This window comes from Gossypium arboreum, chromosome 1 (assembly GCF_025698485.1).
Source record: "Gossypium arboreum isolate Shixiya-1 chromosome 1, ASM2569848v2, whole genome shotgun sequence".
Classification (NCBI taxonomy): domain Eukaryota; kingdom Viridiplantae; phylum Streptophyta; class Magnoliopsida; order Malvales; family Malvaceae; genus Gossypium; species Gossypium arboreum.
The window spans coordinates 15,127,146-15,199,234 of NC_069070.1; the positions used below are offsets into that span (position 1 = coordinate 15,127,146).

At 34.0% G+C, this 72,089-nt stretch overlaps 2 protein-coding genes across 8 annotated transcripts; one reads left to right on the forward strand and one right to left on the reverse strand.

The window, feature by feature from the left end:
• Positions 1-9,959: 9,959 nt before the first annotated feature.
• LOC108483019 (putative glycine-rich cell wall structural protein 1) lies at positions 9,960-53,972 on the reverse strand. 4 transcript variants are annotated; one of them, XR_008282611.1, is made up of 6 exons: positions 53,553-53,972; positions 52,935-53,023; positions 51,623-51,698; positions 50,911-51,138; positions 48,845-50,703; positions 48,328-48,708 (listed from the first exon to the last, which is right to left on the reverse strand). XR_008282611.1 is itself a non-coding variant. In XM_017786188.2 (5 exons), the coding sequence occupies exons 3-5, from the start codon at positions 51,681-51,683 to the stop codon at positions 10,120-10,122; spliced, it is 684 nt and encodes a 227-aa protein (XP_017641677.1). In that variant the 5' UTR covers positions 51,684-51,698; positions 52,935-53,023; positions 53,553-53,813; the 3' UTR covers positions 9,960-10,119. The 4 variants fall into 4 exon arrangements, 2 of the variants coding, with proteins under 2 accessions (XP_017641677.1, XP_017641679.1); XM_017786188.2 differs by lacking the exons at positions 48,328-48,708; positions 48,845-50,703 and adding an exon at positions 9,960-10,514 and having other exon boundaries at positions 53,553-53,813; XR_008282609.1 differs by having other exon boundaries at positions 48,328-50,703; positions 53,553-53,836.
• On the forward strand, positions 12,321-15,179 carry LOC108483021 (uncharacterized). Of its 4 annotated transcripts, XM_017786194.2 has the most exons (7): positions 12,321-12,529; positions 12,973-13,013; positions 13,106-13,169; positions 13,360-13,493; positions 13,795-13,866; positions 14,562-14,620; positions 14,855-15,179. In XM_017786194.2, the coding sequence occupies exons 1-7, from the start codon at positions 12,325-12,327 to the stop codon at positions 14,895-14,897; spliced, it is 618 nt and encodes a 205-aa protein (XP_017641683.2). In that variant the 5' UTR covers positions 12,321-12,324; the 3' UTR covers positions 14,898-15,179. The 4 variants fall into 4 exon arrangements, 2 of the variants coding, with proteins under 2 accessions (XP_017641683.2, XP_052883492.1); XM_053027532.1 differs by lacking the exon at positions 14,562-14,620 and having other exon boundaries at positions 12,322-12,529; XR_008282613.1 differs by lacking the exons at positions 13,795-13,866; positions 14,562-14,620; positions 14,855-15,179 and having other exon boundaries at positions 12,325-12,884; positions 13,106-13,174; positions 13,360-13,494.
• Positions 53,973-72,089: the final 18,117 nt, after the last annotated feature.

Consider the following 72,089-nt stretch of genomic DNA (forward strand, 5'->3'; position numbering starts at 1 on the left):
CATGGCATATTTATAAATTATAATACATATTGAATTTGTTATGTGATTGCCGAATGTGAATAATAAGTAAACAATATTGGTTAAGATATTAAACAAATCTATTTGCATTTATTAAGCTCAAGAGCAAGGAGGATCAAAGTTGGATAGGGGAAAAGAGAAAGCAATAGAGTAGCCAATCTACAACCGTTCAAATATACCAAGGTAAGTCTTTGAGTAATGAAACTTAGCTTATGATTTGATAAAATCATGGTATATAAGCATAATAAATAAATTGTGACCTATTGGTTCTACTTGAATTACGTAGTGGGATAAATAATTTGTGTATATGACTTGTAGTCGAATGGTTATAGAAATCATGTTGGATAGCGAAACGAAATCGTGTTCTTTGTATGTGGCTATTGAGCTTAAAGTGGAATGGTTGATAAGCATGTTGTGCTTGTGTTCAAGTAATGCAAATAAAAGGCTAATGTGTTATGATACATATATATATATATATATATATATGCATGATAATGGAGAATTATATCCGAGCTAAGTCCCAAAGGCATTCGTGCTTGTGTTATATCCGGGCTAAGTCTCGAAGGCATTCGTGCTGGTGTTATATCCGAGCTAAGTCTCAAGGCATTCGTCTTGGTGTTATATCCGGCTAAGTCCCAAGGCATTCGTCTTGGTGTTATATCCGCTAAGTCCCGAAGGCATTCGTGCTGGTGTTATATCCGGCTAAGTCCCGAAGGCATTCGTCTTGGTGTTATATCCGGCTAAGCCCCAAAGGCATTCGTCTTTGTGTTATATCCGCTAAGCCCCAAGGCATTCGTCTTTGGTGTTATATCTGGGCTAAAGTCCCGTAGGCTTTGTGCTGGTATTATATTCGGGCTTAAAGTCCCTCATGCTTTGTGGTGGTGATTGGATTTGGGTTTTAAACTTAGCAGACTTAATGCCGATGATTGGAGTAAGATTATGATTTTGAATGTTCGTAGCAAACTACCATTGAATATGTCAAATACATTAAGTTGGTCAGGTATGTATTATATACTTTTATATGTTAGATTGATCGGAATTGAATCATGATTGAGAAATGAGAAGTATATGTGAAAATCTCATATGTGTATGTGTGTATTCGGTTATGGTGAAAGGTTATATGAGATTGATTTGGTGATATACATGTTAAATAATATGAATGCAAGAATGGGTAATAAATCTGCTTGGGACAGCAGCAGTAATGTGATTTCGGAAAATCACCATAAATTGTGGGAGTTGAGTTAGAAGCTGAATAAATCATGTCATGAAATCTTAATGAGTCTAGTTTCTTATAAAAGAAACCGTGTGAGCAAAAGAATTTCCAATAATGAGATATTTGAAGTGGCGTGGAATAGAGTCAAAATGACTTCGAGGTCCCCTGTTCTGTTTTCAGAAAATCATTATAAATGGTAAAAAAATGGTTATAAGATAAAATTTATATCTTTAGACTCCTTAATGAGTCTAGTTTCAAATAAAATAAACGATAACATATTTCGAATTTTTTATAATGAGAAAATTGATTCGTAGTGAAGAGTGGTCAGAATAGTCAAATAGTGAAATAGGGAAACTTCAATAAAAATCTGGTATTGATTGGTCAGACCAAAAATTTTGAAAATTTTATGGATGGAAGATCTACGAGTCTATTTTCAGGGAAAATTAACGGCACTTGATTTGGAGTTTCTTATCTCTAGTTATAAATAATTTAGGACTATTGCTCAGGAAGACAGCTTGTAGTGAATTTGTGATTTTGCTGCAAACAGGGTTAAAACTTGTTAATGAGATGCTTTTCAAGTTCTTATGATCTTATTTGTGATTTCAATATTTGGTTTTAATTGAGTTCAGATTCAAGTGAGGTGAATTTGCTAAATATGCATTATGTTCATGGATACTTGGCCAAAATGGCAATTATCTAGGAATGATTTCTTGAAAATTTGAAATAATCGATCTATAAGTAAATTAATTGTTTGCATTGCTTAAAACTTACTAAGCATTGAAGCTTACTCCGTGTTCTCTTTTCCATTTCTTATAGGTTTATACTTTAGCTCGAGTTGGAAGGGCCGGAGATATCATCACACTATCGAGTCATTATGTGAGTTGAGAAGATTGTATATCATCATGGTTTAAGGCATGTATAGGATAGACTATAGGTAGAATGATATTTCGACTTTGTATACATTATAGCCATGCGAAGATGGCTTGCTCATTTTGTTTAGAGAAGCCTTATAATTGAACTAATGTGGTGAAATGTTTTAGTTATAACTTGACAGTAGTTAATTTGTTATTAGATATTCGGTTATGTTTTGATAGTAAGTATCTTTGACCTTATAGAAGTTTTGTTCAGTCAAGTAATACCTCATAACCTTATTCCGGCAACGGATATGGGTTAGGTGTGTTACAGTAGTGGGCTGGTTTGGAAGAAGGAAAAGGAAGAAAAGATGAAAAGGAAGGGTGATAGATTCGGCTAGGGAAGAAGAAAGAAGAAAAAGAAGACTAATCCTATGGTTACAAAGAAGAAAACGGCACAACAAGTACCCAAGTGCTGAAAATCCCTAACTAAAACCCCTCTGCCGAAATCCCCTCTCCATACCCCCCAAACCGGCTAAACTCTATCTTCTTCTCAATCCCTAAAATCTCTCCCCTTATCCCTCCTTAATCCATGCATTTGACTGATTCAAACTCCCTCCCACAGAGTTTCATTCGGCTACAACTCCTATATGCTCAAAGCATAAAAATTAGCATCACATTTGCCATCACAGGGAATCGAACCCAGGTCTTCCCCCAACCACTTACATGCCACCTTCTTAGCTCCCAAGTGGCGTCACTTAGCCACTCTACCAGAGGCTCATTTGTGATACATTTTACCCACAAATTTTAATAAGACCACCTATCCAAGGGCCCTAACTTCTTAAGTCCAAAATTCAAAAATTCTACCGGGTTTTGGCCAACACATGGGCCTTCCATAAGCCCATTTACATACTCAAATTATGAATTTCACAACCAAATACCAAATTTTAAAAACTTTACCAAAATATCGAGAATTGCAAAAAAACCCAAAAATCAAGATGTTACAACTCACTTGACTTGATTTGTAGAAATTCCTAAGTTATATTATTATCTCTCTTGAGACTAACAACATCTAACCCTAGGTTGATTAATTGAAATCTCTTTCTAAGTAAAACCCCTAGTGTTGCATTAACTCGATCTATGGATTCCCTTATTAGGTTTCACCCTAATCCGGCAAAATTATGTCACCCTATCTCTAGGCGTGTAATCAACTCCACTTAATTATGTTAGATCTACTCTTAGACAGGGACTTTTGCTCCTCTGAATAAGTACATCAATACTTGAATCAATATCCTGAAATATTAAAGCAAGAATTAAGAACCATAATTAAGAACAAATCAAATATTTATCATACAATTCAGATAATAATAACAAGATTCGTCTTAGGTTTCATTCCCCTTAGGTATCTAGGGGGTTTAGTTCATATTTATGAAAGAAAACATCTCAAAAGAATAATGATAACAAAACATAAAGAAAACCCAAGAACTCTTGAAGGGAATTGAAGGGAGATCTTCAGTCTTGAAGGTGAATCCAGCTTCTGAGACGGATCAAACGGCTTTCTTCAAGTAATTCCTTACCTCCTGCTTTGTGTGTCCCCTCTAATCCTCCTCTAGTGTGTTTAAATAGGCTTTAGAATGCCTAAAAGCCCTTAAGAGTGGCCTTTTCTGAATAGGACTAAACTTGGGCTCGACAGGGACACGCCCATGTTCGATTGCTTCAAACAGTGTTCGAGTCTGTTGAATGGACATGGGCGTGTTGTCAGCCCGTGTACAGAAGTCCAGGCCGTGTTGATTTCATATGTTGGTCTATTTTCTCCATTTTCAGCTCATTTCTCGCTCTTTTTACTCTCCTATGCTCATCTAAGTATAAAACATGAATTTAAAGGATTAGGAGCATCGAATTCACCAAATCTAAGGAGAAATCATCCATAAATGTGCTAAGCATGGGATAAAAATATGTATAAATTGCAGTTTATCAACCGTCAAGTCCTTCGCCGCACTGATCCGCCTAAGTTTAGGGATTACCTGAATAGATTAAACAGAAATGGGTGAGTTTTCACAAAATTAGTGTGTGATCCCCACAAAAAGTCATACATACAGTTATACATCAAAATACAGTCATTTATAGTCTGGGACTGAGCCCATTACAAAATCAATTTGGGCCTTAGCCCATTCAAATACAATCTCAGAATTATATGAGGGCCTTAGCCCATATCAGATACAGAATGCAAATACAGTAAATCAGAATCCTACCCACCAACCTTTACACACCATCTCTGTTTGGCCCTACACACCATGTGGGGATTAAATCAACTCACTCATCCCTACACACCATGCTGTACTGAAATGCGGCACACAATCAAAAGTTTACAGTTGAGCTGCCAGATAACAGGCTTAAGATCCTTTTAGATACTTCCTCTAAATATCGTCAACCCACCTCGATGCAATGCAACATACCATAAATGACATGCAAATATGCTAATAACAGAATATACATTCAGTTTAGTACAAATATCATGTTCAATCAGACACCATACAATAAGATCACATAATTAGGGGTTTAAGTAAAGCTTACCGACCCTACAGTAGGTCCACAGTCAACTAGGGCGACCCGTGCAACCTTACAGAATATTTCAAAAAAATAGGCTCACATGCCTATGTAGCCTGCCCGCGTGGGCTCACACGCCCGTGTGGCCCACACGATCCAAATTGGCCTTATCCGTGTGGATCACACGGCCTGCCCCAGAATCTTACACGCCCATGTGGTTTACCCATGTGGGCCCAAACACCTATGTGGCCCACACGGCCCAAATTGGTCCAGCCCGTGTGTCACACATGATCCACTTGGCTATCACACGGTTGTGTCATACGTGCACGGCCTGGCTCATCGATCATACGCCCATGTTCCATTACACAGGCTACCATACGGGTAACCACATGTCTGTTTGGCATCGACAGTTTACTTTTTTGGCTTTCCTCGAATCTCGTTTTCTGTATTTTCGAGTATATACCTAATTTCGTTTGAAGCTAAACCGAACTCCGAGCACTCCAGAACCTAAATATTGATCAATTCAACATCATAATTAGCCCTTAATCTACGATTAATCACGACCCTAATATCGAAGGCGATTCAAAAACTCAAGATCAACACTTGCCGATGAGAAACCAACGTCCCTAACGCTCTAATCTCAGTAGCAGTGCAAAACAATTACTATTCTTCGCCTGAAACGAGGGTAGTAAAACAACCCTTTTATTAATCATTTAGCCAAAAATGTTAAGAACTAGCAAAACAACACAACTCACCAAACGAACAGTCCATGTTGTACAAAAAGGGGTGGGTTCAGAAAGAAATCGAAAAGAAAAAGTGGAAAAAGGGAGGCAGAAATTCGGCAGAGGAAAGAAAAGAAGAACGACAATCAATTTTTTTTTGAAACAAGATAAATTTTGAAGAAAGAAAAAAATAAAATCAGGATATCCCAATCCCCCCTTTTTCTCCCACTTACCCACTAACACACACATTCTCAGAATTCTTGTTTAACCAAAACTCTTCCGGTCAACTGAGAAAAAATAAACTCTCACACTTGCACAGGGATTCGAACTCCAAACCTCCTACACTTCAACACACACCTTAACCACCAAACCAGTATGCCCATTCTAGTATGCTTTTACAAACAATTAAATAAAAGCCTACTGACAAGAGTGAAGCTTTGATTTAGAAGAAAAAAACAAAATTTTGCCAAAGACATGGCTTAAACTTGGGACCTCTCACACACACCCAGAACGCTTAACCACTGGAGTAGATACACATTTGTGTCACAATTCACAGATGCCAAAATTAAAAATTTGGGGTGTTACATTTCGGTTACTTGAGAACTTAGCTTAGACTTATGTTTTTAATTTATTAAGTTGAGTCCTTTGCTAATTTTTGAATGTATTATTGTGTGATTTGTTTTGTTAAAGCTTCAGATTCATTAAGACTATTTACGAGTTAAGAAAAGGCTAGTTTGGGCTTTCGGCTTTTCGACGAAAGTGTAATTGGTGAGTGTTTGGAATAATTGCTTGTGGACATGATTCAATGCGTTATTTGGAAATTTAGTTGTAGCCTAAACCCATACTCTAAATTTCGAGTGTAATCTTTCTCGTACTCATGTTTAACTTGTGAAATATGTGCTTGTGTTATTATAAAAATGTGAATTGAGATGAGATACAATTACATATGACATGTGCTCATGATTACTATTTTAGAAGTGCATATGTAGGCATGTCAATTATGCCAAGTGATAGTGATAACTATGTGCTTATGATGTAAATATGAAGCGATAGTGAATGGTAAATCGATAAGTAATATATGTGTGCTTAATAATAGATATTTTGGCCTTGTGATTCTTGAAATCATTGGATATAGTTGGCATGCCATACGATTGTGAGTATTCACTTATATGTTATATAATTTGGGGAGACCCTAGGACATGTTGGAGAGATTAGGGAACATGAGCTAAGCTCCATTCAATGGGACATGTTTGGTGTGTTGGAGAATGTTAGCTTTATGCTTCACTTTTAGGACATATTTGACTCTATTTTTCTATATGGTGTACTGAAGATTCGTGCATCCGATGAGTGGTAATAGTTTCCACTTTTACGTTTCATAGCTCAAGTGTCAATTTATCTATAAACATGTTTTTGAGTATTGTGATATATACTTAAAAGTAGTATGATTACCATATAAATGAGTTAGTAAATAATGCATGAGTAAGTATAATATGACACTAGAGTTGGAACCGTTGAGGTTGTGCTATATGGTTGTTTCGTTAATGCTTGATGAATTGTTTGCATGGTGGTTGTTCTAGGCATTCGCTGAGCTTGTTAAGCTCATTCACTCCTTTTAAACCCTTGCAGAAAAGTTAAATGTCAATGTGAGTAGTGTGGTTCCAAGAGGTGATCCAAGCAGGTCCAAGAACTTATTCTTGATGTTTCAAAACTGTTATTATAGCTATTTTGATGTTTATTTGATGATGATATGATAGCATGATGAATTGGTACAAGTTGGAATGACTTAAATGCTTAAAAATGTTGTATTTTTTTTTTGAATTAGAGGTATCAATATTCGTGTTGTAAAAAACGATACCTCTGTGATTTTGAAATGTGCAAAAAGTTAGAATCGTAAATTGTTATCCATATCCTATCATGAGTATCGATACTCAGGGTAATTTTATTGATACTTTTTCAATTGTACCGATAATTTCTTGTATTTTGATTTTTGAAAAGAAATAGAATGCTGATTTGGTACTTATTTTCCATACGTTATCAATACTGTGCATGGAAAATATCAATACCCATGTTCTAGTATCGATATCTACGTGATTGTCTTGGAACTTTTGCTAAGTAATCCTAAGGCATGTTCAATTACTACTATAAGTTTATTTAAAGTATGTTTGACATGTTCTAATGATGATTGATATATGTTTGATTAAAAATTTATAAGATCACTGATAAAGAGGATGATTTTTTAATAGTGTGACAATTTACTATGAGTATGACATGAGACGGTGGTGTGGTATCTTGAGATTCGGGCTTGGTGACCAGACCGGGTTTAGTGTGTTACAACCTTAATCTTGAGTGGATAATGGGCTATGTATACATTGCTCATATATTTTTATGTAAATGAAAGTCTGAGTTTAAAAAGATAAGAAACTGAAAGCTAGTATATTGGGTATACGACTTTTGTAATATGTAGCATCATTCCATAATAGTGGAATTCATAACCCAACTAAATTGTAAATGATATCCTCTCATTGACATTATATGATGGTATATAATAAGGGAGAGTTCAGTCACAATACTTTAGTAGAATGAATTTGTAATTGAATAAGTTTATAATTAATAGGTGAAAATTTGAAACTTAATTATAAATTATTTGAGCCCTAATTATATATGTCCAATCGATCCCTCCGCTAACTCATTGAAACCAGAAATGAATTGCATGTAAAACCAAATTAATAGAAATGAATGGAAACAATGAAGTAAGAGAAATAGATCGCATTTGCAATGAATGTGTTTTCTCACTAAGTATAGAAATAACTTGAGAATTAGTGAAAGGATTTTTGAATTATTATTGAATTATTTATAATTAAATAATTGAAGATTGAAAATAGAATTAAGAGAAATAGATCTTATGAGTCTGTTGAATAAGGAAATTAAATATATTTCCTCATAAATTCTATTAGAATAAAGTTGTTATTACTCTAACGAATTAAAATTGAGTTGAGCAAATTATTTTTGAGAATTAAATTAAATTAATTAATTGATTAACTAATATTTATTTCGGAAATAAAAATAAGTATTTTGTTGGATTACATTATAAAGTCCTAAGTCAAAAGTTTAGAAATAACATATAATTTGACCTAATACATGAGAAGTTCCACTAAACCTCGTACTTAGTATAAGGGAAGGCAACCATAGTAGAAAATACTAGGATGTGCTGCCCCCCTCTCTCACTTGGAGTGAGTTTGTATGTTCTATTTTAATAATATTATTTATCAAATATTTATTTAACCAAAACTCTTGTAATTCTCTCTATAAATAAAGAGCGTCAATTGACCTAAAAATACATTTCATACATTATTAATATATCGTTATTCTACCAGAAAGTAGTGGTATTTTATTTACTTAGAATAAATTCTATTTTTTGAGAATTACGAAATTTTCCGGCTATAGAGAGAAACTTACTTTCTGATCGAGAGTAAGTAAATTATTTTTTTCTGTATTTTGGTTCGTGTTGCTCGAGTCCACACTCGGTGCAATTCATGGAATGAGTATAGTGGAGAAGGTCGTTTAGTTGAAAGCCAGGATTTGCTTGAATTTGCCTCGCACAAAGCATAGGTGCAATTTCGGTTTAAGGTTTATCACTATAAATATCACAAGAGAGCTCGATTTTAGAAAATTTTTAAAATTCTGCTATAACTATAAGAAATAGTTTTCTTTACCTATTTTTCCAACATAACTGAGGTTTTGTCCCACTAGATTTTCCTGGTAAGATTTTTAATGAGACAACATGTTATGCATATTATAGATAAGCGTACTATTTTTCGTTCACTAAGAAAAAAATGGTTTTTATCTTAGTAAAGTTTTAGCGAGGCACATTATTTATCAACGAACATCCAAGGGAGAGTGTTATAAATATTTTATTATTATAAAGTGAATGCCCATTAGGATAAGAAGTTTGATATACATTAGGATCCCATTGTTCATTAAAAGTAGGGTTTTATATTATTTATTCTTGTTATGTCTATAAATATTAGACTTTGGAAGAGCATTGTAGATGACTCAAATGATCATTAAAAATACATTATTCTCTTGTGCTCTCCTATATCTCCTGTTTTCACTTTATTTATTCTTTTATTTTATAACAATAAATTAATATAAATGAATATATTTTATTAAAATATTTACTAAAATTAATTTGAATTAGTAAAGAGATTATTATTTGTTTTATGTATTTTTATATAAAGAAATAAATCAAATTTAAAATATTTTTTATAAATTAATGCACATAAATCACTTAAAAGAAATTTAATTATAACATAAATTATTATTTATAAAAAAAAAAAAAAAACTAACATGAGTTGCAACTAGACGAACGGAATTACTAATAGAAAAACTTGATTAGAAAAATTTGATAGTTTAGGAACTTATTTAGAATATTTTAAGATTAGGGACTAATTTAAAATATGACCATACTTATTATTGAACGCTATTCACTATATCTTTTGAAACCAACCACAAACTTGGTGAAACACACCCCTAATATTTTATTGGATGCTGAGAAATTGTAGCTCAGGTGGCTAAATATGAAACGAATTATCAAGACAATAAGGCAGATGTGAGAAAAACTAATAGTATATATTTATATAATCGGTACAAAATAAAGATGGCATTTAGCTTATAAAACTAACATTGTAATATTGTACTTAGCAGACTCGAAGCCATATAGACACCCTGTATTATATAATACATACTCCTCATACAATTACAAATTCCTTTAACCATGCCGGTCTTTTTTATTTGAGAACCAGCTTGTGCTTGAACCACCACTGGAGCCGCTGCCGCCAGAGTTGCCTTCTCCGCTTCCAGCTCCATAGCCACCACCATGAGCACCGTCATCTCCTGTCCCATAACCATACCCGGAACCCGACCCCGACCCTGACCCTGACCCTGACCCTGACCCAGACCCGAACCCAAATCCAAAACCCCTTCCAAACCCTGCAGGTGACCTAGCCGAGCCTGAACCATAACCCCATCCACTTCCAGGGCTTGATCCCCATCCCCAACTATAGTCCCAGTTAGGTCCATGGGCTGCGCCACTAGCACCGTTAGAGTCCTCGCTCTCGGAAGAGGTCAGCTGTTTCCTACCACCATGGGCACCACCCATACTAACTGCACCCAATAAGAAAAGAAGGAATAAAGTGAGTTCCATTGTTTTCAGCATGATTGATAAGATTTGAAAGCCTAGCGTAAGCAAAATTTGCAGTTGTGAATTGATGAGCATGAGGATTTAAGTGGGTATTTATAATGTGGGTTGAGGCCACTTGTGACATTATTTACCTTTTATATATGGCTGCAAGTGTCTCCAAGTGTGTGATTATTTTACCCGCAAAGCTTCTTTTTTATCACGCCTGAATCCCACTATCCCCCTCTCAACCAAATTAAATATGATTGTTTTGATTCAGTATGTGTCTTATTCTCTTCATCTTCATGGTTACCAAAACTGAAATATAGATTTCAGTCCACAGACTTTCTTTCTTTTTTTTTTTTTTTCCTTGGCTGTTCCGCCCTTCAACTATACCCATTTTCTCACATTGGTACCAAAATTATAATTCTATTATACTTTTTGGCTCCTACCATTAACAATGTTAAAAAAATAAATCATAACACACCATTTGTCCCCATTGACCGCTGACCAAATCAAAATATTGTAAAAATTTTCTTAAAAATCGTAAAAGAATATTAAAATATATATAAAATTGTAAATAATTATTAAATATTGTTAAAATATTTTAAAATTGTAAAAAGTTATTAATTTTTTAAAATGATTAAAAACTTAGAAATTATTAAAAAATTACAAATAATTATTAAAAATGTAGAATCATTTAAAAATTATGAACAGGTGGAATTTAATCAATAATTTCACAAATTTTCAATGATTTTACAATTTTAATCGAATAATATATTATTCTTGTTTCAAGACCGCGAATATGAAAACAGTAATACTAAAATAAATCAAGAAAAGAAGTAGATGATAGCCAAGAAAATCCCATTGTATTCTTTTGGAATTTGTAGAGAAAATTGAAGAAGAAGAAGAAGAATTTGATTTGTTAATTATTTACAACTTTTAATAATTATTTATGGTTTTGAATAATTTTTCTAAAAATTTAAATAATGTTTTATTATTTTTAATAATTTTTAATAACTTTTTACAATTTTAAAATATTTTTAACAATATTTAGTTTTTTACAATATTTATTATTTTTTGATAATTTAAAATCTTTACAATATATATTTATTATTTTTAATATTCTTTTATCATTTTATGGTCTGATTAACATAGTTAACGGCCACATTATCATACACTTTAATCGTCAATGAGAACATATGACATGTTTTGATTGACTATTATTTTTAAAACCATTAGCAATAGTGGTAGAAAGTATAATACAACTATAGTTCAAATATCATAATAAATAAATAAATAAATTTTAAAACTTTCCTTTTTTCGAAAGTAAAGTCCATAGACTTTCTTCTTTCGCATATATTAAATTTCATGATTTGTCAACGTTTTGTCTTATGCGATCCCTATTTTGGAAATCAGTGTCTTAAATTGATTTATATGTTTGGTTGAATGGATTTTTGTTATGTTATGATTTGAGATTTAATTATTATATTTTTTAATTTAATTTAATTTTTATATTTTTATAATATTATTAATTAGTTTAATAATTTTATAATATAATTAATTAGTTAAAATAGTTAATATCGTTAATTTTTCAATTAAAATGTTAATGATTATATATAATTTGAAAATAAATTTATAAATCCAAAACGTAGAGATTAAATTATTAAAAATAAAAGTAGGACTAAATTTTATTTATACAAAGTATAAAAACTTACAGCATGTTTGGTTCAATGTAATGGCATAGCCATTACAACCCTATTCCATGGGCCCACCCTAAACACTTGTTAGGTTTCAATGGAATGCCCTATTACGGGCTTATTTCATTACGCGCCTATGCAAAGAAGTTATCTTATTTCTATTCCGTTTCCTCAGCACCGATTACTGATTCAGTGTTTAAGGAAACGCTCCCTTTCAAAGACGCTCCCCACTTTGCCCTCTCCCCTTCTCCCACTTTCTCACCTGAAAAAAGCAGACGGACAATCCTTCATTGCAGGGTCAGGTAAAACATTTTCTCCTTTTGTTCCTTCCATATTCCTCTCTTCCAAATTTTCTGCCCCCTTTTTTCTGCTTTGTTTTTCTTTCTCTCAATAGAGTTTTTCTTTTCCTCTATTCCGTTTCTTTTTCTTGATCTATAAAATCCCATCTATTGTTGGAAAGAGCAAGAGGGTTCTGAGAGGGGGAATTGAAACCTAAATCGAAAACCGAAAATGTTGACGGTAAACTGAGTGATAAACCGGGCACCATCTTCGATTTCAAATTGTCAATACCTCCTAAGACATGACCCAAAGATTTCCCCTTAACCTCCTCAACATTTTGCTTCAAAATCATCCATTCGCTTCTTCGTTATTTACACGGTAATTCCTCCCTATCCCTCTTTTTAACTCTAAAATATTTGATTTTTTAAGTTATAGTTCTTTTTAACTTTTTGTCTTGTGTGTGCAGCTTGCAAGCAAGGAAAAAATCGAGAAAGAACGAGCAAGACTGTAAGTTTAAGCTTTGTTTGTTTATTGAAATTTTGTTACGTGCTCTTTTTTCCATTAAATTTAATATAAATAATTGTTTTAATTTGATTTAGGGCAGTGCTGATGAATTGAATAGAGGATATTTTGATGATATGTCTGAGCTAAAACAACATGGTGGTAAGGTATTAACTGATTTGTTCTTTTTATATACATATAGGCTATATCATTTGCAAATTTGTTCAAATTAGTTGAATAGCAACTGATTTCTGAGTAAAATTAATGTTACTTTCTGTAAACATTTTAATTGTTAGTTTTATTTCTTGGCAAATTGCACTGGTAAATAAGATTCTAATTCCCGGAATTGCAGCCAGGAAGTTTCATGCCGTGGATGTTATATATTCTGATGGTAGAAAATCAAAGCTGCTGATTGTTTTTGATGCTAGCAAGTTGGTTGTCCCTGAAGCATCTTTAGTCTGTCTATCATTTAGAGCAAACTCTCAGGTATGATTTCTTTTTTCTATGTTTGTTTTGGATTAAATTTATGTATTTCTTAATGAAGTTATAAATCCTTCATTTTTATCATGATAAGAGAATGTTGAATAGATAGTGCATTGCTTTAAAATTGTGATAAGAGGCATATCAGCGACTCCATGGCAATTGAGGGGTTAGCACTAAATTGCAATCATGAAAACAGCAAAAACATGATAAACAAAATATGTTGTTGGTTGCTAACTTTTCTTTTCTCTTGTTTCTGGTTATTGTTGTTGATGATGCATTTTAACTCCTTTTCCTGAATTGTCAGGCTATGGTCGATTCTTGGGGCAAGCCTTTTTATGACACCTTTAGTGAGTCCAAGAGCGTGCAACTATATGAGGTTCTATATTTTTGCTATTTAACTTTTCATTCCTTTTTGGCATGTGTGGTGAATCAATTATTATCAGTTTTCTGTTGCTAGAAAGAACATATAGTTACATGCATCTGTAGTCAATAATAATAACAAACAAATAAAATAGCGAACAAGAATAGAAGATAACCATGCTACTATGATAAACCATATTACTTGGGACACAAATATGTCTGAACCATTTTTAGAGGTTGATGTGAAGTTGAATCTATGTCTTGAGGTTGTTATCTTATTGGCTTTAAAGATCATGATAGTTACCTAGATATTTAACTTCAATTCTGCCTCGTGACAAAATATTGTTCTTTTGGGTTGTCTAGAATACCCATCTGTATATGTTTTTGCCTTCCAAAATAATATGAAATTGTTAAGTTTTGCAGTTCCTTTTAGGTTTATTGGATTTCAAAATTTTCAGGCTCTTGGAGCGTTACCTAAATTTGAAAGCCCCTTTGACTAGACAGTTCTGGCTCGTATGATTCGATTTATATTTTACTTCTATAGAATCTTGATTCTAGTTGTATTTTTTTAGAATGTCAGCAAGATAATGTGATTTTATTTCTATTCTAGTATGTTAACGTGTTTAATTATCTCATCTTTCTAGCTGTTTAAGCAATGGTTTTTTATTTTACTTTGGCAACATTTTGGATGAGGTTGATTTTTGTAAATAGATTTACACGCGACCTTTTATTTTACTGCCAACTTCAGCCGTTGAGGGCCCGGGAAATATGTAAGTATATCTTGTTTAATTGCAGCATACAAATGCTAGGGTTATGTTTATGTATCCTATCTTATCCATTTTCACATTTATCTTGGGGCTTGCAAGATTTAAGGAGCCTCTCTAACTATACTATTATTTCATTACTTTAGTATATTCATTTAATATATATTGAAGGATAATTAGTATGGTTGATTAAATTGCATTACATAGTGTCTGACACAAACTTAAAATTTGATATTTCAGCAGAGAAGGCATTGTTGAGATTCAGCAGAGAAGGCATTGTTGAGATTCGCAAACTCAATAAATTTTGACATCTTTGGTTAGAAAGAGTTGGAATCTTTATCGCAATATGGGTTAAGTTTTGACATCAGATTTCGGATTGTCCCCAATTGGTCTCTTTGGAAATAGAAAAGATATTGCAACTTCACAAGATTTCGAGTGTTGAATATATAGAAATAAAATGTTTGTGCCTTTTCTTTTGGATGCTTCAGTGATCCTAATACCAATGTATAAGTAGAAAAATAAAAATTTCAAACTATTTATATAATTTTATTATGTTGGTACCAAATTTCAGACTATTTATACAAATGTTTCAGCAATACTAATACCAATGGTGGACAAGTAGAAAAATAAAAAGATAACACTTTTTCTTTTCGGTGCTTTGTGCCTTTTCTTTTTAATAAAAAATTCATGTTTAATACAATTTATCAATTTTAGATAATAACACAGATAAAAAAATTATATAAAAATTATGTAAATAACAAATGAAACTTTAGTTGAAACCATAAATTTAGGATTAATTTATAGGAAGATAATGACATAAGTTATTATAGTCCAAATGAAACTTTAGATGATACCATAAAATAGGAAGATTAATTTATAGAAGATAATTAAATTATTTGTTTCGATAATGATATTCTAACACATTAAATATGCATTGTAGTTTAAAAATAATAAAATAGTTATATATTATTTTTAATATTATATATTATGATTTTATTCATTCATATTTTAATAATAATTATATTAAGAATGTTATTAAATTATATATTATTATCTTTATTAAATTATATTTAATAATAATCTTATTATAAATTAATAACAATAACAATAATCATTTACCTAAAAAATTCTACTAAGGGTATTCTAGTCATTTTAGTTTTTTTCCTTATGCTATTACAATATCATTCCATTCAATCAAACGCAAAAATACTATTACAGTTCTATTCCATTCCATTCAACCAAACAGTTGAATTACTGATTACAGCTCTATTCAATTACAGCCATATTCCATTACAGTCAACCAAACATACCCTTAGAGTCATAATTGTCTGAACCGGTCAGGGTATCGATTTGGAGAGAGACATTAAACCAGTTGACCCACAAATTAGTAAGGACAGGTTGAACCAAGCTCAATACCAATTGGACTATTTTTTAAAATATTTTTTTTCTTTTTCAATGATTTATTCAATTAAACTATATAAATCAATGATCTGGCTAGTTTAACCATCGATCTAGTTCAAAAAATCTTACTTAAAAGTATGTTTTAATTTTCAAAATTTTACTTTATAATTTACTATAAGCAAACAATTAACTCAACGCGAAATATGGATAAACCATACTAGCTACTGTATCTAAAATTTGATTTAAAACCTCTTAAATTGCTCCAAATATTTTATACTAGTGCTTTTCAATAGAGAAAATTAATTAAATAAATCTTTTGACTCATGTTATCATTAAATTTAATGATGCAGTAATTATTGGGCAATGACAGAGGAGAAGAAGTAAAATATATATATTTAAAATTAAATAATTGATGAATTCACCCTATCAAAATTTGAAAATTATTCATTAAATTTTTGAAAAATAATTATTTTATAAAAGATATTTTATATAAAAATGAATTTTTCTTATCTACTAAAATCTAAAAATATTTAATTCTTTTTTTTTAACACTCTTTACTCTTCTCTCAAATTTATCTTATTCTCTTCCATACTCTCTCTAGTATTTTTACAATAAAGATGATCAATCTTTCAATACTTTCAACGGTCTCCTTAATTGGTAATCGCTCTTCTTTTCTTTTCAAGCTTTATTGATTAATCTCTACAAATTACGATTGTAGTTTTTTTTGATAAATTAAGATTTTTATGCAAGATTTAGTTTTTCTATTGATTGAATGATTTTGGAATATTAATTTTATATGAGATTTCAAACATCTTAATTGGTACTAATTTTTAGAGGTTAACTCATATAAATTCTTGAAGGAATTAGTCTTGAATTTCTTGAATATTAATTAGAAATATAGTATTTTTAATTGGAAAACTATTATTGCTAGTGTGATTATTATTTAGAAATTGTTGGTTGGAGAGTTGAGATAAAGTATAAATTGTTGATTGGGAAGACAAAGCAAAATTAAAAATTATATGCTAAAAAGGTTAAATTGAATTGCTAGTTATTAAGAAGATCAAAAAATATAATATCACCTTTTTATTTGCATTCACCCTTGTTTCTTAATGGCTTTTAAGCACATAAAAATAAGGTGTTAGAATATATGCACATTAAAATGATTTCAATTATTATTAGGGTGTTTACTCACTAGTTTTAGGTAAGGAGTTGTGCTTATAAATACATGTCTGGTTGAATGGTTAAACATTGAGTTTTGATTAATAAAATCTTATTGCGAGACATTTCTTTTAGGCTTGAGGATTCACTTTGTATATTTTAGACATTCGTTTGCTTCTCAGCTTTCAAATTGTGTTTTAAAATCTCTTCGTCAATGTCAATTAAGTCTTAGATAGATTGATATGAGTATTGTTGTCAATATGGAAGGACGTGGGTTTGAGTGAGTCGAAGCGCATTATCCTCCTCAAGGATGGATCTAGGGGGCGCAGGGAGAGGACGCCTCCCTTGGAATTTTCAAAATTTTGAATTTTATGTATAAATTATTATGTATTTTAGATTTGGTGTCCACATTGTATAACATTCACCCCCTTGACCAAATTGTATTTCATGTATTTCGTCCCCTTAAGTCATAAGGTTATACTTTATATTAACAAAATATTTTTTAGTTTTTAACTATATAACTTTAATAATAATCAATTATTATTATTTTATTTAAATTCTACCATACACTAAAAAAATTTGAAATTGAGTCTGCCGCCTTGGCTAGAGTTTTTCTCTATCTGCTACCTTGGCAAGATATCTAGGGTTTCTAGTTTCTTTTATGTTTTTATCCTTTTTGCGATGTGTGCTTAAGATATGGGAGAGTGATAGGAGGGTAAATCAAAAGAAATATGGAAGACAAACTGGCTAGCCTTAATTTGTCAGATGATGAAGACGATTTGTTGCAAAATCAAGAAGAGATCGAGGAAGTGGAAGACGAGTACAAATTATGTTTGGTTGGAAGGGTTCTAATAGAAAGCATGGTTCACTTTCATTCAATGGAGAACACTTTAGCAAAACTTTGGCATCCATTGGGTGGTATTACTATCACAAACATCAGTGAAAAGAGAAGTTTGTTTCGATCTTATCATGAGTAAGACCTAAATAGGGTTCTTCAAGGAACACCATGGTTTTTCAATAGGCATCTTATTTTATTTCATTAGCTAAATCAAGGGGAAGATCTTTACAAGTTCCGTTGGTATTTTTAAAGTTCAGGGTTCAAGTACATAACTTACCGATGAGGCTTATGTCGAAAAGAATGGCACGCCAATTTGGAAATTTTATAGGACAATTTATGTAATACGACGCAGGGTCAGTTACAAGAAGTATTAAAATATATATGCGTATACAAGTAAGGTTGGATATTAGAAGGCCATTGAAAAGAAATAAACGAATAGCAATTTGCTCAAACCAATTAATATATGTGACTTTTCAGTACAAAAAACTGTCATTATTCTTTTTTTTCTAGGGCATGGAGAAGGTTTTTGTCCGATTAGTGATGATCATTTTATGAAACAATAAACTAGACTACGATCACGACTAAGGCAAGCGCAACTATCGAGTGGTAGTATAATTATGGTGAGTCCAGAATATCGTATCCACAAGGACTAAAAGTACTAGTATTAACTTTCTTTCTATTATTTAACCTAAAATATAAGGGATTCGTTTTAATCTAAAATTAACTAACTAATTAACTACTAAACACCACAGAGAGTGAAGAAAATAATCGAATAAACCAATAATAAAGACAATACCCAAAGAAGAATCCACCTAGACTTCACTTATTATTCAAACTCTGAATCAAACGATTTATTCACTTGCCTTGATCCGTAGAAATCCCTAAATTATGAAAATATCTCTTTCGAGATAAGAACAATTGACTCTAGGTTGATTAATTGAAAATTCTTTCTAATTAAAACCCCTATTGTCGCATTAACTCGATCTATGAATTCCCTCATTAGATTTGACTCTAATCTGGTAGATTTATGTCACCCTATTTCTAGGGTTGCATGCAACTCAGCTTAATTATGGTGGATGTACTCTTAAACAGGGACTTTTGCTCCACTGAATAAGCACATCAATTTGAATTAATATCCTGAAAATATTAAAACAAGAATTAAGAAAACATAATTAAGAACAAGAACAAGTATTTATCATTAAATTCAGAATATTAAATAATAAGATCTATCTTAGGTTTCATCCTCTCTAGTTATTTAGGGAGTTTAGTTTATAATATAGTAGGAAAACATCTCAAAAATAGGAAAATAACAAAACATAAAGAAACTCAAAAACTTCGAGAGAAATTGAAGGGAGATCTTCAGTCTTGAAGGAGATCCTGCTTCTGAGCTAAATTCGTTGGTTTTCTTCAAGTAATTCCTATGTTCTACTCTGTGTCCCCCATAGATCCTCCCCTCGTGTGTTTAAATAGACTTTGGAATGCCCAAAATAGCCCAAAATTAGCCTTTTCTGAGTAGAATTAAAATAGGTCTCGACAGGGACACAGTCGTGTAGCACACCCGTGTGATGGTGCTCAGGCTGTGTGCAATTATGATATGGTTTTAATTCGACACGACCATGACGCACGGGCGTGTGGTCTGCCCATGTGTCTTACACGGGCGTGTGGATTACCCGTGTGGATGTAACAGCCCGATTTAGACCCTATTCAGAACGGTGTTTTTAGGACCACGTATCCAAGTTAGAAAAATAGTTAAATATTATTTTTTTTCATGTTTATTATATGAGAATTTGCATGTGTTAAAGTTTCGTACGAAAATTCGATTGTTTGTGTGCTTAATTTAATAAAAATGGCTTAATCGCATAAATTGAAAACTTGATAGTTAATAGCATAAGGGCCAAATTGTTAATGGCTTTGTAAGTTGAAGCATTTAAGTGACAATTTAACCATATTTAAATGTTTTGAACGGTAGTGGCCTTATTATATTATGGTTTATTATTTTATTACAAAGGTTATTTAGGTAAAATGGTTAATATAATAAGTTATAATAAAACATAAAATTAAAAATAAGCTTTCATAATACATAGTTCTTGCCGAAATTAAAGAAAAGAAGAAGAAATAGACAAAGCTTAGGTTCGACCATTCTCAAGCTTGATTCAAGGTAAGTTCTAGCTCGGTTTTTGATAATTTTTACGTTTCTGAGATCGTTGCTTCGAATACTATCCGACCCATACTTGAATTTTTTATTTTGATGAATATTTTGAGTTATGCCATTGATGAATTTTTGTGTTTTGTGATGTTTGATGATGAAATATTAAAGATATGTTTTAGATTAATATGTTTTGTATTGGAGTTTTTTAATATTTTGAGTAATTAGGACTAAATTGAAAAAATAATAAATTGAGGGACTAAAATGAAAAATAAATGAAATGTGTGTATTTATATGTATTAGATGAAAATTCGGCCTTAGCATGTTGAATGAAGATTTTGTGTATTTTGTATTTTATGCAATTAGAACTAATATGTAAGAGTATGAAATATCAGGGGTAAAATAGTAATTTTCCTATTTAAGTTTTGTTGGATCAAATTGAGTGAAATTGTGTTTAAATGAGGTTAATTTGAAATTATATAGATCAAGAACAAAAGAAATCAGACTTGGATCGAGGAAAAGCAAAAATAGTCGAATAGCCGATTTATAACGTTCGTCGATATCCGAGGTATGTCTTTAAGTAATTAAACATCATTTATATTGAAAGCAACTTGGTTTAATATGCTTTTTTGGAATCTATAGATTTATAAAAGAGCTAGCCGAATGTGTTTGAGCATAGAAATATTGTATTGGAATTTAATTCGATTGAGTTATATCATTTGAAAGTCGTATGATCTATATGAAATATCTGAAGTTTTTGTTATATGAATTGTGTACGAAACAGCTTATAATAGTGATATTCGAGTTTTGAGCGTAGCAAGCCTTGTGCTGGTGAATGTAATCAGGCTTTATGCCTAACAGGCTTTATGCCTAACAGGCTTATTGCTGCTGAATAAAAATCAGGCTTTATGCCTAACAGGCTTATGCCTAGTAGGTTTTATGCCGGTGATTTACTTTCAAGCCTATGCCTATAAGATTTCAAGTTGATGTGGGAATTGAGCAAGTAAAATTGAGCTAAATGACCTTGTATATTCAGCCATGAAGGTATGCACAAATGTGATATTATATTTGAATTTGTATATTCGGCCATATAGGTAAGCACATATGTGATATTAAATTTGATCTTGCATATTCGATCTTATAGGTAAGCACATATGTGATATTGTATTTGATCTTGTATATTTGGCCAAATGAGTGATGTTGGTATACGAAGTTTAATTTTGTTTTGTGAGTTTGTGTAAATGTGTGGAAGTATATTTGGATATATAATGATGTTTGGTTTAGTTTAATTAAGTTGATATTATTAGTGAAATGTTTATTTTCTTATGACTTACTAAGCGAAGTTAGCTTACTCTGTGTATTGTGTTTATTCTGTTTTATAGATTTTGGATTCAAGTTATAATCTCGGGGATTGTCAGTGAAGTCATTCACACTATCGTCAACCTTCGGTACTTTTAAAAGTCTTATTTCGAACTTATGGCATGTATAGGCTAGTAGTTATGCAATTATGTTTTGTGATGTATATATATTTAGCCATGTAATTTGGCTATTTTATATTTGAACTTATAACTTAATAATGGTATATAATATGTGATGTTAAAATGCAATTGTGGTATGTTTTAGCTGGTAAGTTTTGGTAAGGTTAGCTTGAGATTGAATGAAGTATGGAAGGAAATGTTTTGGTATGATCTTATCTTATGTTTTGGCATAGAATTGGCTGAAATGGTAGTATACATATGTTTGTTTCTTTGCTTGTAGATTGATCCAAATTTAGGGTGGCAAATTGGTTATTCAAATAGCCTATTTTTATCCACACAGGAAGAGACACGGGCGTGTGTCTCAGTCGTGTGCGACACACGGTTATGTTGCACGGTCGTGTGTCCCTTGGGGTACCCTACAATTTGTAAGTTAGATTCGACCATGGGCAAGACACACAGGCGTGTCTTGTGGCTGTGTGGCAAGTTAGTATGTATGCCCTGATTCGACACGGTTTAGACACACGGGCGTGTCTAAGCTGTATGAGCCACACAGCCCATTCACACGGGCGTGTGACCTTTTAAAAGTTAAAGAAATTTTTTTATAAGTTTTGAAACTTTTATATGTTATTGAATTGATCTTGAAAGCATGTTTAGACTTCATATGATCGTTTTAAGCTCATCTCGATATGATTGATCTATGTTTATTGAAATGAAAGGATCTTTGATATTTAATGGTTCTGATCTGTGTTATGAGTCCGATAATACCTCTTAACCTATTCCGGCGACGGTTATGGTTAGGGGTGTTATATTTTATTGGTATCAGAGCTATGGTTTAGTCAATTTTAAGACTAACGTAGCATGTGTGAGTCTAGCTATACATGCCATAATATTTGTTGCGATAGTGTGATGACTTCTGACAATTGAAAATGTGTTTTCGTATAGTAAATGGATCCCGACAGAGCTGTAGCTGATGATGTCGAGAGTGTAGCGCCTGCTCCCGTGTAAGGGACAGTGCCAGTTGAATCTCGACCTATCTTGAGTAGCCATGAGGAGGAGGCTAAACAAGACTTCTATCAAATGATGAATGAGTGGTTCACTCAATATATCCAAACTAACCCGGCTACACAACAAACTCCACCCCCGAATAATCCATCTCCAATACCTACGGTACCTCCGATGATTGATCCAATGAGATTTAAAAGGCCTCATGTAAATAAAATCAGAAAACACAGGGCTGAAGAGTTTAAACCTAATGATGATTATGATGCTGAGCAGACTGAGTTGTGGCTTGATAATACTATCCATGTGTTTGACGAGCTGTAATAGCCCGATTTTGGGTCTAGTCGGAACAGTGGTTTCGGGACCACAAACCCGACGAGAAAAAAAATAATTTATTTTTATTATATTTTTATAGTCTATAAATTTATGAAAATATTTCGTAAAAATTTCATTCGAAAATTTTGACGATTGAGCACTCAATTTAGTCAAAAGGACTAAATTATAAAAAATGCAAAAGTTGAGTTCTTTATATATGAGGTGCCTAATTGTTATGAGTTTTAAATTGAAAGTCCTTATGTGACAATTATTCCTTTAATAAGTTAGTGAATGGATATTTGTTTGGTATTTTGAAATTTGGTTGAAATAAAAGGTAATTTTGTAAATTAATTAAAATAACCTAATAAGACAAATGATAAAAGCTATCATTTTTTTTCATTCTTTCTTCTTCAACCGTGGGAAAGAACAGAAAATAGCAGCCATGGATGAGCTCCATTCGGCCAAGCTTTTATGGCTTATATAGATGATGAAAATTGAGACTTGGACCTAGAACGGAAAGAAATCAATTTATGGACGAGTATGTCCTTTTCACATTTGTGGTATCGAGGTAAGTTCGTATGTAAACAATACCATGCTATACATGTATTTAAATGTTATCATTACATGAATTGTACAGATATTAATGTGTATGTAATTAATAGAAATATGATAAGACAAAGCCTTAATAGACGAGGAAAAATCCCGTTTGAACCTTAGGAATAGAATAGGATACGAGTGACATGTCACTAGGAAATTATGAGTCTAGATGACTAGCTCGAGAGTGAGCATTGAAATGTCATGAGATATGAGGTAGCTTTAGCTACAATTGAGGCACTTATGTGCAAAGGCTTTTCCGAGTATCTAATTAGTATTCCAAGTGTTCAACGGGCAATCCAAGGAAAGAGTTAATGATGGTCTCAATGAGGTAAGTCATTGGTGAGTATGCACTCGAGTTATGTTACGAGTTGTGCAAGTATGTATACTAATCCTATGAGAATGCCTTGATATGTGATGATCTATGATGCATAATATGTGTTCTTACCATGATGGATAAAATGGTGTTGTATTAATATTATGAACAATGATCATGAATGAGTAATTTAGCCTTGATGATTTGAGTTACTGCAGTAGTGTAACTTTGAAAATACACTAAAAATAGTGGAAAATGAGTTAGAGGCAGAATAAAATATAGGATTAAATCTTAATGAGTCTATTTTCACATGAAAGAAACAGAGGAAGAAAAAGAATTCCATATTGTTTGATATTTGAATTCTTGTGAAACAGGTCTGAATGAATTCGAGATCCCTGTTCTAACTTTAGAAATTCACCAAAATTGTACAAAAATTATTAAGAGTTATACCTTACATGAATGGATTCCTTATTGAGTCTATTTTATAGGAAATAAACGGCATGGTTGTTGGAATTTTGCACAGGAGAAATTCGGTTTGTAGTGCACAGGGTCGAGTGGTCATACCACAAACAGGGGAGACTTTAACTAATAAACTATACTATTTGGCTTAACCAAAAATTCTGGAAATTTTATGGAAGAAAGGAAAATAAGTCTAGTTTCAGGAAAAATTAACGGAACTTAATTCGGAGTTTCGTAGCTCCAAATATAAATAATTTAGTGACCGTTGCTTAGAAAGACAGCTTGTAGTAAACTTGAAAATATGTTGTAAACATTGATAAAACAAGTTAATGAGTTGCTTATTGTTTTCATATGAACTTACTAAGTGAAAGCTTACCCCCTTCTTTCCCATGTTTTCTAGAGTTTCGTGTTAGCTCGGGTTGGAGGTCCGTCGGAGATATTATCACCCTATCGAGTTAACGTTATCGAGTAAGTAAACTCAAGTGAATCGAGTCTATGGCATGTATAGGGTTTTAATGTGAGTATGTAATATTATGATTTAGCCAAAGGCATTGGCTTGTTATTAAGGTAGTATTAGTCATGTAAATTGGCCTATGTCGGCTAAAGACATTATGGGCCCATATGATTATTCTTATGCATGTATGTTATTATCTCTTGTGATGTGGCTTACAACATGTATGCCTAGAGATTGAATTGAGATTCATTGATGAGCTAGTAACTAATGCGAGATTAAGTGATTGGTAAATAGTTAATAATGCTTCATGAATGGTTTGTGATGTAATGATAGTTATGTCTAGTATGTGGTAATGATATGGGCAAATTCTATAATATTTAGTGCATAAGAAAATAACTTGAGCATAACATGTTTGTAGATGTTTAAGAGCTCATTTATGCCACGTTGTATGTTATTGGATAAGTATGTATCTATGCATGTGGTGTGAGAGTGACAAAAGGCTTGATAATTAGCCTATTTACGCCACACTACCGAGCACATGGGCGTGTGAAGCCTTAACGCAAGAGATTTTTCTAAGTTTTCATGAGTTCTCGATTGGGTCCCGAACCGCCTGAATGCATGTATTGGGCCTCGTAAGCTCGCATAAGGGATGATTGCATGTGAAAAGAAAAGTTTTTAATTATTTGAGATTTCATGGCCCTGTTTAGTATGGAAGTGTTAGTAAAAGTCAGGTAGCACCTCGAACCCCGTCCCGGCGTCGGATGAGGGCAAGGGGTGTTACACGAGCTATCTTGTATTCCGGATGAATGTTTAAAGTGTGCCATATCTTTATTACGAGACACCGTATATCATTGGTGGAATACACTAGTATCGGTGGTCCCAAAAGAGAAAGTGACCTGGGAATTCTTTCAGACTGAGTTCCATAAGAAATACATCAGTCAGAGATTTATCGATTAGAAATGCAAAGAATTTTTGGAATTGAAACAGGGTCGTATGACCGTAACTGAGTATGAATGGAAATTTGTGAGATTAGGTCGATATGCTCATGAATATGTTTCAATTGAAGCTATCATGTGTAAAATATTTGAAGACGGTTTGAATGAAGACATTAAATTACTGGTTGGTATACTTGAAATCAAAGAGTTCATGGTACTTGTTGAACGAGCTTGCAAAGCCAAAGAACTCGGGAAAAAAAAAAAAGCTGATTTTGAAACCAGAGATTCCCGTAAGAGATCAATGAGTAAGACTTTTCACACAGAATCGAAGAAGTTCAGAGATGATTCTAGTCGATTTAAAGCTACTTCGGACTTTTCTAGACGAGATCGAGATCGACCTCCTGTGAGTTCACGAGCCACTTCGATTGTTAGTGCTGGTAATGATCGGCAGAACAGACTCAAATTTAAGCATTGTGGTAAATGGCATTTCGAAAATTGTAGATTGCATGATCAATCTTGTTTTAAATGTGGATCGATGGATCATTTTATCCGAGATTACCCGATGTTAGTCGAGAAAAACACTGTTTAGAATGCGAGACTGAGTAACATGTCAGTACGAGGCAAATCACCCAGGCATTTGGGTAATGTGAGTGGCAGTCAGAGAGGGACGAAAGATTCAGTAGTTCGATCTGAGGCTAGTCCACCTGCCAGAGCATATGCTATACGCGCTCGCGAGGACGCTTCTTCCTCAGATGTTATTATTGGTACTTTCACTCTTTATGATACTAGTGTTATTGCATTGATTGATCCTGGTTCGACTCATTCTTATGTGTGTGAAACATTAGTATCCAGTAAGACTTTGCCTGTTGAGTCTACTGAGTTTGTGATTCGAGTATCGAACCCCTTAGGCCGGTGTGTTCTGGTTGATAAAGTATGTAAAAATTACCCATTGATGATTCGAGATTCATGCTTTCCGGTTGATTTGATGTTGTTACCTTTCGACGAGTTCGATATAATTTTGGGTATGGATTGGCTGACTTTGCACGATGTTGTTGTTAATTGTAAACGAAAGGCTATTGATTTGAGGTGCCAGAACGACAAGATTATTCGGATTGAATCTAATGATCTGAGTGGTTTATCAGTAGTAATATCTTCGATGTTAGCTCGAAAGTATGTGAGAAAAGGTTGTGAAGCTTACTTTGCTTCTGTGCTTGATAGTAAAGTGGCTGAAAAGAAGATTGAATCCGTATCAGTTGTGTGAGAGTATCCGGATGTGTTTCCTGAAGAATTACTGGGTTTGCCACCTGTCTGAGAGGTAGAGTTTGGTATTGAGTTAGTACCAGGGGCGAATCCAATTTCAATAGCTTCATACCGAATGACACCTACTGAACTAAAAGAATTGAAAGCTCAGTTGCAAGAGTTGACAGATAGAGGTTTCGCGCGACCGAGTTTCTCTCCTTAGGGTGCACCAGTTTTATTTGTGAAAAAGAAAGACGGAACTATGAGAATGTGCATCGATTATAGACAGTTCAATAAGGTGACTATAAAGAATTAAGTATCCTTTGTCACGGATTGATGAGTTGTTTGATCAGCTGAAAAGGGCTAAAGTGTTTTCGAAGATAGATTTGAGGTCCGGCTACTATTAGTTGCGAGTTAAAGACTCTAATGTGCCAAAAACTGCCTTCCGAATATGGTACAGACATTATGAGTTTTTGGTTATACCGTTCAGACTTACTAATGCACCTGCTGTTTTTATGGATTTGATGAATCGAATCTTCAGGCAGTATTTAAATTAATTTGTAGTTCTGTTCATTAATGATATATTGATCTACTCCCATGATAAAACCGAACATACCGAGTATTTGAGACTTGTGTTACAGACTTTGAGAGAAAAACAGTTGTATGAGAAGTTTAGTAAATGTGAGTTCTGGTTACGCGAAGTTAGCTTTCTGGGACATGTTGTTTCAGCATCAGGCATTCGGAGGATCCGAGCAAAATTTCAGCAATACTTGACTAGAAACCTCCGAGAAACATTTCTGAAGTCAGAAGCTTCCTAGGACTTGCTGGTTACTATAGACGGTTTGTGAAAGGTTTCTCTATGATTGCAACCCCGATGATGAAGTTGCTGTAGAAAGATGTTAAGTTTGAATGGTCAGAAAAGTGCCAGAAAAGTTTTGATCAGTTGAAAGCTCTTTTGACCGAAGCTCTAGTGTTAATTCAGCCAGAATCAGGTAAAGAATTTGTTATCCATAGTGATGCATCTTTAAATGGTTTGGGCTGTGTTTTGATGCAAGAAGGCAAAGTCATAGCTTATGCTTCGAGACAGTTAAAATCATATGAAAAGAATTATCCGACACACGACCTAGAGTTGGCAGCTATTGTATTTGCGTTGAAAATATGGCACCACTATTTGTTCAGTGAAAAATGTCATGTTTATTCCAATCATAAAAGTCTGAAGTACTTGATGACTCAGAAGGATCTGAATTTGAGACAACGTCGATGGTTGAAGTTGCTAAAAGATTACGAGCTAGTGATTGATTATTATCCGGGAAAGGCTAATGTTGTTACTGATGCTTTAAGTTGAAAATCTCTGTTTGCTTTGCGTGCAATGAATGCACATATGGTTATGTCAAATGATAGTACGGTAATAGCCGAGTTAAAAGCAAGACCATTATTTATTTAGCAGATTTGTGAAGCTCAGAAGGTTGATAATGATTTGATAGTAAAGCGGGCTCAAAGTGATTCGAACGTTGATTCAGAATTTCAAGTGGATGCTGAGGGATGTTTACGATTTAGAAACCGAATATACGTTCCGAGAAGTACAGAGTTGATTCAGATGATTTTTAACAAAGCTCATAACAGTCGGCTATCTGTTCACCCGAGTAGTACGAAGATGTTTAATGATCTGAAACAGCACTATTGGTGGCAAGGTATGAAACGAGACATTTCTAACTTTGTATCGAAATGTTTAGTCTGTCAGCAAGTAAAAGCCGAACATCAGGTACCTTCTGGATTGCTACAACCGAACATGATACCTGAATGGAAATGGGATAGAGTCACAATGGATTTTGTATCCGATTTACCAATGACACCGAGCAAGAAAGATGCAATCTGGGTTATTGTCGATAGATTGACTAAATCGGCTCACTTTGTTCCAGTTTGAACAGATTATTCGCTAGATAAACTTGCTGAGTTATATGTTTCTTAGATTGTGAGACTACATGGAGTACCTATTTCTATTATGTCGGATAAAGATCTAAGGTTTACATCGCGGTTTTGGAAGAAACTGCAAGATGCACTAGGTACTAAACTGCATTTTAGCACTATTTTTCATCCCCAGACAGATGGTCAGTCCGAGCGAATCATTCAAATACTCGAAGATATGTTGAGATGTTGCATTCTTGAGTTTGAAGGTACATGCGAACGATATCTACCTCTAATTGAATTTGTGTATAATAACAGCTTTCAATCGAGTATTAAAATGACACCTTACGAGGCTTTATACGGTCATAAATGTCGTACACCATTGTATTGGACTGAGCTCAGTGAAAATAAGATACACAGGGTTGATTTGATCAGAGAAACCGAATAGAAAGTGAAAATGATGCGTGAAAGTCTAAAAGCAGCATCAAATCGTCAGAAATCGTATGCAGACTTGAAATGAAAAGATATAGAGTTTCAGATCGCGAATAAAGTATTTTTGAAAGTCTCACCATGGAAGAAAATACTTAGATTCGGTCGTAAAGGCAAATTAAGTGTAAGATTTATTGGGCCGTATGATGTTATAGAGCGTATCGAGCCGGTTGCTTATAGACTGTTGTTACCACCAGAACTAGAAAAGATTCACAATGTATTTCATGTTTCAATTCTTCGTAGTTATCAATCTGATCTTTCACATGTGATTAGTCCAACTGAAGTTGAAATTAAGCCCGATATGACGTACAAGGAAGAACCGATTCGTATTCTAGCTCACGAGATTAAAGAATTACGAAATAAGACGATTCCGTTAGTTAAAGTACTGTGGCATAAGCACGGTGTTAAGGAAGCAATATGGGAGCCAGTGGATACAATGAAAGAGCGTTATCTAAACCTATTCACCGGTAAGATTTTCGGGGACAAAAATCCCTAAGGGGGGAGAGTTGTAACAGCCCGATTTAGACCCTATTCAGAACGGTGTTTTTAGGACCACGTATCCGAGTTAGAAAAATAGTTAAATATTATTTTTTTCATGTTTATTATATGAGAATTTGCATGTGTTAAAGTTTCGTACGAAAATTTGATTGTTTGTGTGCTTAATTTAATAAAAATGGCTTAATCGCATAAATTGAAAACTTGATAGTTAATAGCATAAGGGCCAAATTGTTAATGGCTTTGTAAGTTGAAGCATTTAAGTGACAATTTAACCATATTTAAATGTTTTGAACGGTAGTGGCCTTATTATATTATGGTTTATTATTTTATTACAAAGGTTATTTAGGTAAAATGGTTAATATAATAAGTTATAATAAAACATAAAATTAAAAATAAGCTTTCATAATACATAGTTCTTGCCGAAATTAAAGAAAAGAAGAAGAAATAGGCAAAGCTTAGGTTCGACCATTCTCAAGCTTGATTCAAGGTAAGTTCTAGCTCGGTTTTTGATAATTTTTACGTTTTTGAGATCGTTGCTTCGAATACTATCTGACCCATACTTGAATTTTTTATTTTAATGAATACTTTAGTTATGCCATTGATGAATATTTGTGTTTTGTGATGTTTGATGATGAAATATTAAAGATATTGTTTAGATTAATATGTTTTGTATTGGAGTTTTTGAAGATTTTGAGTAATTAGGATTAAATTGCAGAAATAATAAATTGAGGGACTAAAAGGAAAAATAAATGAAATGTGTGTATTTATATATGTTAGATGAAAATTCGGCCTTAGCATGTTGAATGAAGATTTTGTGTATTTTGTGTTTTATGCAATTGGGACTAATTTGTAAAAGTATGAAATATCAGGGGTAAAATAGTAATTTGCCCATTTAAGTGTTGTTGGATTAAATTGAGTGAAATTGTGTTTAAATGAGGTTAATTTGAAATTATATAGATCAAGAACAAAAGAAATCGGACTTCGATCGGGGAAAAGCAAAAATAGTCGAATAGCCGATTTATAACGTTCGTCGATATCCGAGGTAAGTCTTTAAGTAATTAAACATCATTTATATTGAAAGTAACTTGGTTTAATATGCTTTTTTGGAATCTATAGATTTATAAAAGAGCTAGCCGAATGTGTTTGAGCATAGAAATATTGTATTTGAATTTAATTCGATTGAGTTATATCATTTGAAAGTCGTATGATCTATATGGAATATCTGAAGTTTTTGTTATATGAATTGTGTACGAAACAGCTTCTAATAGTGATATTCGGGCTTTGAGCCTAGCAAGCCTTGTGTTGGTGAATGTAATCAGGCTTATTGCCGGTGAATAAAGATCAGACCTTGAGTCTAGCATGCCTTGTGCCGGTGTGTGATTCAGGCTTATGCCTAGTAGGTTTTATGCCGGTGATTTACTTTCAAGCCTATGCCTATAAGATTTCAAGTTGATGTGGGAATTGAGCAAGTAAAATTGAGCTAAATGACCTTGTATATTCTGCCATGAAGGTATGCACAAATGTGATAATATATTTGAATTTGTATATTCGGCCATATAGGTAAGCACACATGTGATATTAAATTTGATCTTGCATATTCGACCTTATAGGTAAGCACATATGTGATATTGTATTTGATCTTGTATATTTGGCCAAATGAGTGATGTTGGTGTCGAAACCATTTTTTAAAGAGATGTTTGAAAAATGGGGATCGACTTTTGAAAATCGAAAACGGGAGTCGCCACCAACCTTTTTAGGTGTGATTGGATCACCTTATATAAAACGTTTTGGTCTACGAAAATTAAGAAAACAAGTTCGAGAGTCGGTTACGTACGAGGAAGGATTAGTACCCTCGCAATGCCCAATATCGGTACCAAATTGAATAGTTTTCTATCTTAATGTCAAAATTTTGAAAGGATTTAAAAATAGGATCCCTTTTTTAAAACCGAAATAATTTAAGTTAAAAAATCGAGATTCCTTAGCTCCAAAAGAATACAAACATCACATCCAGCATAATAGGACACAATATTCTTAAACTCTCGTAATTGAAATCATCTCGTGATTTACAAAATCTATTTAGAAGGATACTTTAGGCATTTAGACAAACGGGAAATCGCAATCCAACATGTTAGGGTACTATTTCCCGAATTCCTAAATACGAAAAACATTGCCTTATTTTAGAAAAATTTTGGATAAAATATGACAATTAAATGAAATAGATTTTTTAAAATAATGATTTGAGTAAAATTTAAAAATAATTTACTAAGAGTAATACTAAAAAATTATTAAAAATGAAAGAGTTTGATATGATGCTAAAATTATTAAAAAATTAAAATATAAAAAAATCTGGGAAACATGGATTAAATCAAAATAAAAAGGGTTGAAAATGAAGATGAACAAAGAATAAAATAAGAACAAACTATAGAAAATAAGGACGTAAGAGGGAGAGAAAGTGAAAGCTCTCAAAAATTTTTATTGTTTCCCAAAACTCCAGTGTGTTTACAATGAAGGGAGAGGCCTCTATTTATAGTTGAACCTCCTCAAATCCAATCTCAGATGCAGATCAATTACATCAACGGTTAAGATTAAAAGGTATCTACAAATTAAATCTCTAAGATTACAAAATCATATCTTCTAAGATTGCATATCATATCTAAGATTGCAATCATATCTAAGATTGTATCATATCTAAGATTGCATATCATATCTAAGATTGCATATCATTGAAGATTATATTTCCATATGAGTCAAGCTTTTAGATGGACCTTAAATCTTTTCAAGTAATAGGCCATTCTGATCGGGCCAAATTATATTTGTAATTCTAGACTGAACTTGGACTTCGTTTTTTTTTGGGGGGGTTTATTATTTTTGTTTTTGGACTTATTTCTGGGCCCGGGCAAAATTGAGTGTCTACAGCTGCCCCTCTTTGCTTATTGTTGTGTAACAAGAATAGAGCAAAGACTATAAAAGGACCAATTTTGCCCGGGCTCGCCTAGTCTTGAGTTCTTGATCCTTGATCTTCTTTAAATGGCCTCTTGACGGCTTCAATCTGCTTCACTGCAACTCAGAAAGGCGATATCTACTATCTTTGATCTGCTCTTCGTCTAATACAGAGACGCCAAATCTGTTATCTTCGATCTGCTCCCCGTCTAATACAGAGACGCCAAATCTACTTCTTCAATCTGCTTCCCATCTAATACAGAGATGCCAAATCTGTTATCTCTGATTTGCTCGCCGTCTAATACAAAGATGTCAAATCTGTCATCTTGGATCTGCTTCGATGTAAACACATGAAGGTCAGATCTGCTATGTCTTCGATCTGCTCCCTGTCTAATACAGAGATGCCAAATCATCTTGGATCTGCTTCAATGAAGGTCCAATCTGTTATGCCTTTGATCTGCTCCCTGTCTAATACAGAGATGCCAAATCATCTTGGATCTGCTTCAATGAAGGTCAGATTTGCTATGTCTTCGATCTGCTCTCCGTCGAATATGGAGATGCCTAATCTGTTTCTTCGATTTGTTCTCTGACAGTACAGAGATGCCAAATCATCTTAGATTTGCTTCAGCGTAAACACGTGAAAGCCAAATCTGCTATGTCTTCGATCTGCTCCTTGTCAACGCAAGGATGCCAAATCATCTTGGATCTACTTCAATGTGAAAACATTCGAAGGTTAGATCTGCTATGTCTTCGATCCGCTCTCCGTCGAATATGGAGATTCCAAATTTGTTTCTTCAATTTGTTCTCTGACAATACAGAGATGTTAAATCATCTTGGATCCGCTTCAGCGTAAACACCTGAAAGCCAAATCTGATATGCTTTAGCCTGTTACCCTACTACTTAGGGGGTTAAGGAGCATCAATCTTCATTGTCCCTTGAAGGACATAACCTGTATAATGTGTATGAGTTCATGCCTAATGATTAGGATGCTATGATCGAAGTGAGTCAAATGTTCCTAATTAAACCTGTTATAATGCAAAATGTTTATGAATATGACCCCTATTCCAGACGTCACCACTCATTTTTTCGTCGAAGTTTATCCTTATTTCTCTCGAAGTATCATTCCTACCCAGCCGGTGGGTTTGTACCATTCTTCAAATGCTATGACCCACCAAAAATGTCTGTAAGATGATCCTCTCTTAGGATCGAATCGTTTGATTTGTCCAATCATCATTTTAGACTAAAGAAAGAATTTCCTCGAGTTTTTTCAAACCTCACTTACGTGAATTCTTCAAACAATTGTTCTGTTTTAGTTTCTTGTATTATCTAGAAATTTCCAGAGTAATGAGCAAAACTTCATTTGTGAAAATTATTTAGTTCATCTATCATTATTTTAATGCAACATACTTTAAGAATAATGGAAGATGAATTTAATCTTGAGAATAATTAGATTTGAATAAAATTGTCAAAAATACAAAGGAAATTAATCTGAAAGCCTATCTTTGAGAAGAAAAAGAATCTAAAGATAGCAAACAGGACAAAAGTTAGATGCCCTAGATATCGCTGCTTAAGCGTTTATATGCCAGCTCCATGAAGACTTTCTTGAATTCAACATGTGTTTAAAAAATCCAAAGTACGTTGTTGATGCCCCGATATGCAACGCGCTTCACTCTTTGTTGAATTAGATATAGCAAGATTACCATGTGCTCTTCAAAATTTGAGCTGCCCTTTCGGGTTTTCAACTCAAAACCCATTGGTCACAAGGCGCCCTTTACAGATTTTCACCCTGAATTCTTCTCTCCTTTAAAAAAAGTACTTTTTTACTGAGTCTGAATTCACTGGATTGGGCAAACTCTTCCCATCCATCTCCGTTAAGATCAATGCACCCCCAGAGAAGGTCTTCTTCACGACATACAGCCCTTTTCAATTTGGCATCCATTTTCCTCTAAAGTCCTTCTGAATAGAGAGGATCTTTTTCAGCACAAGATCCCCCTCATGGAATTCTCTTGGTCACACTTTCTTGTCATAAGCTTGCATCATTCGTTTCTGATACATCTGACCATGACGAATGGCCTTTAGCCTCTTTTCCTCAATCAAGTTCAACTGATCATATCGCGATTGTATCCATTCAGCTTCATTCAACTTTATCTCTGACAAGACTCGAAGAGACGGTATTTCCACTTCAACGGGTAAACTGCTTCCATCCCATAAACCAACGAGAAAAGAGTTGCCCCGGTAGAAGTTCTAACAGACGTTCGGTAAGCTAAGAGTGCAAATGGTAACTTCTCATGCCAGTCTTTGTAGGTTTCAGTAATTTTCCCCACTATCTTCTTGATGTTTTTGTTAGCAGCTTCCACTGCCCCATTCATCTTTGGGCGATAAGGCGAAGAGTTATGATGCTTAATCCTGAACTGACTGCAAACTTCTGCTATCGTTTTGTTGTTCAAGTTTAGTGCATTGTCTGATATGATCTTTTCAGGCATTCCATATCGACAAATAATCTCTTTCTTCAAGAATCGACTTACAGCCGACTTAGTAACATTCGCATAAGAAGCAGCCTCTACCCACTTCGTGGAGTAATCAATGACCACAAAAATAAAGCGATGCTCATTTGAATCTTTTGGTAATATTGGCCCAATGACATCCATGCCGCACATAGAAAAAGGCCATGGAGAAGTCATAACGTGTAGAGGTGAAGGTGGTACATGAATCTTGTCTCCATAAATCTGACATTTATGGCATTTTTTTGCATAGTTGATACAATCCCCTTCCAAAGTAGACCAATAATATCCAAACATCATGATTTGTCTAGCCATCATGAAACCATTAGCGTGCGTCCCACAAACACCCTCGTAAACTTCTTCCAAGATTAACTTAGCTTCCACGACGTCAACACATCTCAACAGTACTTGGTCATTTCTTCTTTTGTACAAGATGTCCCCATCCAAAACGTAGTCGCAGGCTAATCTCCTTAAAGTTCGCTTATCATTTTCATTTGCCTGTTCTGGGTATTTACGATCTCTCACATATCGCAATATATCCTGATACCAAGGGTTATCATCTTTTTCTTCTTCCTCAATGTTACAACAGTTAGTTGGAGCCTCAAAGATACTCATCTAAATGGGTTTCATCTCCTCCTCTTTATTCACTTTAATCATTGAAGCCAAGGTTGCTAGAGCATCTGCCATCTGGTTTTCATCTCATGGGATATAATTGAAAGTGATGTCATCGAACTCCTGAAGTAACCCCAAAACTACCTTTCGATAATTGATCAATTTAGGATCCCTTGTCTCCCATTCACCTTTAAGCTGGTAAATTACCAACGCGGAGTCTCTATAAACTTCCAAGGTTCTTATTCTTTACTCTATAGCCGCTCGGAGTCCCATGATGCACGCTTCATACTCGGCCATATTGTTTGTGCAATCAAAATCCAATTTGCACGTGAATGGATAATAATCACCATTTGGGGATATTAGGACTGCCCCAATTCCATTTCCCATTGCATTGGATGCCCCATCAAAGCTCAACTTCCAAGAATAATCCTCTGTAGTTGCTACACACATCAATTCCTCATTTAGGAAATCAAAATTCAACTGCTCATAATCCTCTAGAGCTCTACTAGCCAGAAATTTCGCTATCGCGCTTCCTTTTATAGCCTTCTGGCTCACATAGACTATGTCAAACTCTGAAAGCAGAATTTTCCATCTCACCATTCTCTCATTCAACGCTGTTGATTCCATCATATACTTCAAAGGATCAAGTTTGAAATAAGCCAAGTAGTATGATATAGCATGTACTGTCTTAACCTTCGAGTCGTCCAGATTAAAGCACAACACAATTTCTCAATTGGCGAATATCTCATCTCACACTCTGTAAATTTCTAACTGAGGTAGTATATCACCTTCTCCCTTCTTCCCGACTCGTCATGTTGACCAAGCACACATCCCATAGAATTACTAAACACCGACAAGTACAGAATTAATGGTTTATCTGGACTAGGTGGAGATAGTACTGGAGCGTTTAACAAGTATTGCTTGACTTTATCAAAGGCATTTTGGCATTCCTCATTCCAAGTACCTTGGTTGTGTTTTTTAAGAAGGCGAAATATAGGGTCACATTTCTCCGTTAATTGTGAAATAAATCGAGCAATATAATTCAACCTTCCAAGAAAACCCCGAACTTCTTTCTGAGTACGTGATGAAGGCAAATCTCGTATGGTTCTAACTTTGTCGTAGTCAACTTCTATTCCTTTTTCACTGACCACAAAACCTAGTAACTTCCCCGACCTGGCTCTAAAAGTGCACTTTGTCGGATTAAGTTTTAACTGAAACTTCCTTAATCTCAAGAACAGTTTCCTTAAAACTTCAATATGTTCCTCCTCTGTTCAAGATTTGGCAATCATATCATCAACATAAACCTCAATTTCCTTGTGCATCATATCGCGAAATAAGGTCACCATAGCCCTTTGGTATGTTGCCCCTGCATTCTTTAGCCCAAAGGGCATTACTTTGTAACAAAAGGTCCCCCACAAGGCTATGAAGGTGGTTTTTTCCATGTCTTCAGGATGCATCTTTATCTGATTGTACCCTGAAAAACCATTCATGAAGGAGAACAACGAATATCCTGCTGTGTTGTCTACCAAAGTGTCTATGTGAGGTAGAGGGAAATTATCTTTTGGGCTAGCTTTGTTCAGATCCCTGTAATCAACACACATTCGTACCTTCCCATCCTTCTTAGGAACTGGTACAATGTTAGCTACCCATTCAGAATACTTCACCTCTTGTAAAAATCCTGCATCGAACTGTTTCTTGATTTTATCCTTTATTTTTAATACGATATCTGGTCTCACTCTTCGTAACTTCTATTGAACTGGTTTACAATCCTGTCTTATTGGAAGACGATGCACCACAATATCAGTATTTAACCTTGGCATATCTTGATAGGACCATGTGAAGATATCCTTGAACTCATGTAACAACTCAATCAGTCCTTGCCTTATATCATCAGCAATATGCGTGCCAATTTTCACCTCTTTCCCTTCCTCTAGGGCTACATTCTCTACTGCCTCTTTCTCATGTGGCATGATTTGTTTCTCCTCCTGTTTTACCATCCTCAAAAGATCTAGAGACACATCACAATCCTGGACATCTTCAAAATCCTGTGATTCCTCTAAACACATGTCTTGCTCATGAGAGAAATCAGGATTTGTAATATCAATGCTCATGTCATTAACATCTAGGGATCTGTGAAGTATAAAGAATGAATGAATTTAAGAAAGATTATTTATGTGCTATGAATGAAAGAATAAGAATTGCCAAAATTTAACGAAATATTGGTTGATAAAAATGAAACAATACTCGTTCAAATTGATAAAAGTTATGCTTTATTAAAAAAAAATAGATGATTGTAAGCCCATTTCACAAATGAAATCCCATTACTCTTAGGCTCTAGAGTAACAAGAATGTTTCGAGAATTACTCTAAAAAATTCCTAAAGACTACAGGAAATTCCTCTACAGTCCAATTGTTCAGAGAGCTTCTCGGTTCGTAAGGGCGAATGCCCTCAAGGTTTCCTTGCTCCTTCATTCCTCTCTTTAGAGATTATCATCTCTCTTTTTACCATTTCTTCCCAAATCATCTTCATCGGCGTTTTCACCTCAGCCATGCCTTCCTTTATTCTCCTCTCACTGGTTTCACTAATGGTGTTTACTCCTTGATCGCTATGATTTGGTAATGGGTTTTCAGTATTCAGGGTATTATCGAACTTCACTACCCCCATCTTAATAAGCCTTTCTACGGCCTTCTTAAAACCATTATAGTTTTTAATCGAATGCCTCGGTATTCCAGCATGGTATTCGCATTTGGCGTTTACGTCATACCATTTAGGATATGGGGGCTGCAATGGCTTAAGGTGAAAAGGAGAAATAACATGTGCATCGTATAAGCTTTGATAGATCTCACGATACGTCATGGGGATAGGTGTGAATTGCATCCTTTCAGAATTCTGCCTTGTACCTGACTCCTGCCTTTGAGAACTCTGTTGCTCAACCGCAGCTATTTTAGGTTGACCAACTGTGATTGCCCTCGTGTTGAAAGTGCTTGTGTTATTCACTTCACTATCCTTTCTCTTTGGGGACGATCTTTTAGTTGTTTCCCCCTCAATTTTGCCACCCCTTATGGCATTCTCAATCATCTCTCCCGCCATGACTATATCCGCAAAGCTTTTGGTGGTGCTCCTAATCATGTGAGTGATGAATGGAGCTTTTAGAGTGTTGATGAACAACATGGTAGTCTCCTTCTCCAACAACGGTGGTTGAACTTGCATTGCTACCTCTCTCCATCTCTGTGCATATTGCCTAAAATTTTTATTAGGCTTTTTCTCCATGTTTTGCAGCGTGATCCTATCCGGAGTCATGTCAGTCACATAATTGTACTACTGCATGAAGGCCAATGCAAGATCCCTCCATGAACTTATTCTGGCCCGGCTCAGTTGATTATACCACTTGGCTGCTGCTCCAATTAAACTGTCTTGGAAACAGTGAATCAATAATTGATCATTATTCACATACCCAGTCATCCTCCTACAGAACATCGTAATGTGGGCTTTTGGGCAAGTAGTCCTATTGTACTTCTCAAATTCTGGCATCTTGAATTTGTGAGGAAGCACCAAGTCTGAGACCAAGCTTAGATCTTTGGCATCAACCCTATGATGCCCATCAGCATTCTCTAAAGCCTTGAACTTTTCCTCCAACCATTTGCAGCGATCTTCCAACTGTCTTCCAGCCTCAGTTCTTAGATCTTTTTTTTCAACCATGTCTAAGTCAGGAATGACAGGATTTGCAGGATTATCACCCAAATTGAATCCTGAACCAGCTGGGAAATTCATGGGGATTCCAGTATCGACCGACCCTTGTTAAGGCCTTATAGTGACATATGGCCTCCTAAGAAGTGCCTCGATTTGTGTAGGCACGTGGGGTGGGGTGAAACCTGGAGGATGATCCTCACCCTCCCCACTAATAATTGCCATGGAAGCCTTTCCCTTATCAGTGGGCCTCAGAAGTTGGGCCATCTCAGCTATCATGTTCCTTTGTGCCTCCAACATTTGCTCCCTCATGTCGTTTTGCATCTTTGCCAATTGCTCTTGCAATTGGCCTGCATGTCCTTCTGTAACTATTCAAATCTTTGGTCCATGTTCTTAGTTTTTGCACGAGTTCCATAGTGATGTGTTGCTTCCAGATTTTATTTCTCTTACTCTCTTTCTCCCTATTAATTTTCACTAATTAGGGTCTTTCTACAAACTTGAATGCATATGATACAATGAGATGCTATGAAATGCAAATGCATGAATGCAAAAAGATGTCGATTCTGATTCAATTTCATTTAGGAAATGTTATTTAAGGAACAAAAATATTTTCATAAAACGGATTACAAATATGCTTTCGCCCGTAGGCCTAGAGTCTTAACCTTATCTAATAACAATGTTAACTCTCGTCCTCTGTCTGACGATGACTCATACATTATACTCAGCGTTTTAGCTTGTACTGCCAAATCCTGCAAGTGTTCAGCAACCTCTTGAATCTGAACTAAGGCTTCTCCCATGAGATAATCCCTATTTCCAACTTGATCCTGAAGATGGTAAGTTCTCCCTTCCACTGTTCTTCTCTTGCCTCGAGCTGCTCAATCCGTAGCTCACAGCCCTGTAGTGTTGCTTCCAACCTTCTGATATCATGCTTCATTTCCTCGATCTTATTCAAGCTTGCCTTTAACTCAATTGCAAGGTTACGACTTCGGTGATGATGAAGAGATCGTCCAAGTTTAGCCACCTTAGTTTTTAATCCTTGATTTTCCTTCTCTAGGGCCTGATTACGCGATCGCATCTCTTGGAACTTCTTCTCCCAATACTCAGCTTTGGCTCTTTCTTCCTGAATCTCTTGCTGCCACTGCTCTGGAGATCTCCCTAATCCGACCCTTTTCAACATTACCTGGGCATTTTGTAGTGCATCTTTAAATCATCTCGATCTTCCTCGATCTTTCTCTTTTCCTTTTTCACCTTCTCGACTTCCATCTTTTAAACATCGACGTCGAGGCTTAAGCACACTTTTTCCTCTTCGAGCTTCTCAATCCTCTTTTCAATCTCCAAATTCTTTCTCTCGAACTCTTGCTTCATAACCTCCAACTTTGATGGAATCACTCGTAAGCTCTCCTCTAATGATCGAGCTACTCCCAAAATTGGCCTAGGGACATTATCGTTGACTCTCCTACTAAACCACCCTTTATACTCAAGGATTGACATCGAGCCTTCGGTCAAGATCTTCATACAGAAAGGCTTCTTCCAAGCCTCAGAAACCTCTCGCATCTTCTTCTTATAGTGATCTCCTTTATAAGAGAAATCACTTTGAGCTAGACCACAATAACCCAGGTATGAATCGCCTCACTCTATATTGCCTTAGAACAAGCAATGGTGCATATCCAACAACTCGCCAAATTCACGCAAAGGGACCCAATCAAAAGCGCCACGGTGGTAAAGGACTTCACTAGGAACCACCAAGGAGCCTTCTACATAACATCTTCCTCTCAAGATTCGAAGAATGTCTATCCACCTCTCCTCCGAAATGTCATCTCCTCAAGATGTCTCATCGCTTCTTTTAAGGAGAATAACCTCAAAGAATACTCGACAAGGAACCTTATCAAACTTCCAAAATGACTGTGGAACCAAACCAACAAAGAATCGTGCACATCCAATGAATCTACCTTCACGGCTCTCGACATGCACTCAAAGATCTAAATGTCTCATTAGGATTGCTTGTACATGGTATTCTCGCTTACCAACGCGATCGAACAAATCCAGAATCGCCTCATCTATGTGCCCCAACGCTTTGGGAAAATCACCATGCCGTAAATACTCAAAGCCAAGACGTCGACCCTTTTCTTTACGTCTGGATGTGTCGATATCAAATCCCTCAAAACGGTCCATGGAACGCACTTACTATCACCCTTTTTTCTGTATACGAGCTACAGCCCACTGCTCACTCATGCCAATAATCATCACCAACTTCTTTGCAAAAGTTGGAAGACTAGCAGGCCTAACATATGCCTTGTGACCCTGAATCCTCAGGCAACGCAGTAAAGTCATAAACTCCTCCAAAATAGGTGCAAGATCAACATCACCAAATGTAAAGCAACTATAAGCAGGGTTCCAGAACTGTACCATAGCTCGAAACAAATGCCTATCTACTTTGACGTCTAGCAAATAGGGAAGGTCTCCATAATTCTGATAGAAAAGCTGCTTAGACTCGTCATCCCATTGGGCCCAAATGTTTCTCAGCTCCTGAAACTCATTCTGCGTCAAATTAATACAGGTGAAGTCCCATAACTCTAACGTATATCCCTTAGTGACACTATCTCCTTTTTCTAACTGGATTTTCTCTGACCAGGTATAGACAGAAGCATTGTCCTCCACTCTATCAAGGTATTCATTCCTCATTACAAAACTTTCTAATCTAGAAATCGAGCCGTGAATCGACACCTTTAAATGCCAAATGACATGCAATGGCAGCAAAATAAATAGGTCAGTATCATAAAAAAAAATGATAAACAAGTACTTACAAGGGTAGCTTACTAAAGGCTATCACTATCTTTCCTAAACTTTTTAAAGTTCACTATATGAGTTTTAGCTCTAAAGCCAGGGTACCTAAACCAGTAGATTCCTTGGTCTTCACCCATTATAGGCTCAAATAGGCCAAGTTCAGTTCAGGAGGACACATTTCCCTATGGCCATACGGAGATGAAAATCTCACGAAGACATAAGTACAGTATCCCGGAAGCAATCCACTAGCTCATACGAAGGTGAAAACCTTACGAAAGCGTAGCTTCTCACTCCCACTTAAGGGTGTGACCACAACGGTCATGCAAATGCAATGTCCGGAATAAGGTAACAAACATATGCAAGCAAACACATGTAAAAAGGATCCAATTTTAAAATTTCCAAAATTCCGACATTAAGACAGAAAATACTCAATTTCTTGGCTTGACTCTCTTAAGTCCCTAGTGGAGTCGTCAAGCTGTCGAAACCATTTTTTAAAAGGATGTTTGAAAAATGGGGATCGACTTTTGAAAAACGAAAACGGGAGTCGCCACCAACCTTTTTAGGTGTGATTGGATCACCTTATAAAATTTTGGTCTACGAAAATTAAGAAAACAGTTCGAGTCGGCTTATGCATGCGAGGAAGGATTAGCACCCTCGCAACGCCCAATATTGGTACCAAATTGAATAGTTTTCTGTCTTAATGTCAAAAATGTGAAAGGATTTAAAAATATGATCCCTTTTTTAAAATCGAAATTATTTAAGTTGAAAAATCGAGATTCCTTAGCTCTGAAAGAATACAAACATCACATCCAGAATGATAGGACACGATATTCTTAAACTCTCGTAATTAAAATCATCTCGTGATTTACAAAATCTATTTAGAAGGATACTTTAGGCATTTAGACAAATAGGAAATCGCAATCCAACATGTTAGGGCACTATTTCTCGAATTCCTAAATACTGAAAAACATTGCCTTATTTTAGAAAAAATTTGGATAAAATATGAAAATTAAATGAAATATATTTTTTAAAATAATGATTTGAGTAAAATTTAAAAATAATTTACTAAGAGTAATACTAAAAAATTATTAAAAATGAAAGAGTTTGATATGATACTAAAATTATTAAAAAATTAAAATATAAAAAAATCCGAGAAACATGGATTAAATCAAAATAAAAAGGGTTGAAAAATGAAGATGAACAAAGAATAAAATAAGAACAAACCTAGAAAATAAGAACGTAGGAGGGAGAGAAAGTGAAAGCTCTCAAAAATTTTTATTGTTTCCCAAAACTCCAGTGTGTTTACAATGAAGGGAGAGGCCTCTATTTATAGTTGAACCTCCTCAAATCCAACAGTACAGATCAATTACATCAACGGTTAATATTAAAAGGTATCTACAAATTAAATCTCTAAGATTACAAAATCATATATTCTAAGATTGCATATCATATCTAAGATTGCAATCATATCTAAGATTGTATCATATCTAATATTGCATATCATATCTAAGATTGCATATCATTGAAGATTATATTTCCATATGAGTCAAGCTTGTAGATGGACCTTAAATCTTTTCATGTAATGGGCCATTTCGATCGGGCCAAATTATATTTGTAATCCTGGACTGAACTTGGACTTTGTTTCTTTTGGGGGGGGTTTATTATTTTTGTTTTTGGACTTATTTCTGGGCCCGGGCAAAATTGAGTGTCTACAATTGGTATACGAAGTTTAATTTTGTTTTGTGAGTTTGTGTAAATGTGTGGAAGTATATTTGGATATATAATGATGTTTGGTTTAGTTTAATTAAGTTGATATTATTAGTGAAATGTTTATTTTCTTATGACTTACTAAGCGAAGTTAGCTTACTCTGTGTATTATGTTTATTCTGTTTTGTAGATTTTGGATTCAAGTTATAATCTCGGGGATCTTCAGTGAAGTCATCCACACTATCGTCAACCTTCAGTACTTTTAAAAGTCTTATTTCGAACTTATGGCATGTATAGGCTAGTAGTTATGCAATTATGTTTTGTGATGTATATATATTTAGCCATGTGATTTGGCTATTTTATGTTTGAACTCATAGCTTAATAATGGTATATAATATGTGATGTTAAAATACAATTGTGGTATGTTTTAGTTGGTAAGTTTTGGTAAGTTTAGCTTGAGATTGAATGAAGTATGGAAGAAAATGTTTTGGTATGATCTTATCTTATGTTTTGGCATATAATTGGCTGAAATGGTAGTACACATATGTTTGTTTCTTTGCTTGTAGATTGATCCAAATTTAGGGTGGCAAATTGGTTATTCAAATAGCCTATTTTTGTCTACACGAGAAAAGACACAGATGTGTGTATCAGCCGTGTGCAACACACGGTTATGTTGCACGGCCATGTGTCCCCTGGGGTACCCTACAATTTGTAAGTCAGATTCGACCACAGCCAAGACACACGGGCGTGTCTTGTGGCCATATGGGCAAGTCAGTATGTATGCCCTAATTCGACACGGTCTAGACACACGGGCGTGTCTAAGCCGTGTGAGCCACACGGCCTATTCACACGGGCATGTGACCTTTTAAGAGTTAAAGAAAAAAAAATTTATAAGTTCTGAAACTTTCATATATTATCAAATTGATCTTGAAAGCATGTTTAGACTTTGTATGATCGTTTTAAGCTCATGTTGATATGATTGATCTATGTTTATTGAAATGAAAGGATCTTTGGTATTTGATGGTTATGATCTGTGTTATGAGTCCGGTAATGCCTCTTAACCTATTCTGGCGACGGTTACGGGTTAAGGGTGTTATAGTGGAAGTGTCTGGACTGTGTGCAGCACTGAAATAAACCTATTTTGTCCGTTTTTGGCCTTTTTCTTGCACTTTTTGCTTTTTTATGCTCATCTGGATATAAAACATGAAATTAACAGATTAGGAGCATCAAATTCACTAAATCTTATGATAAATCATCCAAAAATATGTCAAGCATGGGATTAAAATATGTTACTTCTTAGGTTTATCAATTAGGTTAACAATGCAATCGCAAGAAGTAAATTTTGGTTGGGATATTTCATTAAGGGTGACACCAAGAAGAGGTTAAATAAAAGTAAGCAGATGGTTGAGGGGGATAATTCGTTAGGAAGAAAGGCGAGAAAGGATAAAGAAGATCAAACTTGGATCTAAACAAGTGTCATGGTCATATTAGGAAAAGAATGAAAAGAACAGGTTGTACCCGAATGCCAAAGCTGAGGAAGAATCACAACCTAATAAACAGAGGTTCAATCGATACTAGAGGACGAAATCAACATCGGGACTAGGGGAAGATGGATAGATGGAGTTAGGTTCATATATGAAAGATAGTCCAATTAAGATGGTAGAAAGCAAGAAAAGAAAAAGAAAACATAATGTAAATCCAAGTGTTTCTATACAGAGTGATTCAACAGGTTTAAAAGTTCCTATTAATATATCAACGATCGTTGGAAAGCAGGCCGATCGGAGCAATGAAAATCTTAAGTTGGAATGTTCGTGGGGTTGGGACAACCACGAACAATAAATCGTCTAAAAAATAAGCTGAGACGGGTCAAGCCCCATATTTTGTTTATCATAGAAACAAAACTAGATACAAAAAGAATGGAAAAGGTTAAGAATATGAGAAAGAAATTATGAGTTGAATTATGAATTGCATTGAGACATGAGATTTGAAGCATGAACTTAAGGTTCATGAATTTATTAAAATATCGAAATAAGAAGTGAAAATAGAATGAATTGGAAATAATGAAATAATGTATGAGTTAATTGAATATAATCATATGAATTAATTATAATTATTTTTTTGAAATATGTTGGTTCAAATAATTATTGAAAGACTAATGTTGTAAGGTTTTAGATATGAAATAGAATAAGTTATTGAATTGAGATATAGAAATGAAATATGTGAAATAATGATTTTATGAAATGGTTATTGATGAAATGCATGAAATGAATATTGATATAGTAAGAAGATACATAAATTAAAATGAAGAAAAGCTGTTTAAGATACATATTACTAAGAAAATTTAAAGCTTTAAATGCATGAATGATTTATTGAAAGTAAAATAGTGGTAAGATTAATTGTGCATATTTATTATTTTTACCTTAAGTATTGGAATTATAGTAATACCACTAGGTGTATACTCAGCGTACGGTTTGTTTCTGTGCGCAGATTAGGTACATAATTTTTTGAAGATTTGAATTTTGAGATTGCAAGCTTTCATCTCATCACATCTTCAAGCAACAACAGGGTATGTTTTAAAATTTTGAATAGAATGGCATGTACTTAGGAAAAATATTAAGTATTTTCTAAGTGCCTGTTTTTATGTTCAAATATATTAGTTACAACACCCCAAACCCGGCCCAAACGTTATGGCCGAATCTGACGTGCCACATAGAAGTCTAAAAATCCATGATTCGTTTTAGTGTTTAAAAATTGACTTTTGTTAAGCTAACAAAGTGAATGGAAGCTGGGCACCAGGTAGGAATCAAATGTAATGAGGAGGTGAGCCATGAAGGTCGCTTAAATACCAAGCTCTTGGTTGGATCCAATCTGAGACATGCCCACAACCATTGCCACACTTGGTTATATCAAGTTGAAATTTACTTAAGTTGATATCTTTGATAAATCGGATAATCGTGGCGTTGTGTTATTTTGAAATCAAGTATCGTTTTGAAAACATGTCCTAAGTCTAGACCATTTATTATCAACCAGATTAAAGTTATTAAAAATTAAATAATCCCAGAAAAGAAGAAAATAAAGTTAAAATGGCCTTATTACAACCCAAAAATAAATAATAAATAAGGTAAACTTAAGAAAACCAATCACTTATTCAAAAGCCCAAAAATGATCACCGTGGCCACTCTGAATCCCTTCCGGCTTCAAGTCAAATCAAGGCCCACTTGCAAGGTTAAGGAGAAGGGGTGAGTTTGGAAACTCAATGTGCAACAAGCACCTTCTAGAGCCCAAAACAATATCATCCTGCTGGGCCTAAGCCCAAATCCAATCTCAACATATACTGGGCCGAAGCCTTTTCATTTACCATATTACATAACACTGGGCCGAAGCCTTTTCATGTTTCATATTACTAGGCAAAGCCTTTATCAGAAATGCAGACGCCCATAGGCCCATTTCACTATCACATGTAATGCCAATGAAAGAATGCAAGCCCATTTGGGGAGACTACTCGACCCACCATCCGCTACCCTCCACCCGTACCAACCAAGCTCTCCATGTGGGAATAACTCAACCCACCCAAATTAAAACTCTCCATTGGCAAAGATAATTTGCTTTATCATATAACTGGAGGCCTAGCCTCTTTTAATAATTGGGGCAAAAGCCCTTTTCGGTAAACTGGGGCATGAGCCATTTTCGGTAAATTGGGGCATAAGCCCTTTTGCACTTTCTCCATCCATATAAAAACCCAACCCAATGCATTTATGAATACATCATGTGCATATCATACATATCATGTACATATCGTACATATCATGTGCATATCATATCAATCATGTATATCAGAATCCCATGTATCAAATTTATAATTAAACCTTGGGGGTATAATGGTCATTTTTACCTAGGGGCAAAACAGTCATTTTCATATTATAAAGGTAATTTCATAATTTTACCAAATATTAGGGTTTTCCATGTTCATTAATAGTTACTAACAATTCATGTGTTTAAACAGCGATTCTGGCCCATTTTTAGCAAAACCGAGTTATTGGGCCTAAAACCTCTAATGGGCCCTACATAGCCGATTTAGTCATCTAGGCCCGTTTAGCCTATATTCCATAATGGTATTACCAGTCTTAATGCACAATTTAACAGGATTTCATTTCCTACCAAATTTACCCAAATGGGCCTGTAAGCCCATTGGGCCCGATTTCAGCCCCTCGAGGCCCAACTTACCGTGATGCCAAAAATCGTGCTCTTACCTTTTCCAACGTTCCTGATCATAAACTTAGAGAAATCTAACTAACCAATGAGCGTTCGCTTGCTCACAAGTCCTCAAAATGCCAGAATTTCGGCATTTCGGCTTTTCGGCATTTATCGATTTAAGCTACGAAAGAAGGTTCGTTACACACCTGATTTGCGATATTCCTCGACGAGATCTCCTACACGATTTCTCCTATAATCAACCGCTTATGGCTCAGCTCACAATAAGTAAACCAAAACGAGAACCATCTATTATCAACACTTACACATTCGGCCACCATCTATAATGGCCTTAGAATCCATACCTTTGCCGAAGTTGATGACTAGATTTAGTCACTCCGATGATTCGAGCTAATCCAAGTCGACACTCCGCCTTGCTTCTCCTCCACTATACAAACCATAAAAAGATCAAAAGAAGAACCTAATAAGGCCTATACCCACATTCGGCCACCTCCCTAAACTATAGGGGTTTCGGCTTTTGTCAACAGTTACTATTAAAATCACTTTAGAGTACGAACACTTACCACAGTCTCTCTTCTTGAATCTGTTTAAGCCTAGAAGATAAGGGAATTGACCACCAAAAAGTGAAAAGAAAAAGAGGGTTGCTGGTCAACAAAGAATCGGCACCACCTAGCTCACAGATTTCGGCTTTTGCGGTATTTCGGCAGAAGTGAAGGTAGGGGAAGAAACAATAGATGAATAGAGGGAAGTAGTGGGCTGGTTTGGAAGAAGGAAAAGGAAGAAAAGATGAAAGGAAGGGTGGTAGATTCGGCTAGGGAAGAAGAAAAAAGAAAAAGAAGAAAACGGCACAACAAGTACCCAAGTGCCGAAAATCCCTAACTAAAACCCCCTGCCGAAATCCCCTCTCTAATCCCCTCAAATCGGCTAACTCTATCCCCCTCTCAAATATTTAAAATCTCTCCCCTTATCCCTCCTCAATCCATGCATTTGACTATTTCAAACTCTCTCCCACAGAGTTTCATTCAACTACAACTTCTGCATGCTCAAAGCATAAAAATTAGTATCATATTTGCCATCACAGGGAATCGATCCCAGGTCTTCCCCCAACCACTTACACGCCACCTTTATAGCTCCCTAGTTGCGTCGCTTAGCCACTTTACTAGAGGCTCTTTTGGGATACATTTTACCCACAAATTTTAATAAGACCACCTATCCAATACCCTTAACTTCTTAAGTCCAAAATTCAAAAATTCTACAGGGTTTTGGCCAACACATGGGCCTTCCATAAGCCCATTTACATACTCAAATTATGAATTTCACAACCAAATACCAAATTTTAAAAACTTTACCCAAAATATCGAGAATCACGGAAAAACCCAAAAATCAGGATGTTACATTAGTAATTAGCCAAGAAATACTTTGGCACCAAATGTAATATTCCTATATCAAGTTCCTTGAGTCGAACATGGTATAAGGGTGTTATAAAGAATGTCTGGTTGCCAGGGCCTAGTCAAGGGAGAGTTCAAGTGCAAAGAATTAGTACGGAATATACTACAGTTTTTTATTTAATTAATGAAGAAGAAAAATACTTGGAAAGAGGATGTGATTTGTGAACTGTTTGAGGAAGATGATGCAAGAAGAATTTTGACAATCCAGCTGAGAAATTGTGTGTAAGATGACAAGTGGGTTTGGAGAGGTGACAGCAGTGGAGTATACACCGCAAAGAATGGATACAAGTGGTTAATGACTGAGGCCACAGACACATCAAACAGATAGAGCACATTACAAATTACAACACTAAAAACTTATTATACAAAGCTTTGGAATTTATAGATCACTGCTAATAAACATTATGCTATGGAAAATAACTAATAACTATATGCCTAAGTTATAGGTGTTACAAAATAGGAAATTTGTAGTGGCAAATCAATGTCCTGTTTGTGGAGATGGTAAGGAAACTATTGAGCATGTTTTTCGATATTGCTCGTTCACAAGGAAAATTCTGAAGGATATGGGAGTATCTTTCAAAACAAACAACAACAACCAAGAACGGATAATGTGGTTAGAAATTGAGTTTATAAAAGCAAGTATAGATGAATGCAAGGTAATAGCAGTTGATTTCTGGGTGATATGGTTTAACTAAAATAAAAGATATCATGAAAATGTAGGACATAACAGTTTTGGTGTTATATCCTATGTTAAGGCATATATCAAATAAGTCAAGGATATCAAAAGTGTAACATCAGACATAAAAAGAGATAAAGACAAATCATGGCACCCACTAGAAGAATAGATAATAAAAATCAACTTTGATGCTTCGTTTTGACAAATCATAAATTTAGCAATATTAGGAATCATCATTCGAGATCATGAAGGATTAATAATGGGAGCATGCACTTACCCGATTAAAAATGTCTTAAACCTAGTAGTGGCAGAAGTGCGTGCATGTTAGCAAGCAGTGCAGTTTGCAGAAGAGATGGGTTTTTGTCAAATCACAATGAAAGGAGATGCATTAACAATAAAAAAAAAGTAATAGCAAAAGACAAAGACAAATTAGTAGTGAGCACAGTGATTAAAATGATTAAAACAAACACCCAAAAATTTGAAGAGATAAAGTTTAGATTCGTACCTAGAGAAGCAAACGACGCAGCATATGGACTGGTTGGAGAAGGCAAAAGGTTTGAAAGGGTCATGTATTGGATAGAAGAGGCCATGCTGAGAGTGGAAGAGTTGGTGACAGAGGACAGAAGGTAAATGCAGGGGGAGGAAATGATAGAGTTATGGAGTAAAGTCAGGATAAAAAAGAAGATATAAAACTCATGGTGTGGAGCCCCAAACCCAATTGGCTCAGTCCGATCTGAATTTAAGATGTCACATTAGCCATTGGAGTGACCTGGACTAGAACTAACATATTCGTATGTGATTTACTGACATAATATTAACTAAGATATCAGCATAAGACAATTATATGTTTGATACGTCATGCATGATCAATTACAAGCAATTAAACATATTTGCATGCTTATTTAACAAGCACTCATGCTTTAGCACATACAGCGGTAAAATCGTCATTTCATGATTATCATATAAATATCATATATATATATATATATACATATATAAATTTAAACTAACGACATGTGTCAGTCTTAGAACACTTAATTAGACCCTTGGAAAAAGAATCATCTTAGTCTAATTATAAAATTTTAGTTAATTTTAGAATCAATTAATTAGAGACTAATTTTGAAAATGTCAAAATATTGAGAATTATCCAAAATATAAAATTTATTGCATTTCTATGAAATTAAACATTTAAAACATAAGCATGCAAACTTTCAAACCTTTTCGAAAACATCCCGGCCTCCAAAAATCCAAACTCAACATGATAAATTTGTCATTCATGCTTTTCGAAGATACCTAAATAATCAAAACATACCAATTCACCTATTGACACATGAATCAAGTGCCAGAATACCAACATGTTCATTTTACCACATTTTAGCTACTCTACTAACATTCCAAACATAAACCATACCTTCAACATGCATCAAAATAAATCAACCATATATACAATCAATATAAATGTTTAGCTAGTAATTAAGCAATCCATAAACAACATAAAAATGTCTACTCCCAAAAGTCCATATCACATTGCCTTTAAGAACTAACACAAGTTCAAACACCTACTCAAGATGGAAGATACCTTGGTTCACTTAGGTCGCTTTCCTTCACTACTTGGTATTTGACTTATTGCACATTTAAAATGAAGAGTGTGAGCTAAACATAGCTTAGTGAATGTTAAGGTTACTACTAAGTAATATAATTATCCAAAGTTAAGCAAGGCATGCTAAAACTTAACTACACTATCATGCTTTCCAAGTAGATAACATGCTTTTAGATTTCAAATACCACACATACATACTTAACCACAATGTATAACAACCTACGAATCTCAAGTAGCATCATCAAAAGATATATTGGCACTTAAGAACCATGCAACACATATATGATTACATGAACATTGGATACTCGAATCTCTAAAAACACCAAAGACTCAATGAGTCATATGTTGTCCCATAAGTGTAGCTCATGACTAACACTCTCCAAACACACCACATTGTCCCATTGAATGGGGCTAAGCTCAATGCTCTCTTATCTCTCTACATTGTCCCATGAGCCTCAATGCTTATTACATATAACACATAATCACAATCTTATAGCATGCCAACTATATCCAATGGTTCCAAGTGATCAAAAGGCTAATACATCACAATAAAAAATTATTTTGTTACTGCTTTATGCACATTATACAACCATTTCACATTTTCACAAATACTTTACACATTCACTTTACATGCTCATATATAGGTGTTTACAACACTTTCACAATGCTCACAAAGCCTTACACTTAGACTTGTATACGTGTGAATAAAATCAGCAACTCACATCACATATACATATATTAAATCACATTTATTTACTGGTTTACACACTTACACATCATCAACAAAGCATCATATAAGCATACTTTACTCAACACAAGCAAAGGCAAAAACACTTACACCAAAGCCTTAAATCCCATTTAAGACCTCATAAGCCTTTGATTAACATCTGAAATCACATTTATCAGTAGCCAAACACCAGAACACTCACCTCGACTGTTCCACTCACTTTGTCGGAAGCTTAACCGACTTTCTCCTTACTTCTTGACTTGCTTCATGACAACACCGATGGATCCGGCACTTCAACCACACCATATACAACATACATATATGTTAGAGCACATCTCAAAGCACTAAAAATTCAAACAAAACCACATATTGCAGCCTTCATATTCCAAACTAAAAACTTAATCGAAACTAACTGAAGTTCAGATTTCTCAATTTAGATATATTCTAACTACTTAAGAATTATTGTAAACACTTAATTATACTCTAAAGAATTTATCTAAACCAATTTAGACTTAAGAAACTCAGATTTGCACTTTTTCAAAAATAATCCTACATTAACAAGCTTTAAACAGAACTTTGTTATTAAATTTATTAAAATCTTCATGATCTATTGATTTAAGAATAAAACCCTCTTAATCTAGTGCAATTTAGTTGAAAATTACTTTGAATCATAGATTTAATAAAGAGATATGAGATTTGCCATTTTCAAGCTCATTTCGATCAAAATTAGTGGATATTTGATAGATCTATCTAAACTTAAGTTAAAATCAAAATAAAGACCCAAATAAATTAAAAACATGATTAGGAATCAGAAATCTACCTCAGCTTGGATCAACAATGGCTGATTTTGAAAATCAAGTGTTGTAACTTTGAAAAACAATGGAGAAATTAATAGAATTTATAAGATATTTTTGAAAACTTGGTGAATATTTGGAGTTAGGGTGAGAGAAATTTCATATATGAGATGAGAATTTGAGAGATTTTGAGAGCTTTAAAAAAATAAAATGAATGCAAATGAAAGAGATGAACTAGGGTTTTAACCTTGTAAGGAAGAACACCCAAAAAAAATTGGCTATTTGCCACATTAACACTCCTATCTTTCCCTTGTTTTATTATTTAGTCATATGTCTCAATTAATCACCTATTTCTTAATTATTTCAATTTAACCCTATTGTTTTATTTTTAAAAAAATCAATTTAATCAAAATTAAATATTTAAAATCCATTTTCCTTTTCTTTCTCTTACAAAATTATTTTACTAAATTAATTTTTTGAATTAATAATTTTGAGTTCTTAATTTCATACCAAGCTCATCTTTTCCCAAAATTAAGTCCAACTCCTAAACCAAGAATCCAATCCACTAACCTGAAACTATTGAGTTCGATTTTGGGGTATGACACGTGGGGTGTAAGATCGACAATAGGAAAGCAATTAAGACTATAAGATGATGATCGAAATGGAAGGTCGCAAGATTTGGGTTCCCAAATAACCACCGATTGAATCGATTGTGGGAAGAAATGGGAACTGTTCAATTACCCTCTAATGAATACTTAGGTTTTTTGTTTGATTTAGGTCTTTTTCTTTCTTTTTGTTTGAGTATTTTAATTTGTGTGGCTGTTGGTTTTCCTTAAATAGGGTGAGCCGACCTTATAGGCCAATTAAGATGAGATGTCATTTATTTCTTTATCAGAGGGTGTAAAGTAAGGCCTTCCTTATTAATGAATTAGTGGAATTTTTTGTTCAAAATAATAATAATCAAATATTAATGTATAATGGACCTTGAAAGACTAAACTTAGAGGCCCAATATGAACTTTAAAGCCAAATTCCAGAATTAATTGATTTGACACATACCCATACATATTAGGTTAGTGACTTTTTTGTATTTTAATTTGTATGTTTTGCTAAGGAATTATCTTCCTCTAGTAAGATGTCGACACTGCCGAGAGAAAAAGAAAGGAGTTTGATGCCGAGACTGAGAGTACAATGTAAAAAATATAAATTATCTTCCTCTCAACTCCTTACGCAAAAGACCTATTGGTAAATATTTTTGCATAAATTATGTTCTTTATTTATTTGACTTATTAGTTTTTTTTTTTCATTTTTCGTAATATGTTGTTTAATATATTATTACATTTTTCAGGTTTTTCGATTAAATTATGGTCAACAAAAAGATCGAATCTTTTTTTTTTAAGAAAAGGGTGTCAAAAAGTAATAATGATCAATCGGTTCCTCAACCTTCTGTTCGTAGTAGATAAAAATCAAATATTGGATCTTCCCAAGCTCTTGAATGAGATATCAGGTCTTCTCAATCCTAAGCTCCTGAATGCAATATTGGGTCTTCTCAATCCCAAGATCCTGAACGAGATATCGAGTCTTCCCAAGCTCCTGAACGAGATATCGGGTCTTCCCAAGCTGCTGAACATCCTCGTAAGGTGTCGAGAGTCAAAACAAAAGAGTTTGATGCTTCTTCTTTAGAGTGTGATCCGAGACTTTGAAAATCTATTCGGCATTACCCTCCAAATCAACAGGACAAAGTCCGTCGAGCTTACATTAAATTTGGACCATATCAACCGATTCCTCCAAGTGAGGCTCCAATATCTCCTCAATTTATTGACAAGAATAGACGCGAATTTCTCCCATCTTGGTACAAGTTATTCCTGGATTCACTCGAGTTTTCACCAAGTAAGAATGTTGCATATTGCCTTCCTTGTTTTCTCTTCAACAAGCCATTTGGGCGTCATGTAAATACTTTTACAAGCCAAGAATTTTGATCATGGAAGTAGGTCATTGAAAGATCTAAATGTCCTTTTGTTATTCATGTGGGTAAGGATGCAAATTCTTACATAAGAATGCAATGAAAAATTATCTCGATGTTCAAAATTCCTTGCATATTGGAATTATAATGATATTTATGAAATTTTTAGTATAGTATTAGTTATTCTTTTTGAATATGGGAAAGAAATGTTTAATTTTATATAGTGTGATTTTTTCTTTTAATATTTTTATAGTTAAATCGTTCATGCTTTTTAAAAAAATATTAAATTGATTTGTTTGATAAGAAAAAAAAAATGTATCCGAGAAGACTTGACACTCGGATTTAGAAGTTTTGCCCTCTTGGAGTAAAATCCTAGATTTATCTCTTATCCTCCTATTCATGGGTTGAGGATGGACTATGAATAATTCTAAGATCAGAACTTATAATAAGATTATTCAAGAAAAAAAACTCTCTTTACACTTATCCATATTTTAATCATATATTACGTAACCACATTAAATTTCATTACAAAATTCGATTGTTAAAACTTAAAAGCCATTTTCTTCTAGTTAATGTTAATACGATTCTTTCATTACTAACGCTTTAATATTATTCAGAAAGAGATAAAGCATGCTTTTAATTTGTGTTATGATATCATTATTACTTCTTTTTATTAATATATTTTTAATTGTTTTTTAATAGTGTCTTATATATATATATATATATAAACATAGTATATGATTATTCTAATATAATTTTAAAAAAATTAAATATACTTATATTTAACACTTATTTTCTAATTCCGAAAATTCAAATGAAGAGATATTTTAGGTTTTAGATTTTATAGAGTTATCAGCATGATGGTCTGATACAACGAAAAGCTTGTAGTGGTGCAGGCAATTTGAGTGGTAATAGCTTTAGCCGGCCAACCCACCTTAGACAAGTTCAAGATGTAAGTAATGCGTGCCCAATACTAATTTTGAAAGACATTCTTTTATCTCATCATATGTATAAATATCAAAACTGTATATAATTTTTGTTCAACGTGTCATGTAGTCTTATATGTTATATTTTAATTTGATTTAAATTTTATATATTATTAATATTTATTGTTAACATAACATAATTTTACATTTATATATTGTATACACAAATATGTGTATTTATTCAATATAAAATAATATATTTATATTTTAAATGTGTATAATTAAATTAAAATTAAAATTCAAGTTCATGTATCAAATTATATATTGACTAAAAATTGACTAAAAATTTATATATAATTTTAATATTTATTCTTATTTGTATATCATGTTCCAAAATTATAAAGGGAAAAGAAAATATCTTAGAATTTTGGACCACATTTCAAATCCTTTAATATGAATAGACATCCAAAGAGAATGAAAACATAAATCCCATAAGTGGCTTTAAGTTTTGTGTCTTTTGAAAGTCATGAAAGTCACATCTCCATCGGTGCAATTACAGGATATTTTATGTTTTTTTTCTAGGCATTCACTGAAGAAAATGGTATCTACAACCCCATATTAAATTGGGCTCTAATCAACTTTGTGAAGTATGAGAATGAAGTGGCTGAATCCGTGTGGGCACCGTTACTACTTTCCTAATCCAAGTTGCCTCTCAAATTGGACCCAACTTCCATTAGTGATGCAGTGAGGATAACTTGAGTACCCTTTTGGCCCAGCTCTTGTGATATATATCCTTATTCTTTCATGTCAATTCTCTTCCTCTTTTGCTGCATAATTGACCCATCACTGAAACAGACGTATTTGAGTGGATTTGCTAATGGCTTAGAAGTTGAAATAGTTTCATGAGCCACATATTTTCATAGGATATTCATTGTTGATGCAATGAGGATAACTTGTAAAAGAGAAGGCTAACAGTTTAATATGGGATGATATTTGAAATTTCACAACCATCTGTGTAACACCCCGAATTTGGGCCTAGAAGTATTGGGCCTTGAGTGGGGGTCCGTAAGGAGGTTGTATATAGGTATTTAATTGTGCAATGAAATGAAACAATTAAATGTTTGCTATTAGTGGTTAATGGCTTTGAGAAGTGTTGGAGAAATCTTGGGTTCAAACTTGGGCTTTAGCAAAAATTTTGGTATTAAGTGAAAAAAAGAAACCTGGATGCTTGGATGAGGGTTTTTAAATTATTGTGTTAAATAAATGACACAAAAAGCCTTGTGGCTTAGTGGCAAGTAGCGTGTGGAGCATTTAAGGGGAGGCATAGGTTCGAATCCCATGGCAAGCAAAGAGCATTTATTTTGCTAACAGGGGGCGGCAAGACTTGGTGTTGAATTTAAACTCTAATGTTGGAGGGATCCCACATCGGTAAGCTAACATAGGAGTGGATGCGAAGCTGGCTTTAAATAGAGAGAACTATGAGGAGAGAAAAGGTACCTTTCTTGGCTGATCCCTTTCGCGTTATGGCGAGCTCGTTTGGGTTGGGCATCGGCTAGAAGTGCTTGGAGCGGATTAACTCCATCTCCTATCGGTGTGTATTTATCACTACTCTTGTTGTTGGATTGCTACTTGAGTGCGATGGTAGAAAGGGGCCATATGGGCCCAATGGGCCTCTGAGCCCAATTGGATAAGTTGTTTGATTGTGTAGTAAATATTGGACTGGGCTAGGTGAATCGCATATCTGTGGCTAGGTTTGGGCTAAAAGGGCCACACGTGTGGGCCCATTTGGTGAGAATAGGCTTTAGGCCCATTCGTATTGTTATCCATGTTTAGAATACTTTAGTTTACCAATTCTTGAAATGCCCTCGACTTGTAAAATTACCAAAGTACTCCGATTTACTGAATTACTGCTTTACCCTCACTTTATAAATTCTTGTTTTACCCTCGATTTGTAAAATTACCGCTTTACCCTCGGTTCTGTAATTACTATTTTACCCTCGATTTACGTAATTCACTGTTTTACCCTCGGTTCTGTAATTATTGTTTTACCCTTGATTTACTGAATTCTTGTTTTACCTCGATTATAAATTCTTGTTTTACCCTCGATTTGTAAAATTACCGCTTTTACCCTCGATTTACGTAATTATCGTTTTACCCTCGGTTCTGAATTACTATTTTACCTCGATTTATAGAATTCTTGTTTTACCCTTGATTTACGAATTACTATTTTACCCTCGATTTACAAAATTACTAAAATACCCTTGGTTTGTGAAATTACCGCAATACCCTCAATTTGTAAAACTACCAAAATACCCTCAGTATGGTAAAATGACGAATATGCCCTTATGTTCCGTATGGTGATGTGCTTAGGATTTACATATATTGATATTGGATTAGTTAAGTTTGAGTGACAGGTGGTGGTTATCGTGGCGATTGATTTTGGAAATGTTTCAACTTCAACCCATAACAGTGTGTACTAACCTCTAAATAGCTTAGATTAATATTTCTTGAAAAGTCGAAAGCTTCATATTTTAGTGATTCGGAATTAATATTTAGATCTATTTTCTCGCACGTTTAAGTTGGATTCTAGCGGATATGGGGTAGGAAGGTATTTGGAACGTTCTTCAACGAGTAGATCTCTTGGTAAGTATTTGAACCTTCTTTCCATTTGTATCTTGTGGTTTAAGAAAAGCTGAAAACCCCTCTATCGACTAAGGCTAAAAGGGTTTTTGGTGTTATTTGGTTTGTTGGTGCTAGTGAGGATTAAAAGCTACCGATCGAGGAGTATGTGAAAAGCTTTGGTCATCGGAGTGACTAAATCTAGTCATCAACTTCGGCAAAGGTATGAACTCAAGGGCTATTGTGGATGGTGGCCGAATGTGTAAGTGATGATAATAGGTAGTTTTCGATTTGGTTTAATAATAACATGGTCTAATCTATAAGTGGTTGATTATAGGACAAATCGCATAGGAGATCTCGTCAAGGAATATCGCAAATCAGGTGTGTAACGAACCCTTTTCATAGTTTAAAGCGATGAATGCCGAAAAGCCGAAATGCCGAAATTCTGGCATTTCGAGGACTTGTGAGCAAGCGAACGCTCACTAGTTAGTTAGAATCGATGAGACGGTGATCGAGAACGATGGAAATGGTAAGAATGTGATTTTTGGCGTTCTTGGTAAGTTGGGCCTCGAGGGGCCGAAGTGGGGCCCATTGGGCTTTCGGGCCCATTTGGGAAAAAAATTGGTAGAAAACGGAAATCTGTTATATGGCATGATAAGACTATTAAAACCGTTATGGAATATAGGCTAAATGGGCCTAGATGACGAAATTGGCTAAGTAGGGCCCATTAGGGGTTTTAGGCCCAATAACTCGATTTCGCTAAAATGGGCCGAATCACTTGTTTGCACCCATGGATTGTTAGTAATCGTTAATGAACATGGAAACCCTAATTTTTGGTAAAATTATGAGATTACCCTTATACCATGAAAATGACCATTTTGCCCCTAGGTAAAAATGACCATTATACTCCTAGGGTTTATGTATGATTTTAATACATGGGATTTTGATAAATATGGTATGTATGAGATGCACATGACATGTATGATATGCACATGATATGTATGATATGCACATGATGTAATCATAACTGCATTGGGTTGGGTTTTTATATGGATGGAGGAAGTGAAAAAGGGCTTATGCCCCAGTTATCAAAAGGGCTTATGCCCTAGTTATCAAAAGGGCTTATGCCCCAGTTATAAAAGGGCTTATGCCCCAGTTATTGAAAGGGCTTTTGCCCCAGTTATTAAAAGAGGCTAGGCCTCCAGTTATATGATAAAGCAGCTATGCTGCCAGTGGAGAGTTTGGCGGGTGGGTGGTAGAGTTAATCCCCACATGGTGTGTTGGTTGGTACGGTGGAGAGTAGCGGATGGTGGGTTGAGTAGTCTCCCAAATGGGTTGCATTCTTTCATTGAAATTATATGTGACATTGAAATGGGCCTAAGGGCCATACTGTTTCTGATAAAGGCTTGACCTAGTAATATGAAATATGAAAAGGCTTGACCCGGTGTTATGGAATATGAAACATGAAAAGGGCTATGGCCCAAGATATGTTGAGATTGGATTTGGGCTTAGACCCAACAGTCATTATTGTTTTTGGGCTCTGAAGGGGCTTGTTGCACACCGAGTTTCCAAACTCACCCCCTTTCCTTAACCTTGCAGTGAGCCTTGATGTGGGGACTTGGTAGGAGAGGATTCAGAGTGGCCACGGTGATCATCTTTGGGCTTTTAAATAAGTGTTGGTTTTCATTTAATTTCCTTTAATTATTATTTATTTTTGGGTTGTAATAAGGCCAATTTTAACTTTCCTTTTATTTCTTTTCTAATTATTTTAATTTTAATAACTTTAAAAATTGGTTAATAATTATTCAAATGGGCTAGACTTAGGACGTGTTTTCAAAATGATACTTGTTTTCAAAATATCTTAGCACCACGATTAATCGATTTATCAAAGACGTCCACTTAAACAAATTTAAACTCGATATAACAAAGTGTGGCTATGGTTGTGGGCATGTCTAGGATTGGATCCAATTAAAGAGCTTGGTACTTAAGCGACCTTCATGGCTCACCTCCTCTGTCTCGGATACCTACCGGTGCCCAATTTCTATACACTTTGTTAACTCAACAAAATATATGGTTTTAAAACACTAAAACGGAACGTGGGTTTTCAACTCCAATGTGGCACGTCAGATTCGGTCATAACGTCTAGGCTGGGTTTGGGGTGTTACAATCTGTTTAGAAACCATTCCTTCAGCATTCATTTTAGATTTGAAAATCTAAATTCTATGTTTGAATAATAAAAAAAATGCTAGCTTTTAAATTTGGATTAATCCAAATTTATTTTCATAAAGTAAAACTTCGAATTTTCAAAATTCAATGTTCTTTTTTTTTTTACTTGATTAAAAAAATATGGGAATTTTTTTATTCTCTCTTCTTTCACATTTTCTCCAAACTCAAATAATAAATAATTAATTTTACTTATAATATATCATCAATGAAGCTCAAGGTTTTCAAAATTGGACCGATAAACGAATCAGTATTTGATTTAACCGATCCGACAGGTTCTATTGAATAAATTATTAAAAAATATATTTAAAAATAGATAAAATCAATTCAACTGATTTGAGCACCAATTCGTCCTATCCTACTAGTCCAACTGGTTCATGAGTTAACCAATCTAACCCTTTATTCCAGATTGGTACCTCGACCGGTTTCTGTTCCAATTAATCTAATCAACTGGTCCATTTCCAAAAATAGTGACAAATCTTCTGCATTTTATTTAAAAAAGTATACATATTCAAAAGTTGCATTTATACCATAATTTTCACAATTTCAACTTATAAACCCTTGATTTTTAATTTATATCTAAGTAAGTCTATTATTCCTAGTGCAATCAATCTAACCAGTTGGTTCGGTCCAACCAATTTGATCAGTTCGACTAATACGATTGGTTCGATCAATCTATCCATTTCTATTGAATAAATCATTAAAAATTCATAAATATAAAAATATTAAAAACAAACAATTTTGGTTCAATCAATTCAATCACTCCATATCGGTTCTCGAGTCAACCAGTCTAATGCCTTTTTTCGGATCGATAACTTGGTCAATTCCTAATTTGATCAGTCCGTCCAATCTTGTTTAAACAACAATGTCCAAAATCCTCCTAATTAATTAAATTTTCAAAAATTATTTTTAAAGCTTAGAATTAATTGAAATCCAAATCTAAATTTAAATTATCCAAACAATGAATTTAAATTAATTTAAAATTTTAATTTTCAAACAAAAATTTAAAAATAATGAAATCATAAATTATAAATTTCAAAACTAAAATTTAAAATTCAAAACCAAAATCAAATTCCAATTCCTAAGCGCTACCTTAAGAATAAACCAAAATCTAACAGTACTAGTAATTATCGTCTTTCTATTATTTAACCAATAAATTCAAGTGATTGATTAAAACGAAATTAACTAAATTAATTAACTACGAACGTGACAAAGAACAAATCAGAAAAAAACCGATTAACAACCAAGAAGCAAAACAATACCCAGGAAAGAATTCACCTAGACTTCATTTGTCATCATCAATCTAACTTGCATAATTTCTTCATTTAGTATCTTGATCTATAAAAATCCCTGAATTATGCTAATATCTCTATTCAAGACTAAGAGCAACTGACTCTAGGATTGATTAATTGAAATTACTTTCTAATTAAAACCCCTATTATCGCATTAACTGGATCCCTCTATTAGATTTGACTCAATCTGGTAGATTTCTGTCGTCCTATTTCTAGGATTGCATGCAACTCTACAATTACGCTAGATATACTCTTAGACAGGGTCTATTCCTCCTCTAATTTAAGCACATCAAGCATGGATTAATAGTCTAGAAATATCAAATCAATGATTAAGCACACATAATTGAGAACAAGATCCAAATATTTGTTGCGTAAAAATAGAAATTAAATAACAGAATCCATCTTAGGATTTATCTCCCTAGGTATTTAAAAAATTAGTTCATGATAGCAAATAAAAACATCCCAAAGACAACATAACCACAAGAAATAAAGAAACTCATAATAAACTTCAAAGAAATAAAAAGGAGATCTTCAATCTTGATGGAAATCTATTTCAAAGTCCACTTCAATGGTTTTTTCCAAGTTAATTTTTTGAGTATTCTATTACGGCTCACTTCTCTCTCCTCATCTTTTTCATGTACAGGTCTTAAAATCCTAAAAAGCCTAAAAAATATGCTTTTCTGCAGGTTTGAAGTGTGATTTGCAATTTCCACACAATCTGGCACATGGTAGTGTGGCAGCATGTATGGCTCTCACGGCCTTGTGTCCATCCCGTGTCGAATGGCCCAACCTGTGTGACTCTTGAAACTTGCTCCGATTTTATGGTTTTCGCTCCTTTTGCTTTCAATTGCTCTCATAAGTATAGAAACATGAATTTAAATGATTAGGAGCATAAAATTCACCATTTTAAATTGATTAGTCATCCAAAAATGCGTTAAGAATGAGGCTAAATGTAACACCCCTTACCCGTACCCGAGGCCAGGATAAGGTACGAGGCGTTACCGGACAAACATACAAACATTAAACTAAAATACGGGCAATAAAATTTCATTCATATTTCAAAATGTTCATTCACTTACACATAGTCCCTTATTTGAGTCTACGAAACCCAAAACATACTTTAGAAAGGGTTCAGGACCAAACCGAGAACTTATGAAAATCTTGGAAATTTCATGCTTTAAGGCTCTATACGCCCGTGTCCTAAAGTCGTGTTCCATACACGGCTGAGACACATAGTCGTGTCTCTGCCTATGTGGAATATACCTAGGCTATTTTCCAAGCTTTGGTCAACCTTAATCTCTTACACACTTATACAAAATCAAAAGCATTAATGATTAAATATTCTCAATTAAACCACAAACATAGCATTTTTATGTCATCATACATGTGTCTCTCATACTCATTTTACCTTGTTTATTATAGTACCACTTATACATTTATACCAAGATTATCATCTTACCAAATATCTTCAGCTTAATCATCAAGCATTCATATTTAAACTAGATCATATCTTTATAAAATACCACAATTCAAATGCACAAAATAACATGTTTGCCTGAAACATTTCAATTCAACTCCATACCCAACAAGCATTACATTGAGACTAGTCATATATATATATACATGTCATGATACATATCATTCTCTTTGCTTTTCTTATAAACACATATCATTTATTTCATTATATCAATATTTCATATACCATAGTTTCCATGTATTCCACATATATTTATTTTCCTCCTCCTCCTCTCCATTCCACATCCTTAATGTATATAGCATTCTTGTAAGTACGATTTCACAATTTACTGATAAATGCTCACATCAAACTGTCCACACGAGTCATAGTCACTTACTTATTTATAATTCGAGCTACAGAGCTCCAAATTAAGATCCATAAATTTCCTCTGAAACTAGACTCACATATCTTTCCACCATAAAATTTTCATAATTTTTTGTTTAGCCAATTAGTACAGTTTATTCATTAAAATTTCCCCTGTTTCACTTTCTGACAGTTCTGACCTCTCTTCACTAAAAATTAATTATCTCACAGTACAGAACTCGGATAATGTTCTTGTTGATTTATCTTGAAAATAGACTCATTAGGGATTTTAAAAATATAATTTTAAGCCTCTAATTATTTTTATCCAAAATTTTGTGATTTTCCAAATTCAAAATAGGGGATCACGTAATCATTCTGAATCAGTCTCACAAAAACATAAATATCTCAAAATATAGAACTCCTTTTCTTTCTCTGTTTCTTTTATATGAAAATAGACTCATTAAGATTTAATTTTATATCTCATTCAGTCTCTGATTCAATTTATACTATTTTCTGTGATTTTTCAAAATCATGTCACTGCTACTGTCCAAAACAGTTTTATTGCTAATTCACTCTTTCACACTTTCTTTGTATTAACCTCATTTTAACATACATATCACAAATCATTTTCACCACATTTCATACATCACAAGTATAGGCCCATGATCACAAGGTCACCATAAAATCTTACTTGTTTATAACTTCACCACATCCTGGTCACTTAATGAACACATCATTCACATAATCAAGTTCCTGCACTTATTCATCACAAAACTCACAAAGCAATACATAGAGAGTCTCCCGTTGAACACTTCGGATCAATCCTCGATACTTGGTGGTTTCAGCACATAGCTCCACCCATCATATAGTTCGACTCTCTTGTACACATGGTGAACACTCAGTACCACCCACGTGACCTAGCCAATTTATCTCGTAGCTCTCTTGTCTACATGGTGTCCTTCACCTGAAACCACGCATGCGACCTAGCTACATATATCCCGTAGCTCTCTTGTCTACATGGTGTACACATAGTATCACCCATGCGACCTAGCTACATCATAATGTCTTGTAGCTCTCTTGTACACATGATGTGCACTCAAGACCATACATGTGACCTAGCTACATACTATCTCAGATCATCCAATCTTTTCAAGGTTCAACTGGATTTCTCTCTTTTCCAACAATTTCACCAATCAAGTAATTATCCACAAACATATTTCCAATATTATTATAAAATATCATAATACAAGTAATATTGATGCATTACTTACATATAAACTTACATCTCATTTAATATCAAGGCAATAACATTAAATTACACATTACCTTATTAAAAATCATATGAACTTACAATTTCTCATAATATCCATAATCATAGAAATCACATTTATGTATGATAATTCAATGCACTTCATGTACCATAGACATATTTTTAAATCAATTCATAAACTTGGCAAGATAATCATTTAATTTAATATAATTCAATTAATTCACAAAATTTAACTTTCAAATATAAATTACAGCATTATTGTTGTATTATTATCATACCAACTTACATACTTTCAACACCTCGGAAATCATAATGAATATATCAATTTTAAATTGAAACATGCATAAATTAATGCTTATTATACATATGAACTTACCTCGATACTAAAACGGCTATTTTACCAACTTTCCCAATTTTCGATTTTTCTCTCATTTTAGGTTCAAATCTCATTTTCCGAGATCTAAAACATCATATTTTACTTATTTAATTAATGTACTATTCAAAACTGTCCTTAACTCAAACTTTGGAAAAATTACAATTTTGCCCCTAAACTTTTGCATATTTACACTTTTGCCCCTAGGCTCGGGAATTAAAATTAATCCCTTATTCTTATGTTTTATGACATTCTGATCACTTTTTCCTTCTATGGAAACATCAAATTCTCACTCTAACATATACTTATGACTATTAGGTATTTTTACCGATTAAGCCCTTCTACTCATTTTCACTCAAAACCGAGTAGCACAAGTTGTCTAACATAATTTAAAACCTCATATTCTATTATTAAACAGAAAAATAAACACATTTCACCGATGGGTATTTTTCCAAATATGAACCCTAGCTTAAATTATTGCTAGAATAAGCTTAATTAAATTACCGGGATTCCAAAAACGTAAAGAACTTGAAAAACGGGGTTAGAACGGACTTACTATTGAGCTTGGAAAGCTTGAAACCCTAGCCATGGCTTCCCCCATGCTAATTTCGGCCTCCATGAGAAAGATGAGTCAATTTTGGCTTTATTTTCCTTTTTATTTCTTTTAATTACCAAATGACCAAAATGCCCTTTCTTACTAAACTTTCAAAAATTCCATCCATGTCCAATTTTTTTCCATCACTTAGAAATTGGTCAAATTTCTATTTAATACCTCCTAATTAATATTTCAAAGCAATTTCATACTAGAAACTTCTAGAATACAAGTTTTGCAACTTATTCAATTTAGTCCCTAACTTCAAATTGAACACTTTATGCATAGAATTTCTTCACGAACTTTTCACACAATCATGCAATCATATCATAGACCTCAAAATAATCATAAAATAATTATTTCTATCTCAAATTTTGTGGTCCGAAACCTCTGTTCCAACTAGACCCAATTTTGGGCTATTACATTAAAACATTTTACTTTTGGCATTTATCACATCCCCTCTCTCTCTTCTTTTGACCCTTTTCACCCTAACTTGAAATTTCACCTGAAACTCAAAACTCAAAGAGAGAAGATTATTCACTCTACCGTTTTTATGTGTTTGATATAAATATCTGCTTTCAGTTCTTGTCTTTGAATGTGTAAATAAAAATTTTTGGTTTAATTTTGAGTTTTCATATCATTGATTTAGGCATGGGTAAATTAAGTAAAAACGAATATGAGCTATTCCCAATTGTACTAAATAGCCATTCTTTGTTGAAAGCATTGAATGGTTATGCAGGGACTTTGTTTGGTCCTGTAATACACCATTCAGTGAAAGCTTTATTTAGTTAACTAAACACTCGCTTGATTGTAGTGGGTGGAATAAACACGGAGTGGTTTAGCCATTCTGTTGAACCAAACACATCGTGAATGTTTCGGTCTCCACTACTAATCCATTCACATATTGATTTATGCATCCATAAAGACTCTTCTTACTCTAGGATATCCTCAAGCTCAATCATTAATGCACTTTCAAGTGTATAGAAGTTTTTAGTATAGTGATTCTCCATAGCCCTTTGAATCCCTTTTAATCTCGCAACCATTTATCCTTTTTGAGCAAATATATTATTAAGGCCTTCTTTGTTCCAAGCCTTGTAGCCTCTCTATAAACTCTTACATCATGTGCATGATATCTTCTTGATTTTTTTAGTTGTTTTGGGCTTTCTTCTTAACATTAGCATGCTGAAGCTAACTAGCAAAAAAGTTGAAAGGTCTAATATGTTCTGTGTCACAATCCATGTAAATGGTGTGCTAAGGCTTAAGGGAATGCCTTATCCCATTGTTCATTACAGAGAACTCTATCAAGTCATTTGAAAAACATTTGATCTATTCTAGGTGAATGTTGACCCACCGACCTCATATCACACATTCTACAATCAAACAGGAAGTCTCTAAACACTTGGCATCCATTGTAGTGAATTTTTCATTTAAACACTACTCAAGAACCAATTGGAATCTTTTACAATCAAGTAAGGTTCATCTATATAATTCAAAATACTCTACAAAATCCACAACTCTTTTCTCTTGGTCTGATTAGGACTACTATAAATAATTGTTAGTAAAAAAGATTTTAAGAGTAAATAATATAAACATGACAATGAAGTAATTAAGGGTGATGATCAAGAACATTAATTGTAATTAAATCTTTCCAACCTAACCAAATACCACCAACAAAACCCATACCTTTAATGCGATGAGAATTCTAAAATCTTATACTTCTTAATAGTAGTATTTGCCTTATCACCACTAATTTTAGTTTCAAGAAAGGCAATAACATCATAGTTGAATTCATTGAGATACTCTTTCAACAATTAAATGAAACTGGGGATGTCCATGCCCCCTTTCCATTCCAAACTAAAATACTAGAATTCATAACTAAAAAATAATTTAAAGGAATAAAAGAATCAGAATATTGTTGTCCAAGCTCATCTCCTCTGAACCATTCCCAGCCACTTCTACTTCATCATCTCCCATGTTCATATCGTCCAAAACTAGCTCTACCTCTAAGTGGGATGCAATATTGTCCATCGTCGTTTCCACCTTTAACATAGGTTTTGCTTGTGGTTTGGTTCTAACATATTTTTTATGTATCTCTCTAAAAGAATTCTGTCTTTGTTGTGAATCATCAAAAAATTATTTGGTTATAGTATATGTTGGGACCAAAGCTGTCTAATGTTGATGTTTAAACGTGTTTAAACAATTGTTCAGATAGACTTTCAGGATAGTCCAAGTGTTATTGGATGTTGGCATTTTTGGTTTGGACCTTTATGATTTTTTTCTCCATAAGCAAATTAATCCCAGAATGTGTTTTATTTCATCTCAAATCATGGTGATTGAGTTTAGCTAATTGTGGAAACTATGAGATCGACATGTCCTATTCTTTAAGGCTTATCCTTATCCTTTAAGCTATTTATTTGATGATTAAGTTTTTTATTTATCTTTGCTGATACTTATTTTGGGATAATTAATAGAGATAATTCATTAGATAAATTCATATTATAATTAAGAGTTTTACCTTGTCAAAATTACTTGGAGAAACTATCGATTTTTAGCCTATAAATAGGTTGCATTGCCACACATCCTAGTTGTGCATGTCGAGTGTGTGTAGACTATTTTTTGGTTGTCTTTTGCTTTATATTTTTCGCTATTGTGTTAGCCTTTTATTAGAGTGAGGTTTTGGTTAAGTGAAATTGGGGCTATTTATTGGGGATGCAATTGCTTCTTATGTAATGATAGATTGGATTTTAGTTAATAGGTGGTTAGATCAATTGTTGAATGAAATCATTCACTGAGTAAGGCTTTATTAAGTAGGATTAGCGAAACTAAATTGAATTAACAAACTTCGTGTGCTTATCTCTCTTTACCCTTTCTTTTTGCTTATTGCCTTTGTTCACTGTCTTGTTCAAAGTCATGTCTAGATATCAGATTGGACATCAATCTGAACAAGTATCAAACTGATTGCTTTTACAATTGGTATTAGAGAAGACTTCAAGAGTTGTACGAAGGTAATCCTTGGAACGACGAAAATATACAAGTGTACACAATCGTATTAAGTAATAAAATGACAAGTAAATGTCGAGTTATCGTACCCACAGGGGTTGTGCAAGAAAATATTTATGAAATGTAAAATAAAACAAGTTGGTGGTGAAAACAATAGTTAATTTAAAGAAGTGATCTAAAAACTAAAACTAATTTAACTAAGTAAAAAAAAAAAGTAAAATAATCCAATGAATGATTTCTAAAAGATGGGTTTAAATTAATATGACACAAATGTGTTAGATGAATTACATTTTTTAACTTAAAATTACTGAACTCATACTCATGTTGTTACGAACAATTTCACGGTAACTTGGTATTTCGCTAACTAATGTATATACAAACATACTAAACCAATTACTGTCTTGAACATATTTCAATATCAATTCAAACAATTAATCAATTTCGTAAGCAAGTATAAGATTAAGTGAAGTAAAAACATAGTCCTATATTGAAACAATTTAATCACAAGAATCTTGCAAGTTATGCAAGGCTAATGTACCATTCAATAACGTCGCTAATTTAACCTTCAACTACTGTTATGTGATATTCTCGACAAGTTTAAAAAATTTATATTAATCGTTCTTGAAACTAACTATTATCACGATGAAGGCAAGTGTACCTATCGAACAGTAGTATAACTTTAGCAAGACCGGATTGTCGAACCCAAAGGAATCAAGAGTACTAGTAATTACTTTCTTTTTATTATCTAGCCTAAAAATTAAGGGATTTTTTATCTAAACTAATTAACTAAACTAAGGGTGCACAGAGAGAAAATTGGGGAAAAGCTTTTGCGAAAACTTGATTGATTAAGACAATACCCAAGGAAAAATCCACCTAGATTTCACTTGTTATTTGACTCTGAATCAGACGATTTATTCATTTGACTTGATCCGTAGAAATCCTTAAGTTATATTATTATCTTTCTTAAGAATAATAACGTCTAACCCTAGGTTGATTAATTGAAATCTCTTTCTAATTAACACCCTAGTGTTGCATTAACTCGATTTATAAACTCCCTTATTAGGTTTCACCCTAATCCGGAAAAATCTTGTCACTCTATCTCTAGGCATGCAATCAACTCCACTTAATTACGACAAATTTACTCTTAGACAGGGACTTTTGCTCCTCTGAATAAGCGCATTAACTTGAATCAATATCCTGGAATATTAAAACAAGAATTAAGAACACATAATTAAGAACAAGTCAAATATTTATCATACAATTCAGATAATAATAACAAGATCCGTCTTAGGTTTCATTCCCCTTAGGCATTTAGGGGGTTTAGTTCATAAAAATAAAAGAAAAAATCTCAGAAGAATAAAGATAACAAAACATAAAGAAAACCCAAAAACCCTTGAAGGAAATGGAAGGGAGATCTTCAATCTTGAAGGAGAATCAAGCTTCTAAGATGGACCAATCGGCTTCCTTCGAGTAATTCCTTATCTCCTACTCTCTGTGTCACCTCTAATTGCCTCCTCATGTGTTTAAATAGGCTTTAGAATGCCTAAAAGCCTTCAAAAGTAGCCTTTTTCGAATAGGACTAAACTTGGGCTCGACAGGGACATGCCCATGTGACACGCCCATGTGACACGCCAGTGTGTGATTTCTTCAAGACCGTGCTCAAGGCTGTTAAATAGGCACGAGCGTGTGGTTTACTCGTGTGATGAGGTCCAAGCCGTATTAGAGTCTAGGCATGTGATCTACCCGTGTAAGGAACTCCAGGCAGTGCTTATTTCCCACGTTAGCCTATTTTCTCCATTTTCTACCTGTTTCTCGCTCTTTTTGCCCTCCTATGCTCACCTAAGTATAAAACATGAAATTAAAGAATTAGAAGCATCGAATTCACCAAATCTAAGGAGAAATCATCCATAAATGTGCTAAGCATGGGATAAAAATATGTATAAATTACGGTTTATCAACTACCTTAGAAGATTAAACATGCATCAATTAAATATTGTATTAATAATTAATTCATTTGTTACCTTACAATTATAATGCAAGTATAACATAGGCATGATTTTATTTAATTGAACAACTTACCAAGGCCTATAACAACACAAACATGATTTTAATAATCTTAGCAAACATAATGCAATCAATCTAACATGAATTAAATTTAAGTCATTTTAATTAAATCAACAACAAAAACACAACAAATATTCATGTTCATAATCTTAACATAGACAAGAAAAAGTAAAGAGAAGGGAACTAGGAAACAAATCCCGGTGTTTCTCCGAAGTTAGACTAGTGCGCTCCTCTTCTTCTCCACTTGTTCTGTCGATTCAAGGCCTTCAAGAACACTTAAATGTTGCTTCTCCAAGGTGAATGCAAGCCTTTTTTCAAGAATAAAAATCAGAAAGGGAAGAGGATAAAGGAAATGAGAAAAATGAAGGAAATAGAAGAAAGAAATGAAGAGATGTGTGGGAAATGAGTTATGTGAAATGAGGAA

What these genes read in the sequence shown, in the direction of transcription:
- LOC108483019 (XM_017786188.2), bottom strand. Translation starts at nt 51,683, where the DNA reads ATGAATGACAAATTTATCATGTTGAGTTTGGATTTTTGGAGGCCGGGA. An exon ending in GCCGGGATGTTTTCGAAAAG is followed by an intron (nt 51,139 to 51,622) that starts GTTTGAAAGTTT and finishes TCTTAAATTCAG; the next exon opens with ATCGGACTGAGCCAATTGGG. An exon ending in TGCGTCGTTTGCTTCTCTAG is followed by an intron (nt 10,515 to 50,910) that starts GTACGAATCTAA and finishes TATTGGGTGCAG; the next exon opens with TTAGTATGGGTGGTGCCCAT.
- LOC108483021 (XM_017786194.2), top strand. Translation starts at nt 12,325, where the DNA reads ATGGAATGCCCTATTACGGGCTTATTTCATTACGCGCCTATGCAAAGA. An exon ending in TGAGCTAAAACAACATGGTG is followed by an intron (nt 13,170 to 13,359) that starts GTAAGGTATTAA and finishes CCGGAATTGCAG; the next exon opens with CCAGGAAGTTTCATGCCGTG. An exon ending in AGAGCGTGCAACTATATGAG is followed by an intron (nt 13,867 to 14,561) that starts GTTCTATATTTT and finishes TTTTGTAAATAG; the next exon opens with ATTTACACGCGACCTTTTAT.